Here is a 72,089-nt window from a genome sequence, read left to right as displayed (position 1 = left end):
ATACTATAGTTTCTTTATCATTGCTATAGACAGAAAAATTGAATTAGTTAAGGTTAATCTACACTTGTTGCTAGAAAGCAGCTATTAATTCTTCAAACACATTGTTGTGTCACCAGAAACTAAAATAAAAAATTTCAAGAAGCCTTTTCCTTTTTTTTTTCCTTTCTAGTTATTTTATCCTTGAAGTAGCTGTAGATCAATTAAGTCATCCACTTATGAATATTCTGTTTGCTGATATTACACACTTAGTTTAATAATGTAAAACTTTTTTCAATGTGAGGAAGTTGGTTGTTTCCTTTTGTGGGTCAGGAGATATGGCTGGGAATGGAGGGAGTTGGATCTTTGAAATGGGAGAAGACGCTCTTACTAGTGAAGAGTAGACTCCAGCCATACAGTGAGAGATGGATCTAAGGAAGTCTGAAACTTTGCAAAAGACATTTGACAGTAGGTTAGGTGGAAGGATGGAGTCAGAGATAGATCTCACTTTTCATAGGCTTTTGTAATCAGTGATGTGCTACATGTGAATCACTTTCCTTTCAGAAATTTGTTCATCTTAAGGAAAAGTTTTGGAAATAACTGGGAAAGAGGAATTCAACTCAGGTTTGAAGGCCTCCCACAGTGTGCTAGGAACTGTGGCAAGATTTTTCTGAATACTGTCACATCCACTTCCCACAAACACACTGGGAAGAAGTATTAAGCCCTTTTTACAGATGAAAGGATGTGACTGAACCTTAAAGAGGTTGAATAACTTGCTCAAGGGATAAAGCTGATAAGTGGCAGCTTCAAGACTCAAACTCAGGTGACCTCACAGCCTACCTTCTGTTTGCACTCCTGTCCTTGTGGTGATATGAATGAACTGCCTTAATTAAAATTGCCAATTTACTTGTATTTTTGGATGTGTATCTTAACCAAGCTTGTGACTAGTTAAAGTTTAGTTTTACATTAAACAAGCAAGACTGACCTCCTTAATTCTGGAAATCAGATGATTGAGTTATGGAAAGATTCTTCAATGGAACCACTTTATATGGTACTTCATTTTGCTGTCACGTTTAGGAGAGCAGACCCCCTTAATATCATGGTTTAGGGATATTTGATTAGCTGCTTCTTTTTGTCAAAATCTAAAGGGTTGTAATGACAACAGAGCCCTAAAAATGTGAAAAAAATCACCCTTTGGGTCAAAGAGATCTCCAAACACTGCCCAGCATGGGAACCAGGGCATTGATACCTGCAGTGCTAGCTCCAAATGAGAAAAAAATGGGACTAGAAATGTTCACTGCTTTCATGACGAATTTATAATATTGAAACCAATTTAACTTAGGGTACCATTTTATAGTATCTATGTCAAAAAAATTACTAGAGCTGGGAGAATCTAGGAAAAACCAATAAAAACTGAAAAGGGAAATCTTTATAATTAGATTTTTAAAAATTAAGAATACATAAATTCAACACAAACACCTACCATTTGCATTATAGTTGTAAAAATTTTTTGTTACAAAGGAAAATACACTTTTTTAATGTCAAGTCGGCTACCTCAATGAGAATAATTTATTGAGAGTCAAAATGTAGGATTTAAAAATAATTTCACATTGGAAGTATTTTCATCATGGACATTTGTTAATTTGTTTCTTATGGTTCGGCAGAATTTACTCCAGCAGAATTTTCCTTACTATTTTGCTTTAAGTTTCCATCTCTGGTACGTAATCTTGCAAGATCACCTCTCACCCTTATCTCTTGGTGACTGGATACTGAGACAGGACATTATGAACTTGATCTGACAACTTAATAAGATGTAATAAGACCTGAAATAGGGGCAATGCCCTCTCAACTGAGAAGTTCTAGATAGGCACAGAATCTTTTCAAGGATATGTCTAACTAAATTCCATTTAAGACTTCCCTTTAAAGCATTAAATGTCTTTTCCTGTTTCAAACTAGAATGTGATCAGTTGGAATATTGGCGAGGAACAGGTCATTAGCGAAGACTCCAATGAAGACAATTGGCTTTGGGTTTGATTTTCCTGTTTTTGCGGTTAGCTTAGCACCAGATGGTGCCCTAGTGAGTTCTGTATAAATAATACAATCATAGGGTTGAGTGATTCTTTACCAGTCACAGACTCAAGCAGAAAATAGCTCTTGTCTTTCCACACGAGCCCATGTAGATTCTCTTATTGCTGAATTGTTCTTATGCAGCTCTAATCCTTAAATTGTTGTTATGCTTGGTAGTTTTTTCCCCCTATTTCGTTATTGGGCAAGCAAGCAGCCAAATCCTCATTGTGACCCAGAGGGAAGGGCTACTGATTTGATGCTCTTTAGCTGATATATCCATCCACTGCAGAGAGGAGGCAAGGCAAAGAAGCAAAGACCTCTGCACTCCCTCTGTTGTTCCTGAAAGAGAAGAGTGGCCCCAACACTCCCCTGACAGTTGGTGCACATTAGGGGGTGCTGGCATGGCTTTGCTTACAGAAGCCCTGTGGCAACCCCTCACAGGCTTTCAAGGTCCAGCTCAAGTGCCAACTTCAGCCCATTATGCTCAGTGATCTTTCCTCTTTCTCTGAGTTCATATGACAGTTAAGGTTTGCACCTCAAGATCTAGCTCTTCATTATATATTCTTATGTATTGTACTCTCCCTACAACTCTCCCTTTCGATGTAAGTCTTGTCTCACCTATAGAATTCTAAGCTCAAGTCGATTTTCTTACAACCTGAACTACTTAAGACAGAATTGGGCATTTAACAACTGTTGTTGACTTGATAATGCACGTGTGGGTCACAGCTCCCACACATTGGAGCACAGTTTTAATGGTCAGTACCCCATTCAGTGAGCAGAGTTCATTCATTATAGCACAAAGGATTCTAGTTTCTTAAGAGTGATAAAGAAAAAATGAAAAGCATCCCGTAGTCTTCCTTTTCTTTTTACTGTCCCGAAGATTTGACCCATATAGTAGCAAACCACAGAAAAGGTGATGAAGCACATTAGGGGAAAATAGGCAGAATCACTAAGAACCTCTCTTCTTTGAAAGCTTCCTGTATTTTTACTTTGGAGGCACAAATAACCATATAATATATCCAACCTTCACATAGACCTGCAATAAAATTGACCCGTTCAAGTGTCTTTCTGAGCAAGCTTGGGGCACAATTTTCAAGTGATTTGTACTTCTCATGTATTAGATGTTTTGTGTGGCCACAAAAAAGGTCATTAGGCTATTCATATCAGGCTATTTAAACCAGTAATTTATTAAATATACTCTGATGACTCATTTCACATATTTTCCAAAATATTTTATGGTGTGCAGTAGAGTTCTCAAAGTGCTTCCTGTGGAATATTAGTATTCCATGAAATATGAATAGATGCTTCTTGAAAACAGATTGGTTGTTTGGTTGTTAGGAGAAATGTTACATACTTTATTTGCCTCTTGGAGCAGTACATAACATATTAAAGGCCCCAAGGAGTCCTGCTGCAAAAGGATTTGTTTAATGTGTTTAACATGGTGTTTAGAAAACATATTTGACCTTAGAAATAGAAATAATATGCAAGGAGTATTCTGTGCCAGGTATACAGTAACCTACTAAATTTGCACAATAAGACTCTAAATTAGGTATTATTATCTGTATTTAAAGATGGGGAACTCAGGTTCCGCCATGTTAAAAGTTTTGTTCCAGGGCCTACAGTGAGAGACTCTCATATAGTCAGTTGTCATGTTGACTCTGCCAGCAATTAGCTGTGTATGAACATTTGCAACAAGTACGTCGATCTTAACGTCCTTATCAGTGAGTCACATTAAACTAATAATGTTGGTTTGAAGATGAAAAGAGTTGCTTTTCTATTACGATATTTTGAGAAAAAAAATAAGGATTACACAAGTAGCATTTGTACTTTACAAAAATGGGAGGAAGAGAAGGGCAGTAATTAGTCCCGGGAAGAAACATGGTCACTCATAATGTATAATGCTAAGTGCGAGACTTGGGGTTTTTTTTAAAGTTCATTTATTTATTTTGAGAGAGACAGAGACAGCATGAGTGGGGGAGAGGCACAGAGAGAGAGAGGGAGAGAGAAAATCCCAAGCAGAGAGAGGGAGAGAGAAAATTGGCGCTGGGTTTGATCCTCCGACCGTGAGATCATGACCTGAGCTGAAACCAAGAGTTAGACACTGAACTCCATGAGCCATCCAGGCGCCCTATGCTAAGTGCTAGACTTTTACGAGCAATAGCAAACAACCACAAAATAGTTGTAGCTGCCTTGAATGCTCACCAGAACATGTACATTTTCATTTGTAAGTACTGTGTATTAGGAGTATAGTCAGGTTTCCAGACTCATGGATTGATCAAATTGGGTAGTATGGCATTAAGATGCCCAGTAGTCCTGTTGGGAAATGTTATGACTAGAAATACATTATGACTAGATATTGCAGCAGCTTTGATCCTTAATGGCAAGTTTCCTTGCTTCTATGGCTGTAAGCCAGAAGCTGAGCTTCCTTCAATTTATTTTTGTGTCATTCATTAAGTAGGCATTACATAAACCACTTGTGGCACAGCCTCTGCGCTCCACCAGTTCTACCATATGGTATCTGATGCTTAGGACTCCATTGTCTCAACTTGTCAAATTCACCGTATGAGGTAAAACCATTTCTACTTGGCCCCTTGTGAGCTTAATTTTGAGTGGTTTTGATGTCGATACCTTTTCTCCTTGATTTTTGAGTCTTTATAACATTGTTCTACCTGTAAATTCTACAGATAGATAAATAACACAATATTTAATGTAATACATAGCTCCATTTCTCTCTAAGCTTATTCTCCATACCAGCCTGAATGTGGTGATGGGTTTATGACAAAGAGGAAGAGGACTGCTAATTAGACATCTACCTTGCCAAATTGGAAACTGATTTCCTCGTTACCTAAGTTGAACTGAATCCCGTTTTCAATCTAGAAGTAATTACCAAGGCAGTGCACAACTGAACTGAGGCAGACTTCATTTTGCATTCTGCATCCCAGAACTATCATTAGCTGATATCATAAATATTGATATATAGTATAATACTCCACCAAGTTTATTAAAAGAATAATTTAGAAGTCCATAGTGGTTTTATCATCCAGGGTTCTACCATTCTCAAAAGTGTGATGAGTGTTTCCGTGGTTTTCCTACATTTTGTATTTATGAGTTGTTTATGGCTCTGACATTATTTTATGCCAGAATTCATTAACCTTTAAAAAGTTTCTGATATGGTTAGGCACTATTGTCACCTCTGGTTTCTAGACACACAGAATGCATTCTAAAAAGAGGGGGTGGAACTGATAGCATTCAGATTCACTGGAAGCTGCTGTCTCTGGCCACTTGGTCTCTGAGGTGTAGGCTGGGTGTATTGGAGAGGGCAGAACTGCCTTTGATATGATGACATTACACTTCCTTTGTTAAAGCCCCACATTACAAGCTTCATTCTCTGATAAGTATGATTTCTTGAAAGGTGCGCGTCCATATCTTTACAGTAAAGAATAAAAGAGAAATAATGCCACTATTTAAAGAATGGTTTCAAAATATAAAAAAGGGTAATTACCATGGAAGCTGTGCATAGCCTTAACGAGCTTATATTCTGACAAAAGCATTTCTCTAAAGGCGACTCCATGGGTAGATTAATGCTACTGTCTGGGATCTGCTCAGTGGAGCTTATGGGACTGAATGGGATGGACAATAAAAAACAGACATAAAAACAAAACCTCCTCCACTTCTTTCTAAACCTTTTCATCTTTATGCAACTCAAAAGATGAAGCAAGCATCAGAAGTACTGCTTAACACTTATTAAATTGTGAGCCTGCTGCTGCTAAGCGGTGACGTAGGAAAGACTGAGGCTGAAGTTAGGTCTTTTTGTACATTGATTATAGGCTGAAATAAAGGTTTATATCCTTGAAATGATTTGCTGGTGGTTGTTTATTCATTATTTTCTTTATATATTAAATAGGAAATCCTTTGGTCTCCTTCAAGTTCTGAATGGGCTAATTAGCCATTTTGTAAACCAATATAGTACAGTATTTCATCTGGATAAATTAATTTATAGTCTTGCATTGAAATGTAATTAAAATGTTGTTGCAACTAGTTTTTAGTCCCTAATCAGCAATTGCTGTTACTCTGTACATGAATTGGATGGTAAATTTCATTAGCTTGTTTTCCTGGGCAAAAAAATAGTGTCAGAGTCTCTGATCCACAGGGCTGCAGAACAAATCCTTGACTTGAGCTTGCTAAGCAAAAGTTGATTATACCTGTTTTAAAGATATAGGGATGAATACCCTCCTTTTTGGTTTTGATAATATATTTCATTTCCTTAATGTTGTCTCTATGCTTGACAATACTTGCCTTATGAGCTTGCAAGAAATAAGGCTATTTTTTGCTGCAATTTAAGCCAGTATTCACTTATTTTGTTCTTCCTACATAAACGCCAAGTACAAGTGCAGTCAATTCATCTGTTTGTCTGCCAATGCTATTGAAAAGTAAATTTCAACATTGAAGCTTATCCATTCACTCATTTATTCTGTCACTCAACAAATATTTATGTATAACTACACTGTTCAAGGAATTCTGCTAAATAGACCCTATGATTTTTTTTTGCAAACATAACGAGGCAATTTCTTAAGTTTAAAATTTGATGTTAGCCAAATTAAAATTTTAAAATATCGGGTTTTTTAGCAGAATGAGGCCAAATTGGTGACAGTATTTACCAGTAAGCACAGTGCATTTTCACGACTTTAATACTCAGTACCTAATTGTGTAAAGAGCAACATAGTTGCTGAATTAGTGGCTTTTTTAAAAATTTAAATCGCTTGACTAGTAGCCCTTTAAGAAAACACTGACAGACTTTTCAGTAATGGTCAGTGCAATCATGTGATTTCACGTCGCTAAGCTTTTTTCCTGGGAAGGCACATTACCTCAGGATCAAAATAAGAAATACTGTACTATGTTTGTGTTATAGACCTCAGTTTTAACACATTTAGCAAATTAAATTGGACTAATTAAAAACCAGTGGGGCTTTTGGGTTGCAGAAGGTTGTTTAGAATTTTCAGTAACACCTTATGTGAGATTTTTTTTTAAATGCTTAGCATTACTTTACAGCATTGTTTGAATTTGTAGAAATGAGGTTTTGTGATTGTCTTTACAAACACACATATGTGCATACACACATGCACGCATCAGTTGATACCTCAGTTCAAAAAATAAAGGTTGGGTTTAGGGGCACCTCCCTGGCTCATTTGGTGGATCATGCGACTCTTGATCTTTTTTAATTTTTTAAATTAAAAAAAATTTTAAATGATTTTTATTTTTTAGAGACAGAGAAAGACAGCGTGAGCAGGGGAGGGTCGGAGAGAGAGGGAGACCCAGAATCTGAAACAGGCTCCAGGCTCTGAGCTAGCTGTCAGCACAGAGCCCTAAGCGGGGCTCGACCCCAAGAACTGTGAGATCATGACCTGAGCCGAAGCCAGACGCTTAACCGACTGAGCCACCCAAGTGCCCCAGTGAGAGTCTTGATCTTGAGATTGTGAGTTCGAGCCCCATGCCATGTGCAGAGATTGCCTAAAAATAAAATCCTAAAAGAAAATAAATGAAATAAAATCCTTAAAGACAAAAAAAGAAAGTTGGGTCAAGTCAAAACTAGTAGACACAACATAGTTAATGAATACATTTGTCTAATTCAAACTATACCTTCTTCATTGGTTAGGCAATAGGCCAGCACACTACTTTGGAGTAGGAGCCAGTTTACGTTATTCTGAAAAGGGTAAATTAAGAGCAGACAACAGCCTCTCTCCTAAAGGTGTTCTCTGGCATCAGGTCACAACTCTCACTCAGCCCCACACACCCAGTCTTCAGCAGGTAGGTCCAGATGGATGTGCAGGGGATAGGGTGGTGCTAGTTGGTGAGTGTGGAGGCGAGACAGCCCTGGCGTCGAGGGCCGCAGTGCTGTGTGGTGGCTGAGCACACAAAACAGCCTATGCTCTTTAACCAGCTTCTCCATGTCCTGCCAGGCTCTTTTATTTTTTTTCCTGCATTGCTGTCTCTAACATCTTTTCATCAAAGATTTAATCATCCTTCTGCCAATATTTTGTCATTAAAATAGCTGAGAAGACAGCCGCTTTGCAGCATGTGCTCATTGGAGGGACTGGTTTTCCTATCACTCTGCTATTGTGGGAGTTCTCTGGAGAAGTTTCCCCACACTCGATGCTCTGCTCCAGGTGTCATAGGAAATTAAAGCTATTTATTAGGTTTGGTTAATCAAGTATCATATACTCTTAGGGGTAGGAAGAAATCTTATGGTCCTTTAAGCCAGCGTTCATCTGATGTGTGGATCTGCTCTGTTTTTATTATTATTACTATTATTAAGTGTTTATTTTTGAGAGAGAGCTTAAGCAGGGGAGGGGCAGACAAAGGGGGACTGAGGATCCAAAGGGGGCTTTGTGTTGACAGCAGCTTCAGCACGGGAAGCCCATTGTGGGGTTTGAACCCATGAACCTGTGACAAGATCATGACCTGAGCTAAAGTCAGACACTCACCTGACTGAGCCACCCAAGTGCCCCTGGATCTGCTCTGCTTTAAAAGAGTCTCACAGGAAACTCTTTCCTGAGATACCCCCTATTCTGTGTTTCCTCAGGGGTGTTCTCTTTAATGACAGTCTCAAGAGGCACTTTACAAAAAGAAGTGTTCCATGGTCAAATAAGTTTGAGAAGCAGTAGTTCTCATTTAGGCTCTGAGTATTCCTACAGAAAACAGACTTGTTTAAATTAAAATGTAGTTTCCCTCAACTGATTTTTTCATGAAACCTCTTCCACATAACGTGTTAATAGCCCATTCCGCGGAGAGCACTTCCAGTATATGTTGTTTCAGAAGATGCATATTTATTAAAGCAACTTAAAATTGCTTTGACTTTTTGGACTCCTATCAAGCTGACCGTTGACTCCTTGAGTCTTATTCTTTAGTACAACTTGCTGTTCAGCCACATCTTCATGTCTTGCCATGCTTGCTCTTTGGACTGAAGTGTTGGTCTTCTTTTCCTACTTTTCATCTTTGTGGATCCAGCTCACCACTCAAGCTTGCCTTTTTGGATCCCGACTGTGTCACCCTGTACATTCGTCTGCAGTCTGAGATCTGTGCCATTCACTGATGACATGAGCATGGCATCTACATCGTTACTCAATTTGTTGATTAGAAATGATAAACAGGTCTGGGGAAGGTTGATATCATCTCCTAATCCATCACCCTTTGGTTCCAATTACTAATCTCCTACTTTTAGCTCCCTAATTTTTTTCTGAAACAAAGCTGGTAATAATTTTGTTTCTAAATATAGTGGCTCATCGGCTCTTCATAAAACTGATGAAACCTCTTTTGAAGAAGTAATTTTGATCAAAAGCCTGCTTTATACTTTGCAGAGAATAATTTTGGGATGCCTTATAACACCCGTGGTGTCTTTCTGTGCCTAGATAATTTAGTTTGTGTGGTTTTTAGTATATTTGTATTGTAATTTCCTATCTGGAGGAATAGTCTCTTGAAATTGTATACGCTAATTAGTGTAGTTTGTAAAATAATAGATACTTTTCAATGTGTGGGAGGTAAGGCTTTCAACTGCAGCATTTTAATATAATTGCTGTTTAAACATCATTTCACTTAAAAGGCATGTATTCATTAATTTTTCTTATAACTGCATATTTGGGGTGATTGATTGTTAATTAATCTACACACAAAGCAAAAAATATCCAGTGCATTTCCTAAGATTGCCCCAAATGTTCTACTTTTTCCTCTATATCTTATTTTTAATGAACTTTATTTATTTTTATATGCATATATTTGCAAAGGTTTATCACCAACTATTTATTTCCACTAAATAGAATCCTGGTGAAAAATTTTTACTTTGTTTGTAAATCACTAGGATAATATTACTGAGATTTTGAATCTGCTTTTTATTTTATTTTTAAAAATTTTTAAATAGTTTATTGTCAAATTGGTTTCCATATAACTCCCAGTGCTTCTCCCCACAAGTGCCCCCCACCATGACATCACCCCCTCCTTCCCTCCCCCTCCCGCTTCAGTCCATGGTTCCTTTTCAGTATTCAGTAGTCTCCCTTGATCTGTGTCCCTCACTCTCCCCCGCTCTCTTTCCCCCTTCCTCTCCCCATGGTCCCCTGCCAGGTCTCTCCTGTTAGACCTATGAATGCAAACATATGGTATCTGTCCTTCTCTGCCTGACTTATATCGCTTAGCATGACATCCTTGAGGTACATCCACTTTGCTACAAATGGCCATATTTCATTCTTCCTCATTGCCATATAGTACTCCATTGTGTATATATATATATATATATATACCACATCCTCTTGAATCTGCTTTTTAGTACCAGAACATCTTTAGATTTTCATTGTTAAGGTCACTTTAGAAAGGAGTATGTCAGAGTAGTAGAAAGCTTGAGTTCTGGGACTCAAAAGACATGAGTTCATAATTGATAATATACTGTTTTCTAGCCGAGGTACCTTCAGTAAGTTACTTAGTGTGTCTAAACCTCAGTTCCTCATTTGTAAAGTGGAGATTAGGGTGGTGATGGCTTAACATACCCCACAGGATTGCTTTGAAGATTACATGAGGAACAGTCAAATAAAACACTTACCACATTGCCTCCCACACACTGAAAAATGGATAAGTGATTTTCAGTCTCTTAACTTTCATCTATAAGCAAAACCCTTAAAATGTCTAGGAGAAGTTGGCATGTTATAAGTAAAACTTATTTGCACAGCGAGGAAGTGCCCCGCACCACTACATTTTGAATAGCTTGAAATCTGAGCAGCAAACCAGATTACCAAAATCAGTCATTGCAGTGTCCACTTTGCCAGCCTTACAAGTGTATTTTAGAAATTGTTATGTGGCTTACAAGAATCTTATTCTGAGAACAAAGTTTTTTTAAATTTCCCAAGTAGAAAGTTCTGTGGGGAAGAGCTCATTTCATATAGAATACTCTTAGCAGCAATAATATTCCAGGGTTGTTATTTACACAGCAGTGGGGAAAAAAACAGCTGGAGGTTCTAGGTAGCTTTCCCTGATAGAATATGCAGTATATATAGATTCTGCAGTTGCTAGTCAGCCACAAGTTGTTTAGCAGGAATTGAGTACGTAACTACAAAACCAAACTCCAGTAATATCCTCATAACTCTACTAGTTCCAGGAATATGGGAAGAAGTCCTCCAGAAAATGATTTCCTTTTACTAAATGCAAATAGTAAATGTAAATACATTTACATTTAGTAAATAACATTGAGTCATAGAAAATGTCCTGTGTATTGTTTGCTAGTCCTTTTTATAATTTGATCTGTGGTTCGCATATTTAAACCTCTTCCATATCTATTCCTTGTAATTTTCTGGTAGTACTTGGGTCAGAATCCACATTAATTTGTGGTTTCTCTGGTTCACAAATACTTACTTCTCTAGAGCACTCTACTTTCATTTTAGACTATAGAATTAAGCTTTTTCTAAAAATTGGCTCTTCTAGCATCTATATTCCTTGAAATCACATTTGCTATTGGATTTCACTTTCCTGAACAATATTGTCTTTCATTTGACTCCTTTTAATGTGTCTTTGGTTTTTTATTGTTGCTTTCATTGACTACATTTTTGGTAGAAATGTTAAATTAGTTGTACAACTCTCTTTCACTGCTGTAAAGTCTACAAAGCTTTAAGTGCAGAGTGATATTGGGAAAAGTAATCATCTTATAATGCATAAAACACTTAATCAAATTTAATATGACCTTTCTTTTTCCTTTTCTTGATTGAATAGCTTCCTTCTATTGGGATCCTTAGATTGAAAAGCTAGTTAAGCAGGAAATGTGTTTGTTTGGTAGATTGTTTGAGTTGTCACATTCTAGAGAGTTTTGCTTTGATGTGTGCTTTGATTAAAAGAAATTTATATACAAGCATGGGGCATAATTTCAGCAGTTGGTAGGGACTACTGGGAAATTTTTTTTCACGTTCTTGTGGACATTTTTCTATTCAAAATATTACATTGGCAGATGCCGGCATAAATCTATTCCCATGCAAAAAAAGAAGAAAGTTTTAACCATCTATTGTCCTAATTACCACAAAATCATTCATCTCTCCTCTTAAAAATGGTCTTCATGGTTTAAATTATAGCTCTACAGTGGATACAAAGGCAACACTTTCTCTTCTGTATTATTTTGGTTTAGCTGTTGGGTTCCCTAACTGATAGATTTGGATCTATACACAGGACATGAAACTATATTGTGAATGAACATTAGGCTAACCCTCCTGATCCCTAACTGGCCTTCTTGAGGACAGGTTTCTGGCTACCTGTCATTACAATCCCCCATGGATCAATTCTCCTGACACCCTGGTGTCATTTACTTGACACATTCAACCTACCTGGTCTCCTGTTAGTTGAGTGTATTACAGTTTAAGTTTCCAAACTTCACTGAGCCCTCAGCATTTCTTTTGTAAGGCAGTCTTTTTATCTCTCCACAGTAAGCTTATTTTTTCCATTCCACTCAATAGCTGTCTCTAGCCATGTGTTTCTCCCTCCCGGTAGATAATTAGGCCTAATTTCACCAAGAAAATGGAGGTTATCAAGCATGAACTCCCTCAACTTTCCTCATCTCTGTCTTCAAAATATTGTCAAGCATTTTTTTTCTCTTTCCCTCTTGTTTTTGAATAACAAGCCTGGTTTGCCCATATTTTTTCAAATGTCCTTTAATTTTCTATTTTTTTTTTGCTGCAAATCCTATAATTCAGGCTGTCATCATCTGTCATCTCCTAACTATCATTGTCTCCAGTCTTGTCCCTCAACCTGCCAATCTAATCACAGTATAGCCAAAGTGATTTACCATTCTAATCATATCACTCCCTTCTTTCCAATTCTTCATTGCCTTAAGTTAAAATGTAAAATACTTAACAGGGGCTGCCTGGATGCGTCAGTCAGTTAAGCATCTGACTCTTGATAGCAGCTCATGCCGTGATCTCACGGTTTTAAGACTCAGGCCTGTATTGGGGCACATTCTCACCCTCTCCCTCTCCTCCTCCCCTACTTGCTCTATCTCAAAATAAATAAATTAATTAAAAAAACAGGATGTTAGGAAAATAAAATACTTACTCATCAAAGTCCCTCCTAATCTGTCTCATTATATATAATCCCACTTTCCGCCATTCCCTTTGCTGTAGTCATAGTCACTGTTTTCCTGCCCATACCTAGATTGTCCATGTGAAGTTTTTCCCAGTAGACCCGCCAGGCAGCATTAATTTCTGTATATATCCATGGTCCTCTTTCCACACTTTATTACAGTGTCTCCACATTGCCTTGCAACTATTTGTTTATGTGCTATTCTATCTTATGTGCTTCCCTGGTGAGCATTGTGTCTTAATCATCTTTGTTTTTCAAGCTTGTGGCATAGTGCCTACCAGGCCTATGGACTCTCTACAAATTGTTGAATGACTGAATAGAAGAATGCCAAGTAAGTAGCACAGGTTTCATTTTGGATAGTTAAGCATAACTTGAAGCCTCTAAGTCCAGACTCTTGAAGAGATAGCAGGGAGCATTACAACAAAATTGGAAAACTTTGGAGAGGATGATGACATGGGTAGTGGTGGCAGAGGTAATTTCTGGATCTAAGGCCATACCCTGGCTGAAGGTTCTGTGTGGTAGTAGGGGGACTAGGCAGGGCATAGATAGATGGAGAAGTAGGAAGGCCGACTGAGTGGCTGACGATGATAGGTCCCTTTGCCATCCCATAGCCTGACACACATACCTTTAGATATCATATTTGGCACTTCCTGTAATCCTCTTCCATAAATGTAGGAAGCCCAAATTTTCCATTTTTCTCCAGAAGTACTTTCTCAGGGAGCCTTTGACCATGTTCCTGAAAGTCCTTCCCTGTGCTTCTCTGTGGGTATGCTCTCTGTGGCAGCAACACCAAAGGGAGGATGATTCAACTTGCTCCCTTCCTTTTCTTCCATTAAATTTTTGTTTATTTATTTATTTTGAGAGAGAGAGAGAGAGCAGGGGAAAGAGCATAGAGAGAGGGGGAGAGAGGATCCCAAGCAGGCACCACACTGTCAGCACAGAGCCCGACTCTGGGCTCAAACTCATGAATCTGTGTGATCATGACCTGAGCCAAAACCAAGAGTTGGATGCCCAGCAGACTGAACCACAAGGCGCCCCAACATACTCCTTTCTTAAATTACTGCTGTCTTCATTCTCCTCCCATTTGTCTTTATCTGAGACAGCATGCCAAATATTTTCATACAATTCTGTCTCAAAGGGCATTAAATAGATTTATCTGCCCACTAAGAGTAATGACATAAGTTAAATTATGAGCTTCTTTTTTTTTTGATCTTTGCCGTTTTCATAAGTTATTTGTGGAGCTTGCATTTTTGTAACCCTCTGATGACATAATATTTAAGGCACTTGAAAGAAATACCCATAGTAACGAAGAAACATAGAATCAGTTGCTTAAGCAATTATGAGCTTCTAAACCAAATTTGTTGAAAGATTGCCTCATGTATTCATTTATTCATTAATTCAACAACCAGATATGAGTGCCTACTGTGTGCCAAACCGCAGAGTACTCAGGAAAATGTTCATCATGCTTTCCAGAGATGGTATATTCTCATATACAAGTTGGAATGATGCATTCCTCCTGCTTTTTAATTTTTAAATAGTTTTTTGGTATTCAGTTACCAGTCATGTATAAGGATGAATCTTAGACCCAACAATCTTAAAACAATGTGATTGTGGATGGTTCCAGGAAAATTTTGACAAAATAGGGTCTTACAGAGAATTGGTTTTACCATTTAGTTTGGCAAAACCCTAACAGAGGGATCTTTTTAAAATTTTTATTTATTTAAATTCACGTTAGTTAACATATAGTGTAGTACTGGTTTCAGGAATAGAGCTCAGTGATTCATCACTTATATATAACACCCAGTACTCATCCCATCAAGTGCCCTCCTCAGTGCTCATCCCCCACTTAGCCCATTCCCCCCTACCTACACCACCAGTAATCCTCAGTTTGTTCTAACAAAGGGATCTTTAACTGTGAGGATGACCATGAAAACTCAGGAGTCTTCTCTAGAGATCTTTTTAAAAAATTTTTTAGAGACACAGAGAGACACAGTGTGAACAGGGGAGGGACAGAGAGAGAGAGGGAGACACAGAATCCGAAACAGGCTCTAGGCTCTGAGCTAGCAGTCTGCACAGAGCCCGATGCCTGGGCTCAAACCTAAGAACTGTGAGATCATGACCTGAGCTGAAGTCAGATGCTCAACCCAGGCGCCCCTCTAGAGATCTTTATAAGAGATCAACACCCCACTAAAATGTTACAGACAATCATAAAGTTGTATCTGTTGATCTTTCTGAGGTCCTTTGAGCTTTAAGATCCTGTGGTTAGAAACCATGGTTGATATCATGGATTCTAATATAAACAGTTATTCAGCTCTCTGATATCTTTTTTAAGATCCCATTTAGAAAAATGAACTAAAGTTAAGCAGTGTTTGGGCTATTTGGAATACAGTGAGTCAATGATAATTGGGAGAGAAGTATTATATCGACATTTTCTTGGAGTGCCTCAGTGGCTCAGTCAGTTAAGTGTCTGACTTCAGCTCTAGTCATGATCTCATGGTTTGTGAGTTGGAACCCTGAGCCAGGTTCCACACTCAGTGTGGGAGCCTGCTTGGGATTCTGTTTCTCTATCTCTCTCTGCCCCTCCCCTACTTGTGCTTTCTCCCTTTCAAAATAAATAACTTAAGAAAAAGATTTTCCTGTATATAGGTATTTTTGAAGTTATGATTTGATTTGTGGTATATTACTTACTATCATAATGACCTATGACATTGACATTTAGAGTAAAGTGGATTTGCTGTTAGAAAAAGCTTCTACTAGTGTTATCTCTATACCCATTTTCCTTCAAGAAGGTCAGTTTTCCCTCTTTCTTAATTATTATCCTGTATTTTTTTCTGTCCTCTTTGCTGTTTTTTGAAATAATCTTTAAAAATTAATAAACTATTTTTAGAACAGTTTTAAGTTTACAGAAAAATTAAGCAGATGGTACTGAGATTTGCTATTACTACACTCCCCACCCCTGCCAGTACAGTTTCCCTTATTAACATCTTGTATTATTATGGTACATTTGTTACAACTAATGAACTGATAGTGATTCATTATTCCTAACCGAAGTCTATAGTTTATTTAGATTTTGTTAGTTTCTACCTGATGTTGTGTTCTTGTTCCAGGATCCCATCCAGGTTACTCCATTATAGAGAGTTGTCATGTCTCTCTAGCCTCTTCTCAGCTGAGACAGTTTCTCAGACTTTTTTGGAGAGCGGTGGGTGACTTTGGCAGTTTTGAGGAGTATAGGTCAGGTACGACATAGAATGACATTCTCTTGGAATATGTCTTAATTTTTTTTCATGGTTAGACTGAAGGTATGGGTTTTTGGAAGGAAGGACACAGAAGCAAATAAAATGCCGTTTTCTTCACATCATATCAAGGATGCATATTATCAACAATACTTACTGTTGATGTTGACCTTGTGACGGAGACAGTGTTTGTTAGCTTTCTCCACTGTAAATTTATTATTTTTCTCCCTTTCTATAGTATACCCTTTGGAAGGAAATCATTATGTGCAGCCCACATAGATTCCATCTTTTTGAAGGCAAAATATCTCCATCAACTATTTGGAATATTGTACCAGATATTTGTCTCTTCTCTCCCACTCATTTGTTTATTCAGTTATTCATTTATATCCATAAGGACACATGGACATTTCTTTTCTACTTTGGGTTACAATCCAGTACTATAGCTTGTTGCTCAAATCGTTCCAATTTTGGCCATTAGAAGATCTTTTACTTGGTTCTTGTGCCCCTTGGACATATCCTCACCAATGTTAGGGTATTTTTTTAGCATTTACATAGTTTTTGGAGGAACATAGTTTCATTTTCATATTGGCTTCTTTGCTTTTAATATCAGTCATCATTGTAGATGTTGTTAAAAACCACAGATGACCAGAAAAAGCTGCTTAATGGTTTAGAAAAGTAGAATGACTTCACACCTTTATTACTTTTTCACCTATGACTTCATATTGTAGTTAACAAGAACTTTTCTTGTGCTTTATATTGATTTCCCCCAAACGTAACTGATTCAGAAAACTGGAATTGTGGGTGATGACTTTAACAGATTTATAAAATCTTGAGGGAATTTTAGAGTCACTGAATCAGCCTTAGTCTTTAGAAGGAAGTAGTTGATACTTTTGTGCCCAGACATCATAAACATTAATTATAATTAGTGAGTTAGAAGAGAATCCTTTTTAAAATAAAATGTTGAAAATATGATATATTGTTTAAATAATTGAAAAGCCATGTAGATTATGTCCTAATAGTAACTTAAAGGGAGACAGTGGACATTGAATATAATAAATAAGACAATGATTTTAAGAAAAAACTTGTCAGTTTACATTTATTGCCTATGTATGCAGATATTGTCACTTACACATAAGTGACATTGCAGATTCTCATGATACTACAATTTTCTCTTGGAAGGTTTGTCTGTCAGCATTTTCATAACAAATCTACTTATCAAGGGCATATAACATCTTCTTTAAAATGTTGTTTAGGATTTCAACTTACCAAACACAATTTCAGACTGTGAATTCTTTTTTGAAAATTTAATCAGAATCATTGTTTTTGCCCCAGTACTTTGACTTGTGTGGTAGCCACTCTCTTTCTTCTTGTGTCTTGATAAATGGTTTCTTTCTCATTTGAGAATGATGACTGTTGAATGAGAATATTGCCTTAAATTCTCTGAGTTTGATGGGTGGTACATAACATCATAACTCTTTGATTCTACAGCAGGCAACTTCCAACAGAGAATATGTTTTCTAAATGGCAATAAGTGTTTCTTCTTCTTCTTTTTAATAACCTATTAATGTAGTCCCTATGGGTTACGCTGTACTTCTCTGTTGATGTATCAGCTATAACCAGTTAGAAATTATACTTATGAGAAATGAGTCTATTGGCAATACTTAAAAGTAAATATCTTCAAATTCTAAGAACGATTTTAACAAGAAAAATATGAGGCTTATATTTTCTTCAAAACCACCAGATTTCCTGGAGAAACAAATTAAAATTTGAAATGGAGAGATAAACCATGTTCTTGGCGATGATGTCTGAACATTTAAAATATATGTTTTCTCAATTTGATTTATAGGTTTACAGGTACTTTCAGGAAAGTCAAGATTAATTTATAAATTTCATATAAATTCAACAGAAATTTCTGTTCACTTTTTTGACAATGACTGTGAAGTTCACTTTTGAAGAATAATTACATTTTAATCATTAAAATGTGTTCTAAAAATCAATAAGGGATATTAAAATGCACCAGTTACAATAATTACTAATATGGTAAGGTTGTAAGAATGGAGAGGTGAATAAAATAGACTAGATAGCCTTGAAAAAATATTTTTATGATAAAAGAGCATATGAACACTGGGAAAAAGAATAATTCAATAAACAGTTCTTGGAAAATTGGTTATTTGGGAGGTTGAGGGGATTTGCCATAAAATCTCAAATTAGAGTTAGTTTCACTTCACACTATATGCCTAAGTACATTTTTGAAACATTTAAGATTTAAATGTTTTAAAAGTTTCAAAATAACAAATAAAGTTGACTGTTAAACTGATTCTATGATGAGAAGAAAACACAGAAGGAAAGAGGATGGATTTAAATCTACAAAAAACAATAATTTAAAAAAATTTTTTAAATGTTTATATATTTTTGAGAGAGACAGAGTGCAAGCAGGGAGCAGGGAGAGAGAGATGGAGATGTAGAATCTGAAACAGGCTCCAGGCTCTGTGCTGACAGGCTCCATCTCATGAACTCTGAGATCATGACCTGAGCTATTGACAGACATTTTAATTGAATGAGTCACCAGGCACCCCAAACAATATTTTTTCTTAAAAAACATCATTAACAGAATGAAAAGGCAAGTCATAATCCTAGAAAATAATGTATGCAATGTATATAGCAATGACCTAATTCCTGTAATATGTAATTATCTCTTATAAATCAATAAGAAAGGGCACCTGAGTGGCTCACTTGGTTGAGTGTCTGATTTCAGCTCAAGTCATAATTTTGCAGTTCGTGAGTTCTAACTCCATGTCAGGCTTGCTGCTGTTGACATGGAGCCTGCTTTAGATCCTGTGTCTCTATTTCTGTCCCTCTCCAGCTTGCTTGCAAGCATGATTTTCTCTCTCTCTCTCTCAAAACTAAATAAATATTTTAAAAATCAATAAGAAAAAGATGAGCATTTGTATAGGAAAATGGCAAAATGTGAATAGGATATGAAAAGAGAAAATAAACATTTGGAAAATACAAGTAGGAATTAAAAGCAAATTCTTTTCTCTGCTGATAATATTCACAGAGATTAGAAATAATATTAAGTTCTTGTGAAGGTGCTGTGAGACAGGCTCTCTTATACGCATCTAGAGGTATGTAAATCAGTATAATCTTTCTGGAAAAACAATGGAAGCACGTACAAAGAGCCTTAAAAACCTGTTAGGCTTTCACCCAGGAATCTTGTATCTAGAAAACAATGGAGAAACAATAATCTGGATGTGTACAAATCTATGTAAGGACAATCATTTTATCATTATCACTAGTGAAGAAAGACTAAACCAAATCTAAATGCCAACAAGATAGAAACATTTAAAAAGTTATGGTACACTTATTGTAATAGAATAATAGAATAATGTATAGGCATTTACAATCTTGTTGTGTACATGATTTCAGGTGTCATTTGAGTAGACAACTTTTGATCCTGCACATTTCATCCCTGAACCTGATCAAATGAAAATATTGGTATTTGAATCAAGGAAACTTTTACAGAGTTTCCAAAACTCTAGATACTCACTATTCACTAGTTTACATGTTCGATCTTTTGGCCTGGGTTAGGATGAAGCTCTTGCTCTTTTGTGGGTATCAAATTGCACTTGTGACTCACTTGCTTAGATGACATAACTCTGAAAGGACTTTAGAGCCTATGTTCAGGAAAGAACTCAGCTTCTCCTGTCCAGTAGGAGCATCAAAAGGTTGACCATTCACTTTCCTAAAACTCTCATCTTTACTACTCTATCACTACTCTCTCCTTGTCATTAATCCATTTTTCTAATTGTCCCTCTGCTGTCTGCTAGTATGATGGGGGGATATGACATGTAGGTCCCTCAAACAACCCTCTGCCATTCAAAATGACTGTACTTTGGATTAAGAGACTGACTGCATCATGAAACAGAATGGGCATGGGATTTGGGGTCATACAGATCCAAACTCTGCTACTAGTTAGTGGACTTTGGGCGAATGACTCAGCCTCTTCAAGCCTTAGTTGTTATGGATTAAGAGGTAAAATGCATTGGTTCATTGCCTGAGATATAGTACACAATTGAATTGGTAGCTATTTTTACTAATATGTATTAGGAACTGCAGGAGACCAGTGAATTTCTAAAGAAAATACTGATGTTTTTAGGAAAAGGTACTTTATTGTTATCATTAGCAGCTAATGCTACCAGAAGGACTCAGTATCAGCTGAACTGCCATTCTAAGTTACTTAAGTTATAAAGGAAAGAAGTGGCTCTCAGGAAATGTTCTAAGCAAGTTGCACTTAGAGACCATGTTTCATCCACCTCTCCATCCCTAGCACCTACCACAGTTCCCAGTAGATAGTAGTGCTCAATAAAGATTTGTTGAATAAATGGATGGAAGGTTGGCCGACTGGCTGACTGGCTGAGGTGTGACAAATCAAAGCCTGCAGTAGCCAGGGAGTAATATCAAGGAACCTAGTGCATGTATATCTGGAGAAGAGAGGTATGGAGGACGAGGAGGGAGGGCTCAGACAAAGGAAGATGGAAGGGTATGAAAAGATACCTCTCAGGGCCTCTTGGTATCTTCTAGAATACAAGGATTTTGGGGGGCTTTCAGAAAGGTTAGTACTGTGTTGGATTACACACACACACACACACACACACACACACACACACACACCACACAAACACACAACTTTATTGTATGAAGTCTTGTCAGAATTTCAGATGGGTAGATTTTTCCATAGTCATGACCAGGGTAGGGAAGTCCAGGCAGGACATGTTCACAGGTAGTAGAGGAGTTGGGACCCATAGATGTGGTGTTAATCAGACTTGACTGTTGAGGGTAACAAAATAGTCTTTAGACTTCTCTTATTCAGGAATAAAAATGGGACTACAAGGGAGGATTAAACATTCATTGGGATTGGAGTATGATAATTATTTATGCTTTGTAAGTAAACCAAAAAGTAGATTCATTTGTTCAATGCAAAACTGAGTCACTGTGAAAAAACTCCAAGAGATGTTGGGCTTTTTTTTGAGAGAGAGAACAAGAGAGAGAGAGAGAGAGAGAGAGAGAGAGAGAGAGAGAGAGAGCGAGCACAAGTGATTGAGGGGCAGAGAGAAAGAGGGAGGACAAAAGAATCCCACAAGGGGCAGAGAGAGGGAGAAAGAGGGTGGAGCCCAAAGCCAGGCTCAAGCTCACTGGATGTGGGGCTCTTGCTTACTTGATGTAGGGCTCAAACTCATGAGCAGTGAGATCACTACCTGAGCCAAAGTTGGATCCTTAGCTGACTGAGCCACCCAGGCACCCCTATTTATTTTTAAATGTTTATTTTGAGAGAGAGTGAGTGGGGGAGGATACTACATCAGGGAATATGCACTTATTAATCAATCTGTTTGGAATGGGGAGGGGAAAGTGGAGGAGGGGCACAGAGAGAGGGAGAGAAAATCCCAAGCAGGCTTAATTCTGTAAGCACAGACCCTGATGCAAAGCTCAATCCCATGAACCATGATATCACAACCTGATCCGAAATCAAGTGTCAGATGCTGAACTGACTGAGCCATCCTGGTGCCCCAGGTGGGAATAAATTTATAAAGAAAATAAACCAAGACAAGGGACTAAAGAATGGTGTGGTGCAGTTGGAGTGTTATTGTAACTTATGGCCAAGGGTACACGTGTACAAGGTACAAGTGACACTTGTACAAAGACATGATGGAAGTGCTGGAGCCAGCCATACAAAACCAGTGGGGAAGGGAGCAGCATCCCAAATAGATTGATTAATAAGTGCATATTCCCTGATGTAGTATTAGAGTATTAGAAGAACAGAAAGTAAGCCAGTAAGGCTAGAATTTAGTGATTGAGGGAAGCAGGGGCAATTAGTATGGGGCCCTGTAGGCCATGGTGGAGAATTCCCTTTGAGTTTGATGGTAAGCCATTGGAGGCTTTTGAGCAGAGGAATTAGGTGATCTGATTTATGTTTTAGAATGATTACACTGGTTGCTGGGTAGAATGAAATTTTAGGGAGGTGAGAATTGAAACAATGAAGGTAGTTCAAAGGTTTTGTCAGAGTCTGGGTGCAGGCTGATGGTGGTGTGGCCAAGAGTGGGAGTGGTGGAAGTTATGAGGTGTGACTAGGCTCAGAAGATAAGTTTTGTAAGTTTATTTATTTATTTTGAGAAAATGAAAGAGAGAGCAGGTGCACAAGCACGAGAGGGGCAGAGAGAGAGAGAATCCCAAGCAACCTATGTGCTGTCAGCACAGAGCTCGATGTGGGGCTGGAACTGACAAACCATGAGAACATGACCTGAGCAGATATCAAGCAGAATCGAACCACCCAGGTGCCCTGACTCAAAAAATCTTTTGAAAATAGACCTGGTATAACTTGGTAATTGACTGGCTGTGGGATAGGTGAAAGAAATTTTCTTTGGTCGAAGCTGCTTCTAGCTGGACTAAGAAAGAATGAAATTAACATTAGACAGAGTAACAGAACATAAAATTTAGTTTTGTACCTTAGGGTAATCCACACAGACGTGGCATTTCAAGACAGGCAACATGAGGCTTATATGACATTCCGAGCTAAAGAGAGGAATAGGGGTCTGGGAATACAAAGGAGAGGAAGACCACTGGTAGGCAGGTGAGAGGAGATGTTGGGAAAACAAAGGTTTCCCTGTTAGGCTGATAAATTTCTTACGTAAAGTGGAATCTCTGGCAATAGCTTTCTTCCTGGTACAGACTTTACTTTCCAATGCAATTTTGGGCAGTTGAGGAGGACATAAGAGGTTTTCCTGAATCTGCTGGGGTTTGATTGCTTATTGCACAATAATCATCATGGCAAAGTGCTACATGTGGCCCTTAACCAATTTGGAAAGAGGAACCAGTGAGGGCATTGAGGTTTTTGGTCTGAGTAACTGTGCAAGTAATAATGCCATTTATAGGGATAAGGTTATAAGGGTGGGGAAAGTTGGGGAGGGAAATCAAGGGACACATTTTGAACATGTTAATTTGAGATGCATATACTTTAACCAAGTGGTGATTAGGAATATGTAGTTGGGTTTAGGGTGTGGTCAGGATTGACCTTGTAATCTGAGGGGTCGATACGTACTATTTAAACTATGGAACTAGATGAGATAATCTAGGGAATAAGTGCAAACAGAGAAGATAAGAGGTCCAACAAATATGCATTTCATATAAGTTATCCTTGCCAAGATTTATTCAGTCAACAAATATTTCTGAGTGCTTATTATATGTCAGGCACTGTTCTAAGCCTTGGGAATGTGAGGAACAAGCCGTTAGATAAAGCTACAGTCCTTATAGAACTTAGAATGAAAAGCGACGTGGCTAATAAGAGGATCCAGGACCAAAGTGTTGCCCAGAAAGATAGATTAAAATGTTAAGCTTTACAAAGAATAAAACTGTTAAGTCAAAGTGCCAGAAAACTGAGGAAATGAGTATTCAGGATATGTGTGGGGGATGGGAGAGCAGGAGAGGCTGTGAATCAGGAACATCCTCAGGAGTGAGGTTAAATATCTCTGGAGAACATACATGTAGAGCTAAAGCCTTGGATAGACATTTTTGAGCCTCTTAGAAAAATGTCTTTCATGCAGAGTAGATATGGAATGGAAGTGCATTCGCATTGCACCAGAACAGACAGCCTGAAGTCACAAGTAGAGAAAAGATCAGAAAGACAGTAAGTGTTTCTGAGCTCCGGTTCCAAAGTCAGACAGATATGGCTTTATATTTGCTACCTTTAGCTGTACGACATAGGCAACATACTCTTTCTGAGTCCCACCATCTATAAGACAGAGAAGAAAAGTTCTGAACTCATATGGTAGATGTGAAGATTAAAATGATAAGGTACGAAAATATCTAACAAGATGCCTTGTATAAAATAGACACTGAATAAATGTTGGCTTATAGTGATACTGATTCTGATGATTATAAAGTTTGTAACTCTTCTACAGCTGAACTAGTATTGATTTCCATCAGGCTGATATTTCCTCCAGGCAAACTGAGGAAAGAAAGGGGTTAATGAAGCCCATAGGTAAACTGTGTTGATGTTTTGTAAATATGCCTGTTTTTGCACTTTTGTGATTTTTGTTCTTAATTTTACATCCTACCCTATCTAGAGCAATGCTTCTCAAACTTGAATGTGCACAGGAATCACCTGGGGACCTTGCCGACAATTCAGATCCTCATTCAGTAGGTCTGGCGTTGGGACTTGAGATTCTGCATTTCTTAAGAAAGTTGCAGGGGATGCTGATGCTGGTGCTGCTTTCAGTGAACCCAACTTTGAGTAGCATTGACCTAGGAAACTTAATCTGAGCTCTAGAAAACATAGTAGAGCTGGGGCAGTCAGTGATCTGAGTCTCAAATAAGTGAGGCATGCCAGCCATGATTATACCTGCTTCTCATCTCTGCCTCAAGTGGTTCTGTTTTGGCACACCTAGTGTAAAGAGAGGATTTGGGGGTGGCAAATGGGGTTATAAACACATGAATGCTGCCCATGATCCCTTACAGCCTCCATGTTGCCCTGAAACAGATGTGAGCACACAGCTGTCTACTACAAAGAGAGCTTCTGAAGAAAGTCTCCATGGAGCAATATATCTTACTTTTATCATTCTCCTCTTTATGATGTTTTTTTTTCTCAGTCCCATGAAAGATTACATAATGGGATTTTATTCTAGTCTGTTTGAATGAATAGGACAATGGAGAAATAATGTCAAGAAAGTGTTCTCACAACTAAGAGTTTATCTGAGAAATGTTTGTGGTGGAACATAAGCAAACGTTTGAAATGAAATTTGGGCAGGGTGAAAAATCATTCAATATAAATTGCATATTGTTTATCAGAAATGTAATATACAGAAAGATTTTCATTATGATTATTGAGATAAAAATGTGGCTTTCAAATACATTGTCCCAGTATGACCAGCATATTTTATTGTAAAAACGGTCCTTCCTCAAGAAAGGCCTCTGTTAAATAGAGATTGAAATAGTATATTCAGATGCCACTGAATATACTCAGATATCTTGCTTTTCAGCAAGTGAAGCAGAAATTGATGGTGACAGTGTTTCTGGTTTGTTGGCCTTTTCAATGTGATCCACCCTTTTAATGAATGAAACATTGGGTTTTATTCTGTTAAGAGGCTTTTATGATCTTTGTATATTGTTCAGTCTTCCTTTTTTATTTAAGATCATTGAGTTTTTTATTTTTAACCCCCAGTCCTTTATTTTTTATATACCTTAATGATTGGTATGAAAGGCAGTATAGTGAGGTGTTTAAGAACATGAGCTTTAGGAAAGATTTGAATCCTGCCACTGGCATTTATTACCTAGTGTTACTTTGGAAAACTAACTTAAGTTCCTGGGATTAGTTTTTTCATCTGTAAAATGGGAATCATAATAATAGTCCCTAATTTATAGGATTGTTGTGGGTAATACATGAGTTAATACATGTAAAACAGCCAAAACTCATGACCAGCATGTTTGTGAACCCTTACCATGCATTCAGAATATCTTGGATAATCTTACTAATGATGTTACATATTAAACCATTTTTTGTCATATTTTATTTACCCAGACTATAAACACATTTTAAGTATGGGGACAATATCTTTTATTTTCTGTTTATTTTCTTCAATACATTATTTCTGTATGTTTGCCGTCCTCACTATAGATTTGGTTTGCAGATGCAGCTACAAAGAAGTGCATTATAAATTAAAAATTGGAAAGTGCAATTAGGAAACACTGCCATCAATAAACAGTGGGTAATGAGGTGGGGCAAATGGAAAGCACATATTTTCTCACTAATAATTAATACTAATTATAATAAAACTATTTATCAAGCACCCATTTTACTGTGTTTAGACACTTTATGTCATCTCTTTGTGCTTCACAATTATTCTGTGAATTGGAAAATGGAAACTCAGAGGTTTAGTAATGAGTTTCAGGTTATTCAACTAGGATTCAAACTGATTACTTGCTGGTTTCAAAGACTTCATTGCCTCATCTCTGTTTTAAAAATCTGAAATGTGGGGTGCCTGGGTGGCTCAGTCAGTTAAGCATCTGACTTCAGCTCAGGTCATGATGTCATGGCTCGTGGGTTTCAGTCCTGCATCAGGCTCTGTGCTGATAGCTCGGAGCCTGGAGCCTGCTTAGGATTCTGTGTCTGCCTCTCTCTCTCTCTCTGCCCCCCCCCCGAATAAATAAACATTAATTTTTTTAAATTTGAAATGTGATTCAGCTGATTCAGCTGAATTGAGTTCTGCTTCTCACTACACATGCCACAACTTGGAATTCAGAACCCATGCCTGTACAGAAAGACTCTCTAAATCTAAATCTAAAGCTTCTTCGTAAAAGACTTCAGCCTTTGCCATTTCCCTGCCCAGCTGCTGCTCCTGTCTCTAAAACCACATGAGTTGATCATTTCCTCCAAAGTCCTTATAGTTAACTGCCAACCCAAGACTGCACATCCTGTTATCCTACCCCAAGATTTGTCCTCCCTTTCTTCATAGGTATAAGTTATGATAATGCATCTGATTTTCCATTCAGTGAGAATAATCCAAATATAAAAACATTGTATCTCTCCATCTGTTTCAACACTCTGGCTAGCTTTCACATTTTAATTAGTATGTACTACTCTGAAGCAGTGGTGCAAAACAGAAAAGGAATGATCAATATTGCTGGTTCAAGGCTAGATGTACTATAATGAGCATCTTGGACATAAACAGGATTACTTCAATTGATTTATAGTCTTGACATTAGCAAATTATTAAACCACTAATAATCTCCTAGTTCTACTTTGCCTGAGGCCAATACTTTCAAGGGATTTTCCCTTCTCTCCTGATCATTTCTCTTCCTTAAACTATTCTTATGGGAATGCGTGATGGATGGAGAAGTTGATCAAGGGTAGGAGTAGAGATGGTGGTAGATCAGAGAATAGGAGGATCTGTGAATGTACTTTTAGTCCCAAGAGTCCTTCTCCTTAATGTAAGACCATATTTTGCTTTATATTGATTCTGTCACCTGAATAATATGTATCTTTAAAGTTTTGATTACAGATCCTTCATATTCTTTTCTTCCAATTTGAGTATCATTTGCAAACTAGGGAATGTTTTCAATATCCTCATCCAAATAATTACATTCATGTAAAAAATCTGTTAATGAAACATTAGAGCTAAGGGTTTAATTGCTGAAAAATCAAATCTCAGAGCTAGAAAATTCAGTTTAGGTTCCATGGCAACAAGATCTATTATTAACTGTGTAAATGTTATCTCATACCATTTCTAGTTGAGGTACTTGCAGGACTATATATAAGGCAAGGTACTGTTTAAAAATAAAATAGTCTGTTTAAATAGTTTCTCTGGATGAAAATTATGGAAAAATTCCCATTCCTTCCAACTATTTTATTCCTTATCAAATTTTATGCTCATTTCTCTATCAGTTAATGAGAAAATGCTTCATTTCTTTTGAAATATGACAGCATTTATGTCCATGAGTCATATTTCTGTCTCACTTTTTTCTAAAGAAAAGGAAAATGCAAACACAAACTTAATGAAGTAGGAGAGCTGCTATAGGATGTGTCCTGAGAAGGGAATCTAGGAGAGCAGATTGTCCTTTGAAAGAAAGAGTTCTAGACATGAGGAAATATTTGTGAAATGTTGAAGCATGATAAGGATGACCGAGGCCTCTCAAGTTGAGTAGAAGATATTATATGCTCATTTTTACAAGAAGGTGAAAACTGGCCCAGGCTAATAAAAATGAGTGGAAGAAGGTGGTAAGAATTTGTAGAATAAGCACATCATTAATATCAAGGTGAAAATGATTGAATATTGGAACTGCTGAATGTATGACTGAGAACTTTTAGTAAGAATATTGAAAAGATTCAGGAGTGGGAAGCTCTACAGAGATTTTTCTTATACAAACAATGCCCATGCCACAGATGGCAAAACATGCTATTTATTCATCACTATGTTGGTTAACACAGGATACAAACCAAAAGGACATGGTATTTGCCCATGAGATGCTTTTTATCAATTTGGGAAAACAAGATCTACTACATTTACATTAGCATCTTAGGAAACAAATCCATGTTCAGGTGAAACATAGGGATCTAAAAGACTACATGTTGGCTGGAGCAGTAAATTCCAAGTACAGGTAGATATTTCTCGGGTGAGGTGACTCTACAATATGATGGGGCTTCAGCTGCTTGTGCTATATGGACACTAAAGAAAAGATGGAAAATTGACTTTAATAAGAGTAAAGGGGCAACTGGGTGGCTCAGTCAGCTGAGCATCTGGCTTCAGCTCAGGTCATGATCTCACAGTTTGTGGGTTTGAGCCCCACATCAGGCTTTGTGCTGACAGCTTCTTCAGAGCCTGGAGCCTGTCTTCAGATTCTGTGTCTCCCTCTCTCTCTGAACCTCCCCTGCTCACACTGTCTCTTTTTCTCTCTCAAAAATAAATAAAACATTTAAAAAATTTAAAAAAGAGTAGATATTTAGGTTAATAAATAAAGAATATTCATTAATTAGAAAAATATTGAGATCTTTTTACAGTACTTTTGGGGATTGAGAAGAAGTCAAATGAATTAATGTATACACTTCTTACTCTTCCTTGCTTTATGGTTTAGTGTTAAATACAAGGTATTTTTGAGGTGTAAGACATAAATAAGGAAATTGATGATTAAGTACTGAAGGAGAGACATAAACAGGATGTCAAGTGAGCATTTTAGAATGATCTCAGAGAAGGGAGACTGAGAATTAGTGACAACATGGTGATGTGGAAATATGGTAAGCCATGGAGTCATATGGATTGGGTTCAAATGCAAGCTTTGAGGTTTATCAGGTGTGTGGCATTGCTGAGCGTCTGTTTATTTTATCTGTAAAACTAGGGACGTAATACCTAACTTGTAAGGATGCTGTTAAAATCGTCAATGGATGCAAGGGTATGAGGGGTTTTTTTGGAGTAAAAATGTTCAAAAATAGATTGTGGTGATGGTTGCATAACTCTGAACATATGGATTTCAATATATATGTGATTATATATATAATTATAATTGTAATATATACATATCACATATATTATAAAAAAAACATAAATTTACCATATGATCAAACAATTCCACTCCTAGGTATATACACAGGAATAAAAGATATGTACACACAAAAACTTCTATTTGAATGTTCCTAACAGTATTATTCCTAGTAGCCGAAAAACAGATATAACCCAATGTCCATCAACGGGTAGTGGATGAGGAAAATATAATACATGCACACAATGGATATACCATTCAGCCCTAAAGAGGAATGAAGCTCTGATAATATGCTACAACATGGATGAAATGTCAAAAACATTATGCTAAGTGAAAGAATCCAGAGGTAAAAAACCACATATTGTATTATACCATTCATACATAATTTTCTGAAAAGGCAAATCTCTAGAGACAGATAATACATTAGTGGTTGCCGGGGACTAGAAGTGGGAGCAGGGAGTGACTTCAGATGGCCATAGGGGGATGCCATTTTGGAGGTGATGTAAATATTCCAAAATTGGTTTGTGGTGTTGATTGCACAACCCAGGAAGTTAACTAAAATTTATTGAATTGTACATCCTAAATAGGTGTGTTTTATGGTGTGTATATTATATCTCAATAAAACAATGGATTGAAAGTGTCAAGTAATATATAGTTTATCATTGTTGAAGCACTCAGGAAAGGCCTTCTGAAGGAAGGGGACCAACTGCTGTTTTTTTTTTTTTTTTCAAAAAATTTTATTTATTTTTAGGTTTTAAAAAAATGTTTATTTTAAGAGAGATCACAAACAAGCAGGGAAGTGGCAGAGAGAGAGAGGGAGAGAGAGAATCCCAAGCAGACTCCACTCTGTTAGCACAGAGCCTAATGTGGGGCTCAAGCTCACAAAACATGAGATCATGACCCGAGCTGAAGTTGGACGCTTAACTGACTAAGCCACTCAGGCAGGCACCCCCTTAAATTTTATTTTAGAGAGAGAAAGAGAAAGTATGGGCAGGGGAGAAGGGCAGAGGGAAAGAGAGAGAGAGAGAGAGAGAATCCCAGCATGGGCCTTGATATCACAACCCTGGGACCACCACCAGAGCTGAAACCGAGGGTCAGACACTCAACTAACGGAGCCACTCAGGAACCCCAGAAGAGGACCTTTAATAATGGGTGATAGATAGGTTTTGGCTAGAGGATGAGGAAGGGAAGAAGGAAGGAAAGGGAAATAGTAAAAGCAGTAGCCTGAGTGAGAAATAGGCCTAGTGTAATTAATGTTGCTCTAGAGCTGACTAGATTATGGAGTTCAGATGAGGAGGGGATCCGAAACTGCTGGAATCGGTCTACTTGTGCCGGGTGCGTGGCTGAGACATACCACTGATGAGTAGGTAGATATGGAGAAGTTTTAGGGGTAGAGGCCCCAGGTGACAGAGATGGTTTTATCAGCTGGCAGTTGATGATCCAAAACCTTTAGAAGCTGAGTTAGGAAGAGCTTAGGTGATAGAATGTGATACGGTGTGGTGTGGCATGGTGTAGTATGACAGGTGCCTAAGCAATAACTTCCCTAAGATCAGTTTTATGTCTAAAAGTAGGGAGAAGGACCAGCCTTATGAGCCAAGCCCCAAGGGACTTGCTTAGCAGCACGTGAGGTAAAGCCAATGTTGTGGAGACATTTAGGTAAAGAAGAAGCTGGTGATCCAGCTGGCTATCTTTTCTCTAGCTGCTCGTGGAATCCTATAAGCACTGACTAAGCTGCCTTCCAGTCTTATGAGTTATTCAAGTAAGCAGCCCTGTCAACATTATGCCCTCCAGCTTTCCAACAAATTCAGTGAGGTCACCGGGGGAGAACTCTGAATGTCTTCTTGAAGTTGTCTAGAATTTTAAAGATTTCCCAACCAACTTGAAGCAAATTCTTACAGTGCTTAATCTAAGTGATGTGATAAGATCATGACCTTTTCAGAAATGCCTTTGATGTCAATCCTAATTCTGCTAAATTTTACCTGACACTGTAAGAATGAAACATTATAAGCCCGTTTGTCAAGCATTTCAGTAATCTGTTGTGGCAATAATCTGCTGCAACTCAGGGCAGCAATGATGGGGTCTGGTGAGTGATGTTCTTTGACTTGGAAGGAACTTATTAAGTGTTTGGCCATTGATTAATGAAGTAAAAATGTACTAGGTAGACCTTGAAGTGATAAACTGAACAGGAACCTTGGCAGCCATTAGTCCCTCCTGCCCACTATCCATATTGTGATTTATTTTGAAAATGAAGACTGCTCATTTTCTTATCCACCCACCTACAATGACTCAGAAAAACCAGTGTTGACAATCAACAGATACAGAAATGAAAAATATTATATGTAATTCATTTGGAAATTTAATCGTCATTATAAAGATGGGGAAAATGTACCAGTGAAGGATTAGAGTTGTTGAAAGCCCATTTTTTTCCTCAAATGGGCTTTCTGATGTATAAGTTTAAAAACTACACTATCATTTCTGATAATATAAACATAAAAGAGAAAGGAAATTGAAATTGCTTTTTTTTATTTTTTCAGGTATACTTTATGATTGGCCATAAGAGCAAAGTAATTATGTGATAGTTTTTGGTTGATCATTTATTAAGTTTTAGAATGCTTTTAATCTCTTCTTTATCAATATATCCCATTTTCCCAGACACCATAGACGCTATAGTTCACAAACTGAAGAAATGGGATTATTTTTGCCTTTGTTGCTTTCCTTAATATTTTCATGAGCCATCAGCTTTCTTTCCGTTAAAATTTCCCTCCATGTCCACATAGATTATTGAGTGCTTTAGAGGACTGACAGCATACCACAAGCTAATCTTGTGCCTTCTGCCTTGTGCCTCAGTGTGAAGCACAAGGTTCAATCTGAGATATTTGATACTTTTGTAAACTAGCAGCTCATGAATCCCTTTTGAGGCTTGTTTACCATGAATAAAAGAATGCTCTATTTTAGAGAGAGAGTGTGTGCGCATGTGCGCTAATGGAGGAGGAGCAGAGAGTGAGAGAGAGAGAAGGGGGAGTGGAGACAGAAAACCTGAAGCAGGCTCCATGCAACAGCACAGAGCTCTATATGGGGCATGAACTCACAAGCCATGAGACTGTGACCTGTGCTGAAGTCAGACACTTAACTGAGCCACCTAGGCACCCCCATGAATAGCTTCCTTTGTTGTCCAAGTTAGATTTTACTTTGTCATTCTAGAGATCTCTGTCAATGTGATCTTAAGGCAAATGACCAAAAACCTCCTCCTTTATCATAAAAAGAGCTTACATAGCACTATAAACATAATGTGACATTCATAATGTTCAAAACCAAGTGAGATACAAAACCAAGGTGGCAGGGAAGATTCCATCAGTTCTGGAAGGTTTGCCAGTGTTGCCTTCCAGTTTCATCCCTGGACTTCTAAAGGTCTTTTGTTCATTGTAGTTCCTCAAAACTTTGAATACCACAGCCTTAAACCTTGCTTTATGACATTTCCTGTGTGTGCAATTCATAACCAAGAATTATGATTCCATAAAAGGTTTTTTTTAATGTTTGTTTATTGAGAGAGAAGAGAGAGAGAGAGACAAAGACAGAGACGGAGACAGAGAGAATCCCAAGCAGGCTCCTCACTGTCAGTGCAGCCCGATGCAGGGCTCCATCTCACAAACTGTGAGATCGTGACCTGAGCCGAGATCAAGAAGAGTTGGTTGCTTAACTGACTGAGCCACCCAGGCACCCCAAGAATTATGATTTCTTAAAAATGAAGTCAGAAGCTCTTAGTTTGGTAACACAAAGTAATTCTTCATGTCTTGGTGTCCAACAGGTACTCTTATAAATTACTAATAATAATAGTAGCTGGCAATTCTTACATTGCTGCCACTGATAGATAAATCTATGCCATATTATTCCTCTTTATTGTCTCTTAAAACATCAGCAGATTGATTTTAGAGTAGCAAAGATATAAAATAAATACACAAAATACCTTTCCAATATAAGAGAGGAAAACCAGCCTTCTTTGTGCTTGAGAATTCTAGTGTCAAAATGGAATGACATTTCTGAGCAGATTCTTGTTTCAGCACAAAAATGTGTATCTGTTTCCTACTTGACTCTAAAACATGCAGAGGCAGTTTGTCATAGAAGAAAAATCACAGGACCAAGAGAGAGAAAAACCAGTGTTTTAGTCCTGCCTCTATCACTAACAAGCTGTATGACCTTTAACAAGTTAGTTAAGTTCTCTGCATCTTAGTTTCCACCTCTGTAAAACTATATGGTTAAATTATATGACCTTCACGATTCCTTTTGGTTTTAATATACTATATTCTACTATGATGAATGCATATAATACTATATGTAGTGTATTTATAATTATGTCCCTTATTTGTATGACCTGACAGCAATATATGACTACAAAGGTAGCAACATTTTGAAGACAAAAAGGAAATGTGGCTACGGAGGCAGGCTAATAATAATAATAATGAAAGCATCTGCATTATCAGTTCAGTGAATTCATTGAAAACCTAGGTGCCATGTTAGTAGTAGATGTAGATGGAAAAATGAAATGTTCCCTTTCCTTTCATAAGAAATGAAAGACATGGTTCTATAATATTAAAAAAAAAAGCCTTAATTAACTAGATGCTTAGGGAAGGGGATACTAATTGAAGCTTTTAAAAAATTAAAGAGCACAGCTATTTTTTATTTCAGTCTTTGTGGTTCAAACATTTTATAAAACTGTAGTCCATTTTACTCTCTTTACTAAGTACAGTTTAGTGAACATAATTGAATTTTACTTTGGTATTTGGAATATTTTTTCAAAGCCTCAAGTTCATCATTCTGAAATTAGTTCTTATTTTATGACAAAAAGGAGATTGCAATTGATTTATTTTGGGCCAGACCATTCCTTGGGAGCCAAGTTTGCTTTCCTTTTCGTAAATTTAAGATAATGCTTGCCTAGTCACCATGTTTCTTTTTCTCATAAAAGTTGAGTATAGAACATGAAATAAAATGTTTCATTAGTTGAGCTTCAGTTAATTAAGGTTTTACTGTACATAAAATCCTAATTAGTAACATTGGGATCTGGTTGCTTTTTGAGGGGAAGTAGTATGGTTAGTTTTTGGTGCCAAATTTGGTTAGAAACATAGGCTGACTGCATGATGGTATTCAGAAGAAATCAACCAGAAAGGTGAAGGTAAAGCTTGTTGTCATTGATTTTTTCCCACCTCTATTGAAATATAATTGACATATAACATTGTGTAAGTTTAAGATATATTCAAAATGGATAAAAGAAGAAAAAAGAGCAGGAGTTAGTATGAGATAATATGTATCTTCTGTCTATGTGAAGAGCTTTCTTGTGGACAAGAGAGTAGAATCCCTTTTGGAAAGGATCTGAAAGTTTGTCTAGTTGAATACCTCTCTCTCTCTCTCTCTCTCTCTCTCTGTGTGTCTGTGTGTGTGTATAAAATATTATATGGGTAACATAATATTGTAATCCTTTCTACATCATTCAATTAGGTGACTGAGAACATCTGGAGAAAAGCAGCCCATTCCACCCATGACTGCCCCTGTTAGCTCTTCTTCATACTGAGCTCAAATATATCCAACCACTGGTTTGAGCCATACAGAGTACATCGGATTTCTTTCTATACCATACATGACTCTTCAGATATCTGAGAAACAGTCAAGTATGTCCTTCCATTGGGTCTCATTGTCAGTCCCCTGCATATTAACAAGTAGACTCTGTCTCCAGAAGATCCAGCATTGAGAACATTCTCTCATTTAAAACCTGCTGTTGGCTCTCTGTTGCCTACATGATATGGTACAATTTTCTTGTCATGGCATTTAAGGCTCTGCCTACCTTTGGCTTTAATTCTTATTATTTCTCCCATTGCAGGCTCTACTCCAACCTCCCTGGACCTTTCTCTGTTTCTTGAGCCAGTTATTTTGTCTCTGTTCATGCTTTGGCCTCTCTTCTGAAATAACCTTCTTTCCCTTCTGAAACCAATGAACTTTCAAGAACTTGCCCAAGGCTCAGGTCAAATGTCCTCTCCTTTGTCAAATATTCATACACTCCTCTTAATACCTACTTCCATCTTTCAGAAGACAGATCTCTGATATGTTATACTCCTAGCCCATGCCTCTTTTAAATCTTATCTATCATTTTATCATTTTGCCAGCTAGACTGTGAAATTCTGAGGTTAAATACCATGTCTTGTTCATATTTTGTTCCCCTAGATTAACATATTTGAAAAAAAATTAATGTGTAAATGATACATAAATTTCATTCATCAATTTTGTGGGATGTTACCCAATTTTACCTTCCTGAAATGTGATTCATTCAATCCATAACTTCATTTGCTGGATTTCCATCATATACCTGTCTTAGCCTTTGTCTTTCCAAGTCTCACATGCTTAATAATACTTTTTGACTGTTTCCTATTCCATTCATTTTTTTTCTGGGTCTTTTCCATATCTATCATGGAGCAGAACACTGAGAAGGTCTAATGGGAGTTGGGGAGAGGCATCAATTGTGGCAATTGATAGCACAATCATCCTAGATGAAAATCCTAAATATTGTCAGAATACCATTACTACTACTTTTCATTCTCTTGCCTCCCCCAGGACAGCTACTAATTCTCACTGAATCACAGAGCAGTTGTGATTATTTCCAAGTCAGCAGCATATTGTTAGTTTTTCTTTGCTCAGTAATGCAAATAAGGGAGTGTTTCATTTGACATGGTGTGCATTTTAGTGTATGGTACTAGAATGTTCGTTCTACTCTTCCTTTGCACATACACCTTCCAAATCACTGCAGGTCAATTCTGAATCAACTATTCACTGGGATTTACAGAAAAGTACAGGATACCTCAAAAGCAACTTTTATTCTCTAAAAACTGGAGAGGAAGGTTGAGGGGGAAAAGCATAAAGTGTTGAATGGGAGCTTGTAGTCAGTTTCCTTATGGAAATGTTTGAAAACAAAAACAACCCCTTTCTGAAACAAAAACAAAAACACACAAAAGAGGAAATAACCACCTAGAAAAGCCATTTCAAACATTGGCAGTATGAAGGAAACTGTGGCTTGCTACATAGCTCAGACATGATAGAAGTTTGCCTGTCTCACTAGTAGTCTTTGAATAAGCATTCCTTTTGATGACTGCCTGAACTTTAGTTACAGAGAACCCAGATAGGTGATACAATAGATCAAGGACCTAAGAAGTGAGGAGCCGAGATGAATGCTTTCTAAAATAGAGGGGAGCAATAAGGAAGGCTTTCATTAGATAAACTATATATTTTCTCCTCCCTACCAACAAATAGCATTTCAGATTCTTTCTCCTAGTCTTTGGCAGAATGTCCCTTACTCGGAAGGCTCCAATATAATAAACTGAAATCTATTTGAACACCAATGTTATTTTGGGAAAAAGTGGTCTATAATGCTACTCATGTCAAAGGATCTTTGATGAGATTGGATTTTTCCCCAGACTTCTCCACTTGGAGTCTAAGGAAAATTAACCCTTTCGTTGGGGGTTTGGAGGAGAGAATAAGCCCTTAACATTTGCTGTGCAGCTCTATAAATCATGTACTGTTATGGTGGAAGTGAACAATGATTCTCTGACCTGTCATTTCTTTTTGGGAGAAAAATTACATTTGAAAGTTACTGAAAATGAAGTATTTATACCTTAAATTCTACATCTATAAATACTGTATGTTTGGGCCTTTTACTTTTCCCTGTGCTAGGTATTTTTGCCTTTTGCATAAATGACATATTTAGACTTAAATATGAAAATTGAATAAAAAACTAGAAAGAGCCATACTAATTTGGAGAAACCCTGCTCAAGGAAATTTATAGCACTGTCGCAGGTTCACTCCTCTTCTGTGGTCTTGTAGGGCCTATGACCTTCTCTCCCAAGCATGGAGTTTTGGCAACGAGTTCCTTTCTTCCTTGATCTGGCATTTGCTATGCTAGGAGTCAGCTCTTTAAAGAAGGATTGTGTGAGATTCTACCAGATTTAACTAATATTCTAAAATTGGACCCAAGTTTGGGGTGCCTGTGTGGTTCAGTCAGTTAAGTGGCCAACTCTTGATTTTGGCTCAGGTTATGATCTTATAGTCATGAGATCTTGCCCCACATCAGGCTCCACACTGAGCATGAAGCCTGCTGAGGATTCTCTCTCCCCTTTATGTTTGGCCCTCCCCCCTCAAAATAAAATAAATAAGTAAACATTAAAAAAAAAGAAAATTGGACCCAGTTTAAATGGACCAATCAAACACCAAACAAAAGAACATCTAAAGCAATTAGAACTAGAAATAAAACCATGTTTGCCTGAATCACTGGACTTATTAATGTTCTTTGCATTGTCTGGACTGAATATGTAGCATGACAATATTTCATTCAGTTTAAATTTTTAAAAATTTTTTTATGTCTTTATTTTATTGTGAGAGGCAGAGACAGAGAGTGAGTGGGGGAGGGGTAGAGAGAGAAGGAGACACAGAATCAGAAGCAGGCTCTACGCTCTGAGCTGTCAGCACAGAGCCCCGATGCAAGGCTCAAACTCACGGACCAGAGCTGAAGTCGGACGCTAAACCGACTGAGCCATCCAGGCACCCCTATTTCATTCAGTTTAATTCACTAAGTGAAATGGTGGCTTATTTTTATGTTTCTTGAGTGACTGAAAAAAAAAACTTATGAAGTATTCTTTAAAAATTAACACAATTGCGATAGAATTATGGTATATTTTCAATCTAAAAGTGATTTTAGAAACCATTTAATCTGACATCCTTCTTTCTAAGATTACAAAATTGAGGGAAAAATCTGAGAAAATGGACTAATGTAGGTTTTATATAACCTTGGTATTCTCTCAGTTCAGTGATCATTCCAATAGTGCCAAATGTTCCCTATGCAGTCAGCTCATTGGGAATTGTGACTTGAAGAGAACAATAATGAAGGATGATAAAAATTGCCACTAATTCTGTTTCCCTTTATTAGCATAAGTAGTGAGGCTCGAATCAGGCTTATTGCAGCAAGGGACTCGGCTAGAAGCCAGTAGGAGATGGGACTGGGGAAAGTAGTCCCAGACCTGAGTTTCAGAGAAAAGTTGACCCCCTCAAAAAAATTTATTCGTGAATACCTACAATCCAGTAACAACCCCTGTGTTTCTTAGTTGCTAGCTTGCCACCAGCCCTCACTCTCAGCTCCTGGCTTCCTACCAGTTTGCTTTCTTTAAGGTACAGCCTTAGGCTTAGAAGAACTCTTATATGTTATGTCATCTATTCTGGTTGTTTGAAGTCCTTTGCACAAGTTTCTTAACAAGTGGCCATTTAAAATATGCAGGAATGACACCTCTTCATGCCATTCAACTATCTAGTTGTTCTCTTCTCAATACACATCATCCTTCCAACTCCTGATGCTTACAGTCAACTAATATCTTTTAGTATCTATACCTATGGCTATTTTAAAGCCAAATCACCCATGATGTACTTAATGTAGTAGAGATATTTTTAATGCAAATAAAAGACTTTATATATCTGTCTGTGAAATTCTAATGTTATATTTGCCTCATAGTTATATCCTGGCATGAATTGGGGCTTCCTGATTGTTATCATTCAATAGATTAGCTATTCTGACTGCTTCTGTGTTCTCTAAAAATGACTTCTTCACCCATGGGATGGGTAACTAAGATGAGGGAGAAGAGATAACTAGACTGAATTAACCAACTGAAACCATGGTATCGTTGTTCATTCATTTATGTGTCAACTTAATGGTACCATTATGTACTGTTTAAACTCCTCCAATAGGATATCATGAAAGACTTTGCAAAGTACTTTTTTGAGTATGAAACACTTAAATCTACCCATTTCTTTGTCCTGTCAATTTAGTCATATTGCTCAAAAGGCAAATGAAGTTGGTCTGTCAAGACATATTCAGAGTATGCCCATGCTGACTACGGTCCTGGCTGCTTTCTACTCTCCGACCTAAATCAGTACTCTCAGAAATCTTTCATGAGGACCTAGAAACAGAAGTGCTTTCAACACTAACTCCTATGAATCCTGGGCTTCAATTTATTCTTGCTAAGGAATCTGTTATTCTTTCTAGTCCAAAAATAAAGCTCTTTGACAGAAAAGACAGATGCAAAATAGGGGTTATCTAATTATTGATTTTAGGATTTGACAGGTATCATCATTACACTGCTGACTCTAGAGTGTTCATATTCACTTATTTTTAATTTCCCCCGAGATACACCTTAAAAGCCTCCATTCCTGAGTTTTCTGGTCTCTGTATCTTTCACAAGTTGTATTAGGTTTAGCTTAATCATACCCTATTCTTGGTTGTATGTTATTATTTCCATGTTTTAACATCACATTAAAAAAATCTGACTGCCAAGAAGTTCCCAAATATGGCCATATCTTAATCTTATGTAAATTTCCCCTTTGTCTCCAGCCAGTATTACAAGGATAATAATGATGAAGGGTTATAAAGATAATGGTGACAACAACAATAGTATTATAAGAGTGAACAGCTATTATGCACTTACTATGTGGCAAGCACTATTCTTAGTCCATTCAGGGTACTCTATTAAATTACCAAAGACTGGGTGGCTTAAAAAAACAGAAGTGTAACTCTCACAGTTCTGGAAGCCAAGAAGTCCAAAACCAAGCTGCCAGCAGGTTTGGGTTCTCACGAGGGCCTGCTTCACATGGTAGAAGGGGCAAGAGAGCTCTCTGAGGTATCTTTAATAGGCTCGCTAATCCCATTCATGAGGGCTCCAACCTCATGACCTAACCATCTTCCAAAGGCCCTACCTCCTAACATTGTCACATTGGAGGTTCGGACTTTTGGGACAACACAAACATTCAGTCCATAACATAACCAGACTGCTTTTCACATGTTAACTCTTAATTTTTACAAAAACACTTGGTAAAGATAGGTTCTTATTATCTCCATTTCACATATAAGCATATGAAGGGGTGGAGAGGTTATCCTAGTTCACTCCAAATCCCTGGTACATCTCAGAGCTGAAGACCGTGCATTCTGATTTCATAGCATGGGATCTGAACCTTTGCTCTATTGCCTGAGAACACAGGTCAGACACTGCAAGGCTGAATTCATAAGGGGAATCATGATGCAGTCTCAGAACATCTTACAGGCAAATTTGTGGGTTATTTTGCATACTAATTCTGTATTCATTTTGGGCATGCCCCCTCTCTTCTTCTGCACATTTAACTACCTTTACTGTTTGTTATTGCCAGCCTCTAGGTTTCCTCTACTTAACTTTATCCTCAGCTCTTCAGGTAAACTGGAAAGTTCCTAGAGAGTATGGTCTATGTTATAGCTACTCCTTTGTTACCCACATACTGCAGCCAAGCACACTGTCAAATATGCAGTGTATGTGAAATCTTTGTGGAATTAAGTAAGTGGCAGACTTTGGAATTCATTGCTGAAAAATGAGTTGTGTTCTCCTAGAGAGGGGGGTATATGCGCACATGCAGATTCAGGGGTTCAAATGCATTCTCAAATAAACTGTGAGCAGTGAGGGAAAACGCGGTATCTGACATATAGCAATTCTCAGTGACTGTCTACTGAATGAATACATGAATGAGGCAGAGTGTCCTGGATGAAGATCAATATCAATTGTCCCCATGCCTTATTTCTGCAAAATATATGCTTTTTTAAACTATTAACTAATTGATGCAGTGTGCTTAAGTCTTTTATTCAGATCTGAATCACAGTAACTATGCCAGCAGTTTACAATACTGTTTCATTACCAGTTCGATGAAAAACATGAGTGTGGATACATATAGGAAGTGTGTGTGTGTGTGTGCGCGTGCACGTGCATGTGCCAGCACGCATGCCTGTGTATGTGTGCATGTGTACAATCTCCAAAGAGAGATAAAGATATGATGGTTTTTTGTTTGGGTAAACAGATCAACTCCTAGTGTCTTTCAGCTAGGTGAATACAGTTTATTATCTTAGTGTCTGGGTAAATCTTGAGGTGCAAATTGACTCAGACCTACCCAAATTTAATATCAGACTTTAGACAAATCCTTTCATAACAAAAAATAAATGGAGAACATATGATGGCTTAGGTCTTTTATATATAATTATATGGTTCCCAGAGGGGAGTTATAATTGAATTATAAGCTGCCTCATGAGTATTCTAGCTGGTGTTTAGAGAACCGCGAAGCGGAGCTGAGCAATTTTTTTTCACCAGCTAGAATGTGAACAAGACACCCTATAATTCAATTATAACTAGCCTCCAGGAAACATATAATTATATTATAAAGTAGTTTGGGCAAACTGGAAAACTGAATGTTTTTCAACACATTGTATATGTTTAAATGATAATATGAAAATTTTTCTTTACCTTTCACCTTCCCAAGCACACAGGTATGGGGACACTTTTTGTGACCTTATTACCATGTACTTTTCACAACTTTCAGAATAGTTTATCTTCCTAAGAAATCCTTTGTTTATTCTCCTTTGGTTGTAAGACTCTGTACATACATATGCGTCACTTAAACTCTTTGGTCCTCAATTATTTCAGCTCTAAATTGATAAGATTTCATTTGGATGATTTGTAAAGTACTTTCTAACACTAACACTTGCTGAGTCTTGTATTAGTCTGGATTATTCAGAGAAGCAAAACCAAGAGGATCGATCGATCTATCTATCTATCATGTGTGTGTATATATGTATATCTATCTATATGATGTGCATGTGTGTTTATATATCTACATATATGTATACCTATTTAACTATCTATCTATCTATATCTATGTCCACCTATATATATAGAGAGAGATTTAAGGAATTGGCTTACACAATTTTAGGGGCTGGGATACCCAAAATCTTAGGGTACACTGGCAGTCTGGAGACCTGGGGAAGAGGTAATGTTGCAGCTTGAGTCTGGAGGCAGTCTGGAAGGAAAATACCTTGTCTCTCAGGGAAGCTTAATCTTTTCTCTTAAGGTTTTTAAGTGATTGGATGAGGCCTACTCACATTATGAAAGGTAATCTGCTTTATCTGTTGATTTAAATGTTAATCACATCCAAAAAGATTACTTTGACAGCAACATCTAGACTGAACTTTTACCAATACGTGAGTACCATGGCCTAGCCAAGTTCACACATAAAATTAACCATCACAATTCTGTGTAGCAAGAAAACTTTGTACTATTCTAGATTTGCTTCTCTTAAGTTGTGGGTTGTCTTTTGGAGACAAAAATATAAATTTGAAAGATGAAACTTCAGCTTTGAAGCTTTGGTATACTTCAACATTATCATGAGTGTAATATAAAGAGAGCAGATGTTTTTATTTGTAACAAACTTGTTCTAAGAACTATGGTTTCAGGGAAGGAAAATGACATGTTTAAATCAATTTGCTATTGAAACTTTCCCAGAATTTTCATTCTATAAATAACTGATAGAACAAAACAATAACTGTCTATAGAAAACCCACCCTATCCACTTTTCGACCATCTTATCATTCCTTTGAGGTTTCCTCTGAGCAGCTAATAGTTGTGGCTATATTAATTTTTAAAATTCGAACTAGTTTTTATTAAAAAGTAATGCAAACACATGAATGTATCATGTACATTAATACTCATAGCAGTACTATTCATAATAGCTAAAAAGGAGAAACAACCTAGATGTCCATCACCAATCAATGAATATACAAAATGTGGTATACACGTACAGTAGAATATTATTCAGCCATAAAAGTCCATGAAGTTCTGATACAGCTTGCAGTAATGATGAACATTGAAAACATTATCCAAGTTCAATGAGATAATCACAGAAGGCCACATATTGTATGATTCCATTTATAAGAAGTTTCATGAATAGGTAAATCCATAGAACAGAATGTAGATTGGCAATTATCAGGGACTGAGGGGGAGAATAGGAAATGGGGAGTGACTGTGGATGGATACAAGCTTTCTTTTTGAGGTGATGAAAATGTTTCAAAAACAGTTGTGGTCATTGCACAATTTTGAGTATACTACAAACTGAACTGTACACATTAAATAGGTGAATTGTATGGTATGTGAAGTGTGTATGTTAAGCTGTTAAAAAGTAATATACACATAAGAGAAATTTCAAACAACATAACAAGTTATATATTGGAAAACTGAAGTCTTCTCTTACTTCTACCCCAATCTGTATTCACCCCCCACTCTACTAGTAACCCCGACTAATGTGTGTTCTGAACAATTCTGTCCCTTGATGTTTTTACTCAGTGATGCTTTAAAAGTCTTTTTGTATCATCATATATACATCTTTGTTATTCTTTTGAATGGCTGTCTAATACTCCTTTATATGGATACAACAGAATCTATTTAAACATTTCCCTTCTGAGGAATTTGTAGTTCTTTCCGCTGCTTGTGATAAAACTGCATAAACATTCTTCCATATCTGTTCACAAGACAGTGCAAAACTACATCTGTAGGAGAAATTTTTACACATGAAATTGTCTAGTCAAAGGAATGTACATTTTAGATTTTGATAGTTATTGATTGCTATGTGGCCCTATACAATAGCTGGACCAATTTAGGTTCTCATTGACAGTGAGAGTACTTGTTCCTCCAAATTAACACTAGGTATTAGCAAACTCATTGATCTTTGTCAATAGGATGGGTAAAAAAATTTCCTCATGTCAGTTTTTAATTGTGAACAAAGTCGAACAGCTTATATTTCGATGTATGTATTTTTTCCTTTGAATTTTCTGTGTGTTTTGTGTACATTTCTATTGGGTTATTGGTTTTTTTATTATGGATTTGGAAGAGCTCTCAAACATTAAGGAAATTAGCCCCTTGACTGTCATAAATGCAGCCAAGATTCCACACTTTTTCATTTGTCTTTATCTTGTGTTTATGGCATTTTTTTGGATGGATACTTTTTCAAAGTGTTTTTTGTTGTTGCTTCCAAATAGATTGGAATGTACAATGGAAAATATAGTACAAACTGAAATCACTTATGTGACTAACTTTTTTTAATCAGGCCATGAAGTCCCCTCTGGAGGAAACCCTGAGGTTACCAGTGGTTTCTCCACTCTGCAGACCCTTATCCTTATGGAGATCACATCCCCCATAATGCACATCCTGAAGTTTGCTTTTGGATAAGGGTATTTTTTGGTTGTTTATTTTTTAATTGGTCACAGCTTGATCAATAAAAACATGGTAGCATTGAACAGATTTCAGATCTTTTTTCCTTTGCCAGGGCATTTTCACTTCACTCAATGGAACAGCTGCCACAGTGCTTACATTATTTGCTAATTTAACTCTATTGCTCCTTTCTCATATACCACATCAGAGTCTTTATGACACATGATTTTAACATGGTGACAAGACACAAAAATGGTTTAAAGTAAAAAATGCAATTAAAAAATATGAAAGACCTCACAATAAGGTATTAGCTATTAGGATTGCTTTCCTTTTCTCTTCCTTTCTTCCCTGCTTCTCTCCCTCATTTCTATTTTAGTTGTTTTTTCATTTTTTAATTTTAAAAATGTTTATTTATTTTGAGAGAGAGTGGAGGGGCAGAGAGAGAGCAAGGGAGAGAGAGAATCCCAAGCAGAGCCTGACACGGGGCTCCATCTCACAAACTGTGTGAGATCACGACCTGAGCTGAAATCAAGCCGGACACTTAACTGACTGAGCCCCCCAGGCTCCCTAAAAGTTTTTTTGAATTTTTTCCTTTCCTTTCCTCCCTTCCTTCCTTCCTTCCTTCCTTCCCTTCTACCTTCCTTCCTTCCTTCCATGTTATAAAAGCAATGTACATCTACAGTAAAATATATATGTGTATAGACAGATATCGACATGGACATATCATTATAAACTGGTGTATAAAGTGAAGCCTCCCCTACCCGCCACTCCCCTCAACTCTCCATCCACATGCCTCAGAAAGTACAAGATTTTTAAGTATTGTTCTTGAAATTTTTTATGGGAATACAAATGTGTGTGTGTGTGCAATTTAATATATTATCTTGCAAGAATATATGCATACAAATGAGTGTGATTCCCTTGGAAATAATCATGTCAGGCTATACACTGATTCCATGGCTATCATTGCTAAAAAATTCCTTAGGGTTTCTTTCTGTCTATTGCTTTTAGACCTTGGGAATTATAATAAAGTGTTCTCACTTGTGGAATTTGTTTCCTTTGAAGGTGGATTTGATTTTTGGGAACAACCAAATACTATTTGGAGTCAAGTCTCTTCAGTGTAGGTGTTAAAATTATACAGCATGACCTTTGATCAAAAACTTGAGAGTAGTAAAGCTGATTTTTTAAAAAACAGCTTATAAACAAACACTAAAGATGAGTTCTAAAATGTTTTAAGCAATGACAACATTGTTTGTATGTTTGTGGCATCACAAGGTCACAGAACCAATGAAGGAGCCAAGGCTCATTTGGGTCTATGAATTCTGCCATTCTGGTCTTTGGATGTCACAGTTCTGCTTCCAAAATTTGCCTTCATTCCCCTCCTTAAAAGCCACAGGACCCTCATTCTAAGTCAGTGGTGTGGTACATCAAGAACAGCCTTGTGCTTCTGACAGTAGCTCTGAGGGGTATAATGACAATCTCAGAGATGAAGAGAGAGCTCTGTATATTTCTGGTGGTCTTTTCTAACCCATTCTACAATGGCTCTTTTTTAAAACATTTTTTAAATGTTTATTTATTTTTCATTTTTTTAATTTTTTATTTATTTTTGAGAGACAGAGAGAGCCAGCACAAGTACGGGAGGGCCAGAGAGAGAAGGAGACACAGAATCCAAAGACAGGTTTCATGCTCTGAGCTAGCTGTCAGCACAGAGCCCGACGCGGGGCTCAAACCCACGAACCGTGAGATCATGACCTGAGCCGAAGTCGGACGCTTCACTGACTGAGCCATCCAGGCGCCCCATATGTTTATTTATTTTTGAGAGAGGGAGAGACAGACCATGAGCCAGGGATGGGCAGAAAGAGAGATGGAGACACAGAATCCGAAGCAAGCTCCAGGTGCTAAGCTGTCAGCACAGAGCCCAATGGGGCTCGAACTCACGAGTTGTGAGATCATGATTTGAGCTGAAGTTGCATGGTTAACCGACTGAGCCACCCAGGTGTCCCATGGCTCTTTTGGTTTCTAAAAATATATATATTTTAAAAAATAATGTGATTGCAGTCTGTTTCAGCAACAGATATGTTGTTTCAGTTTAGCTTACATGTACTTCTTAGCTCTTCAGAGAAGCAAGACATACATTTAATGGCATTCGCTATCATCTTTTACATTTGGACACTTTTTAAGAAACTTGGTAAAAGCTGTCATTTGATGAAATTGTCCTCATGTTCTAATGTTCAAGAATTCCTTGCTTAAGGACAGCTTGTCTTTTCATTGGCTTTGATAGGCAGTATGGAGGCTTAGGACTTGAACTAATGAAGTGTAAAATAATGATCTATGGTAATCTTGCCTAGTTTGGGTAAGAATTGTGGCACAAATGACTTTTTTCATTGAAGTATCATTGAGGCAATGTTATATTAGTTTCAGGTGTACAACACAGTGATTAGAACAAGTGAATGACTTTTTTTTTCATTCTGTGACAAGTGCAAATGCTAGATGCAACAGAACTAGGAAAAGCATTGCATGGTAATTATAAAGATTTGTGGTACTAGATGTGGGGCATGAAAGAAAGTAATTATAAAAGCCATTCATGAGAAGTGAGCCTTGGTTTCTAAGTATGATAGGGTAGACAGGAGGAGGCCAATGATTTGGACTCTTATGAGCCCTGACTTTCAGAATGAACAACAGTGCTCTTAATTAACTGCATATTTCCCTCAACATAATTTTTCAGATTAAATGTGAAAGGGCAGCCCTATGTTGATCAACTACTTTGAATGTATAACTGTTTAAGTCCACGATAAAGCCCTTTGTCAGGGAGCCCAGTTCTTATTAAGTCAGGACAGCCATATTCCTCTTCATTGCTTTGCCCCTATTTGGAATGTGGCCTGTCCCTGCAACTGAATGGGTAAAAATGTGGGCCAAGGTGTCTTCAAAAGGTTTTATTGAATTTATGTTGACAAAATACCATTCTCTTTTTTCAAGAGCCTGTGTTAATTCCCCATGATGTGCCAATCACTGCGACAGTTTACTGGGAACATGGAAATGAAGATGGCACCTTTCCTTGAAGAACCTGTAGGCTGTATGGATACAGCTTGGAGTAAGGAATAGATCTGAGAATTGGGGCAATAAAATGTAACAGGTGCCAGAAAAGAAGTATTTCCATGGCATCGACTGACTCTATTAAAGGCTTTGGCCAGTTTCTTTTCATTACAAAAGTAAATAAAAGGCAAGTTTGAGTTCAAATTTCAGCCCCTGCCACTTAACTAGCTGCAAAGCCTGGTGCAACCTCTCCAAACCCCATGAGCCTCTGTTTGCTCTTTGTCTAATGGAGATAATAATACTCATTGCCTTACAGAATTTGGGGGAGCGTTATAATTTATACATAGAGTATGAGTGGTCTTTTGTGAACAGTCAATGAATGGCAGCTAGGATCATGAGCATTAATATATGATTTGCTTATATGGATTGCATGTTGTGTGACTGAAAGTTTTTTTTCCCATTCTCAGAAACAAGATTTTTCCAATTTAAAAAGTGACAAAGGAAAATGTCTGTATTTCCTCAATCCTTACAAGTACCTGTAGATCACACCAAATGTGCTTTTATGGTTACACATTTTGTGTCTGTCCAGCATGGCATGCATATTATCCTTGCCTTAAACACAATAATTTTATTTGCCACTTAGTTTCTATCTCACATGTTTTTTTTTTTTTTTCAGATTTCCCTTGTAGGGGTTATGCCAAGAAAGGCTGTGCACAGAAAACTGTTAGCCTCCCTTCCCCCACATGTCTCCTTTCTGTTCTCTGATATCTTTCCTGTCAGATTGAAACCTTAAAATTGGACTCACTTTAGGATATGAGAAGCCAGCACTGAATAAAGAAACAAAAATACTTCAACATGACTTATGGCAGAAACTTAACATGTGCTGTTTTCCTCTCTCTGTCCTTTATGTTGCTGGTTTCAAACTTTCTCTATTTAATGTCGAAATATTCAGTCATTGGGAAAAAATCAGCCAAATTAGTTAGCCATGTATAGACAGATTTTTTTTAACTGACTGCACTTCTGGAGCTGTTTGACTTTAGGATATGTTGTTGAAGACTTTAATGTATCTTTCAAATGAGAGATAATATTTGCTTTGGAGCAAGAATGTCAATCACATTTTTTTTGGTTAACTGACTATTAAGCTTAAATTCATTTTTAGTTTATTCCTAGTTAAAAGCCCTATAAGTCATTTCACTTCCTTAGTAAATTAAGTAAAGACAAGGATAGCACACTGCATATGTTTAAATTAAGAAATAGGTGTCTACCATGTGCCAGCTATTGTGGTATATACTGAGGAAGCTGATAAGATGTTAACACCCTCCATCTTGAAGAAGGGTCACAATATAAATAGAAGCTTACTATAGAAATTTGATGTGTGCTATGATAGAAATATGAACAAAGACAATAGGGCCATTAACTACCTTTAATTCACTTAGAAATATTTCTTGAGCACCTATTATACATCAGTTACTTTGCAAAACATTAGGTATGTAGCGATGAAACGGACCTAGTCTCTGCCTTTATGGAATCTAAAGTTGAAACAGATAAGAAATGGCTATAAAATTAAAATTGTGAATGGCATGCTGAAGGATAATTAACAAATGCTACAAGAAGAGGGGTCAAGGGGCACCTGGGTGGCTCCGTCAGTGGAGTGTCCACCTCGTGATCTCACGGCCATGAGTTCAAGTTCTGCACTGGGCCTGAAACCTACTTTAAAAAAAAAAAATATATATATATATATATATATATATTAGGGGCCTTAATCCCAGTCTGGTGGGGAGGGAATGCTTCCTTAAGTGACATTTAAGTTGAAAAGTGAAGGAAAGGTAATAGTGACCAATGCAAAGAAAGTAGGACAAGAATTTGTTGCATTAGAACAGTATTTCTCAACTGGGGGTGATTTTGCCCCACTCCCCCCAGAGACATTTGGATATTCCCGGAAACATATTTGATTGTCATCACTTTTGGGGAGGTGCTAATTAGAATCTAGCGGACAGAGGCCAGGGATGCCACTAAACACAGGCATCCATCCCCGATAAAGAATTATCCAATAGTGCTGAAGTTGAGAAATGCTGAATTAGATCTTAGAAGAAGAGAATCAGGTTATTTGACTTGGAAAAAGTACAGACATAATACAAAAAAATCCAGAGTTTAGTTCACCAAACTTCTCTGAGTACTTACTGTGTCCTATGTGTGTGGGCCAGAGACATCATTCCCATCCTTAATGAGCTTACTCTAGTAGAGAAAACATAGCTAAACCCTAGAAATTATACACGGGATATAGTAATCATACTGTGCTAAGGAAGCATTGAGAAGCGATGCCAGTCACATCTGGAAGAGGTCAGGAAAAGCTTCCCCATGGATAGGATACTTGAATAGATTTTAAATTCTGAGTAAGAATCTTTCTGAAACTTCTGGAATCACTGATGGAAGAGTTAGAAATAGACTAGGGAAATTAAGACTTGGGAACACAGACAAAGGTTATGATATTCCATAAACTAGCAAGCAGGCTCATGGTGGTGGGTGTTGAAACAAAAGTGCAAATGGGGACTTAGACCTGCAGCCTGACTCCCTTCCTTGTCATCCCCATATCTTCATGGCCTCATTTGGCCAAGGAATTGTAGGGTACTACATGGTAGGGATGGAGGGGAATTGCAGCCTGAGTGTGAGCGTCACTCCCTGGCTCCTGTCTAGGTAAAAGCCAAATCAGGGTCTTCTAATGTGTCCAGGGCAGAATGTCAGTAGCCCCAACCAAGAAAATGGAGCTAGAGGTTTGGAGTCCAATTAGTAGTTAAAAGTCAGGGCACAGAAAACACAAGATTAGTTTTCTTTTTTTTTTTTAACACATGGTTAGTTTTAGGTAATAGATACACTCTGGATTTAGGATAGCTCCAAGATAGTAAACATGAGACACTCCTAGCAGGGAAATTTTGTTCCTGAAACTCCAACCTCAGAAACATCTTTCGTAACCAGAAGCTTGTGTATGTCTCCTGCTAGTGAGGGAACCAATGTAAAAGAATTAAGCAGATAAATGGATATTTCTCCAAGATAATTCAAAATTTTGGGTATCTAATATTCATCCTTCTGAAATTTTCTTTGTTGCTGTATAGAATTGTAGCTAGAGATTTGGTTCATTTTATCTTGACCCTTGCTTGGGCTTATTCTCTGACTAAATTCTGGTATTAGTGTAATTAACTCATTGTAGAGCTGTGATATTTTTAAAGCAAAAGAGGTTTTTAGAACTCATATAGTAGGATGGGCTTCAAATTTTTTTATTTATGCTTTAATTTTTTAATGTTTTGATTTGATTTGATCTTATTTTAATTATTTTAATTTATTTTTGAGAGAGAGAGAGAAGGGTGTAAGCCGGAGGGGTGGGGCAGAGAGAGACAGAGAGAGAGAGAGGAGAGAGAGAATCCGAAACAGGCTCCAGGCTCTGAGCTATCAGCACAGAGCCCAATGCGGGGTTTGAACTCATGAACCATGAGATTATGACCAGAACTGAAGTCGCATGCCCAATTGACTGAGCCACCCAGGCACCCCTTTATGTTTTATTTTTTCAGCATCAGACACTTTTGTTTTTGAGATAGCATCGTATAGTGGTTAAGAGGATGGATGATGGAGCCAGTCTGACTGGGTTCAAATTCTGCATCTTCTATTTACTAACTGTGAGAGCATGGGCAAGTTAACTTACCTTTTCTGTCATGATTCTCTTCTGAAAAATGAGGATCATGTGAAGATTAAATCAGTAGTGCATAAAAAGCACTTAGAACGCTGCATGGCCCAAAGAACATATCATTTAAATACCTAATAATTTTCCAAAGAAGTAATTTTTTTTTTTATAAAAGCCAAACTTACACAGCAGGCAAAGGAAGAGCTACTCTGGTTGACAGGAAAAGGGTGGCAGAAGTGATATTGCTGGCCAGCCACACCCCACCCTATGGCCACTACCAATATAAGTCCATTCCTTTTTCCTCCACTAGAGACACACTTCGAAAACTACTTATCTGAGTCAATCACCTCTTTTTGCCAATGAGAAAATTGCTTTACATGTGTTAACTCATTTAATCTTAACAAAAGTTTGCCTTTTTCTTTCTTTCTTTCTTTCTTTTGTTTTTTTTTTTTTTTTTTTTTTTTTTGCATTTAGTAACTAGCTCAAGGTCAGGCTGCTAGTAAACGGCAGAGGTGGAATTTGAAGCCACACAAAAAAGCTGGTCAAAGAATATGGACATTTTTACATGTTGGCTCTCATGTCTACCAACTGCAAAGACCATGAGCACTTTCCCCAAAGAGGACTTTGTCAGCCAGAGATGAGATACTTGACTTTACAGTTGTCTCCTAAGTTTGTTTAGTATCAGTTAAATTACAGCATAGTAAATTAGCACATAGTAAATTTTCAATCAATGTTAGTTTTTTTCCTCCTTAAGATTTTCACACTTTCTACAGTTTTTTAAAATAATAGTCTTAGCAATTATTATGTCAACATACTACCTTAAAATTTACTTATTAATGTTGTTCCACTATTGGAAAATCCATTTGGGGGAACAACCATGATCTCTGCTTCTGCTTTCTGTTGGTGAAGCCTGAAACACTTGTCTTCTGCTCATAAAAGTACTTGGTGCTGGCAAGTAGGGGTGTGGGAGTCCTATTAGCCTGTTTTGTTTGAGGGATCTATCCATTGCATTGCAGTTTTTTTTCTATTTGAACAATACTACTCTTCATGTGCAAAATGAACTAAATGTTTCTCTCACATTATTATTGTTATTGTGTCTTTGAAGGAGATGAGACCTCTGGTTGCATCCTTTGATTAGAGGTTGTTTGATACTGGTTGTGTGGGCCACTGTGGTGTAGGAGTTGAGCTTACTCCTGCAGGAAGGCAAGCAGGGTTTTGGTGACTTGGGTTGGGCCCTCTCCAGTACAGTGTCTTCAGTTAAAATTAAATGCATTAAATTTGTCTGCTGCATCCAATTACTTCAGTAATTGAAAAGTACAGCATTCCAGTTTAATTATGTGCTCTCATTTCTGTGTTTCCTTGAATTTATGGAACTATAAAAAGTAAAGCAATGCAAAAAAACAACCATTTGAAGAGCCATTTGGTACTGTTCCTCTTTGACCCTGTCCATTTGAGATTTCCAGATTTTCTGTGATTTTGATCTGTCTCCCTAAGCATGGTTTGTTAGCTTCACTAGTTATTTTCAACAGCACATTAATTGTCCCCTGGGCCCCTGCTGTCTGGCTGATATTTGATATTGTTTCTCCTGTCACTTTTAAGATTCTGTACTTCTCCAGCTGTTGAGTTCTGGAATAATCTGCTTGTGTTGCTTACATCCGAATCATTTTGAAATTGCAAGGAAACATGAATGAGGATGTGATTGCATCATTATTTCAGATGAGCACTTTCTTACTTCCTATAATTAATAATAATAATAATTATTATTATCATCATCATCATCATCATCAAATGGAAGAGGGAGGCAGATGATGGGGAAGAGGAAGATACCATCAAGAAAGTGAAATGACACCCAATAAAATGGGAGAAAATATTTTCAAATCATAGATCTGATAAGAGATTTGTATCCAGAATATATATAAGTCCATAATATAAAAATAATTAATGCAATTAAAAAGTAGGTAGACATCAGCAAGATGGTGGAATAGAAGGCATGGTATCAATGTTCATGGGCTGCTCCCCTCAGCAATAAACATTTGATAGCCATCCATGGACAAAAATACCTTTCTTAGCTCCACGTAGGAGATTGTGAAAACCCAGTGGAGCCAAAGACTGTGGAGGGCCATTTTGAGAAGTTAGGTCTCTGCCCAGGTGGCGGACTTCCCAAGCATGGTCCCCAGAGCCATCTCTATCCCCGTATAGAACTCAGCTATAGCCTTATTTGGATTCATTCCTGCCACCAGCACCATCTGACAAAGAATCTGGCAGGAGTCATACCTCATGTTCCAGATAACAGGTGTGTTGAACCCAGTCCTGGCTGTGGACCATGGAGTTGTTATGACCAAGCTCCATCCCCTCTTAGCCTCCAGTCCTTCTTGTTTAGGAATTGGGCAGGAAACATGCCTGACAGTGTCCCTGAGACAGTCCTTTCAACCTTGGTCCTACTGTAGATCCTGAAATGGCCCTGTAGTTGAGTCCCAGTCCCTCTCAGCCATGGGTGGACAGCACTCCTGCCTGCCCATGGGACCAGGTGGGACACAAACCTGTCCATGTCCCTGAAGCAACTTCAGTCCAACTGCAGATCCTGAACTCAAGCCCCTCTGAGCCATGGGCCAGGAACACCCTACCCATCCAAGAACATGCTGAGAAATATGCCTGTCTATACCTCTGGAGGTAGGCCCACCATATTTAGTTAAACTATGGACCTTGAAGTATTTATAACCTAGCTCTAACCTTTTCCAATAGTGGTCCAGAAAAGATTCCCTCTCCCAGGGACCTGGAGGGAGCTTTGCCTGTCTATGTCCCTTGAGGCAGGACTGCTGACATCAAGTCCAACTTTAGGTTCTTAGGCAAACCTGTGATGCAACTTCTGTAGACTCAGCCACATTCTGAGGGCAGGAAGCATTAGGAACGTGGCAGAAAGCATTCCAGTCTGTGCCCCTGGAGGGTGGCCTACAATCCTTGGTCCCAAGTGGAAGGACCTGGAGAGAGCCACAACTGTCTGCTTACCTGATAACAGTTCTGCCATTTGCAGACACTGAAGAGAGCCCTTGCCACATTTCCATCCCTACTGGCCAAGGTCTCAGAGGCAGTCCCATTCACCTAGGCATCAGACAGAATCCACACCCACCTGAGACCATGGTGACAGGCCTGCCGACCACATAGTCCACTGCAGACCCAATAGCAGCCACACAGTCTAACTCTTAATAGTTTGCCTCCAATCCCAGAGATGATACCATTAGACTAAAGGTCTACAGGAGACAGATACTACCAGCAAAAACCATTTTTCAAAGATTAGAAGAGGTATTTGCTCCTTCAGATGTACCCACACCAATGCAATGTATCAAGCAAACATGACACCATCATAGAAAATTTAATAAGATTCAGTAACCAATCCCAAAGAAGTGGAGATCTGTGAATTGGCTGAAAAAGAATTCAGAAAATCCTCCTAAAGAAACCATGAGATGCAAGAGAACACAGATTGACAACTAAAAAGAAAAAAAATCAGGAAACAGTAAATTAACAAAATATGTGTAATATAAAACAGAAACCATAAAAAGGAGGTGAACAAAAATCCTGGAGTTAAAATATACAATGACAGAACAGAAAATTTTAACAGCTTCAACAGCAGACTTGATCATGCTGAAGGAAGAAACGCCAAATTCCAAGATAGGTCACTTGAAATTAGCCAGCTAGAAGAATTAAAGGAAAATAAATGAAAACCCATACCTGTATGGTCAACTAATTTTTGACAGAGGTGCCAAGAATAAAAATACACAATGAGGAAAAGATAATCTCTTCAGTCAATGCTGTTGAGAAAACTGGATATCCACATGCAAAAAAATGAAATTGGAAGCTGATCTTACACCATACACAGAACTTAACTTGTAATGGATTCAAGACTTAAATGTCAGACCTGAAACCATAAACCTTCCTGAAGAAACATAGGAAAAAAACTTCTTGATGTTGGTCTTGGCAATGATTTTTTTTGAATGTGTAGTGCTTTTGGATACAGTGCAAAAAGCATAGACAACAGAAGCAAAAATAAACATGTGGGGACTACATCAAAACTAAGAAGGTTTTTACAGCAAAGGTAATGATGGACAAAATTAAAAGGCCAGCCAGAGATGGGAGAAAGTATTTGCAAATCATGTATCTGATGAAGGGTTAAATATTCAAAATATGTAAGTATTTCCTATAATCCAATAGCAGCCCCACCCCCCCAGAACTCAATTTTTAAAATGAGCAAAGGACCTGAAAAAACATTTTGCCAGTTAAGACACACAAATGGAATAGTATTAAGAGGTGCTCAAGATTGGTAATCATCAAGGAAATGCAAACCAAAACCACAATGAAATGTCCCTTCATGCCTGTTAGGATGGCTATTTTCAAAGAGACAAGAGAGAACAATTATTAACAAGTGTGTGGAGAAAAGTGTTGGTGGGAATGTGAGTTGGTGTAGTCATTATGGAAAACACTATAAAGCTTTATCAAAAAATTAAAAGTGAAACTATAATATGATCCAACAATCCCACTTCTGGATATTTACCAGAAGAAAATGAAAACACAAATTTGAAAAGACATATGTATCCTCATGTTATTGCAGCATTATTTAAAATAGCCAAAATATGAAAACAACCCAAGTGACCTCCAATAGATGACTGGATAAAGAAAATGTGGTATATATTTATATACAATGGAGTATTATTTGGCCATTAAAAAAGAATGAAATCTTGTCATTTGTAACAACATGGATGGACTTTGAGGGCGTTATTCTAGGTGAAATAAGTTGTACTGCTTATATTAGATGGAAGTTATGGGCAGGGTGTGGGAACATGGATGAAGGGGTCAAAAGGCACAAACTTCCAGTTTTAAAATAGGTCATGGGGATATAATGCCTATCATCATGACTGTAGTTTAATAACACTGCATTGCATGTTTGAAAGTTACTAAGAAAATAAGCTGTAAAAGTTTTCATCACAAAAAAATACATTTTTGTGACCATGTACGGTGATGGATGTTAACTAGACTTAATTGTGGTCATCATTCTGCAGTATATACAGATATCAAAACATGTTGCACATCTGATCAGCAAAACTAAAAGGCAACTGACAGAATGGGAGAAAAGATTTGCAAATGACCTATCAGATAAAGGGTTAGTATCCCAAATCTATAAAGAACTTATCAAACTCTACACCCAAAAAACAAATAATCCAGTGAAGAAAGGGGCAAAAGACATGAATAGACACTTCTCCAAAGAAGGCATCCAGATGGCCAATTGACACATGAAATGATGCTTGACATCACTCATCATCAGGGAAATACAAATCAAAACCACAATGAGAGGGCGCCTGGGTAGCTCAGTCGGTTAAGCCTCTGGCTTCAGCTCAGGTCAGATCTCACATTCGTGGGTTCGAGCCCCGCGTCAGGCTCTGTGCTAACAGCTAGCTCAGAGCCTGGAGCCTGTTTCAGATTCTGTGTCTCCCTCTCTCTCTGACCCTCCCCATCTCATGCTCTGTCTCTTCTGTATCAAAAATAAATAAAAGCATTAAAAAATTTAAAAAAAACACAATGAGATACCACCTCACACCACTCAGAATGTCTAAAATAAACAACTCAGGCAAAAACAGATGTTGGCAAAGATGTGGACAAAGAGGATCTCTTTTGCACTGCTGGTGGGAATGCAAACTGGTGCAGCCACTCTGGAAAACAGTATGGATGGTCCTCAAAAAGTTAAAAATAGAACCACCCCAACAATTGCACTACGAGGTATTTATCCAAGGGATACAGGTGCACTGTTCAAAAGGGGCACACGCACCCCAATTTTTATAGCAGCATTATGGTAATAGCCAAAGTATGGAAAGAGCCCAAGTGTCCATCAACAGATGAATGGTAAAGAAGACTGTGGAGCGGCACCTGGGTGGTTCAGTCCGCTAAGCCTCCAACTTCGGCTCAGGTCAGATATCACATTCGTGGGTTTGAGCCCCGCATCAGGCTCTGTGCTAACAGCTCAGAGCCTGGAGCCTGCTTCTGGTTCTGTGTCTCATTCTCTCTCTGCCCCTCCCCCTCTCATGCTCTGTCTCTCTCTGTATCAAAAATAAATAAAACATTAAAAAAAAAGAAGACTGTGGTGTGTACACACACACACACACAATGCAGTATTACTTGGTAATCAAAAAATTGAGATCTTGCCATTTGCATCTACATGGATGGAACTAAAGGCTATTATGCTAAGGGAAATTAGCCAGCCAGAGAAAGATAAATACCATATGACTTCACTCATATGAGGAATTTAAGATACAAAACAGATGAACACAAGGGAAGGGAAGCAAAAATAATATAAAAACAAGGAGGACAAAACATAAGAGACTCTTAAATATAGAGGACAAACAGGATTGCTGGAGGGGTTGTGGGTGGGGGCATGGGCTAAATGGTTAACGGTCATTAGGGAGTACACTTGTTGGGAGCACTGGGTGTTAGACGTAGGGGATGAATCATCGGAATCTGCTCCTGAAATCATAGCACTATATGCTAACTAACTCGGATGTAAACTAAAAACTGTAGCACATCTGAAACTAGTATTTTGCATGTCAATTATCTCAACAAAAATACATAATAAAAATATGTAGATATTTTCCTTCATAACTTCAAATGATGCTTTCATTTATTTTTATATGCAGCTATGAATATTTGAAATGTTATTTTATTCTACACAGATGTCTTGGACAAGACCTTCTATAATGATATGGAATGGCGGATAGGAAGGTACACGGGAGTTCTGACTTCCTTTTTTGATGAAAAAAGAAACAAAGCAATCCCCTTAAATATGCTCAGTTTACTCTAGTATTCAAAGCAGCATTATTCATAATAATCAAAAAGTAGAAATCCACAATTGTTCATCATGTGATGAATGGATAAACAAAATGTAAAATATCCTTATAAAGGAATATTAGGTAGCCATAAAAATGAATGAAGTTCTGATTCATGCTACAACATGGACAAACTTTGAAAACATGATGCTAAGTGAAAAAGCCATACACAAAAGGCCACATATTGTATGATTCTGTTTATACTAAATGTCCAGAATATCCAAATTCTTAGAGCTAGAAAGTGAATTAGTGGCTGCCACTGTGGGGAGAGGGGACTTGGGAGTGACTGTTAATGAGTATGGATTTTTTGTTTGTTTGTTTGCAGTAATGGAAATATTCTGGACTTGGATCGTGGTGATGGTTTCATAATTACATGGTTATACTAAAAGCCACTGAATTATACACTTTAAAAGGGTGAATTCTATAATATGTGAGTTAGATCCAATAAAGCTGTTATTTTTTTAAGGAGGAGAATAATAGCCAATACTGGGCACTTACTGGATTCTAGGCATTAGGCTAAGCACTTTTCCACCCCTGGTCATATTTAATATTCATAACAGCTGTGTATGCATAAGTACTATATTATTTCCTCCATTTTGCAGATGTGAAAATTGAAGCTTAGTAACATTACTCAAGTTACTTCATAATTTGCTCAATGTCCCAGAGCCCAAAATCCCAAAATTGGAATTCAGAATCTAGATAGCCATCCTGTACTATTGAGCACTACATGTTCTTCCTGCCTACATTTTTTATATTAGTTTTAAGAAATTAACATACCATATATTTTGCCAATTTAAATGAACCACCTATGCACATTTTTTTAGTATATTTGCAGATATACACAACCATCACAATAATCAATTTTAGGACTTTCTTATAAACAACCCTCCTCTTCTAGTCCTATAAGCAATCACTAATCTGGCACTGTGGGGGTAGATTGATAATGACCCCTATAGCCGTTTCCATCATTGTATTATCTATTAAAATTGTGTTAGTTGATTATGAGAAGTTATCAGATAGTAACTTGCCTTGCTCAAAAAATTAAAATTTAAAAAAAAGCCAAAAAAATGGATAGACGAAAGCATATTCTGCTTCTGAGAAAGAATGCAGAAATTGTCAGGAACTTTCTTTGCCTTTGAAATTGGCACAATGCCCTCTAGCTAAATGGTTTTGCTAAGTGGCATTCCTAGAAACCTTTCCTACCCTGTGTGTCCTGAAGCTATTGCTTTTCTTCCTGACCCTCTTGACTTCAGTTTGAGTAGATGTCTTCCAGTTAACAAGTAATTTGGGGGAGTGTCAAAAGGTAACTAGTGTCCCTTGGGTTACAATTAACCTAAAAATTAAAAGGTGGAGTTTAAAATCCTCATTAAGTATAACAAAAACATAAAAGGGAGTTTCTGAATTGGAGTTGGATTTAGAAAGTCACCCTTGAATTAATAAAACTGACTATACTTGGCTATGAACCAGGCTAGGTAATTGAAAGAGGATATATATTTGAGAAAGGATATATAGTATAGTTTAGTGGGGATTCGTGGTTTAGGCAAAATGAGTAGAAAAAAATCTTTCTGGGTTCCTTTCTTCTATGATCGCACTCAGAGTGTAAATGCTAATCCCCTTCAGTTTTAATTGCCACTAATTTCTGAAATATGTGTGTGTTATATTATTTGAATTAAAAATTAGTGTTTCCTCATTTAACCTGGCCAGACATTTGACATCATGTTTGACTAAGAAATTTTGTTGATTTACTTTGAAAGGTAGCATAATAAAAACAGCTGGGGTCTCTGAAAATGATTTATAGTGAATTCTTACAGCTTAGTAATAAATTCTAACTAATATGTATTATTCATAATGGATGCCTATATCTTGTTAACTCTGAGCTAAAAATGGGAAACAATATTATGGTTCTCACTGTATAAACCTTATGCACCCATTTTGTGCTTGATATACTCAGAGCATGGTGAATCTTTAAAATATTTAATAATTCAGATATGCCACTGTTTATTTTTAAATAATTCTAAAAATTGGTTCTAAAAGCAATAAGGTTCTTACTGTAAAATAGCATTTAGAATCCCAGTCAGTTTGTGATCTTAGCTATCTAGAAGCAGAAGTATATAAATATTGTAATCATATACTGAACAGAAAACATTGGGGAAGGATTCAGAAACATCACTGCTTTTTTGGAATATTCTGAACTGAGTTGTTTCTGCTGATGTGCATGCCCTTTATTCACTATGTTTCTATTAAATGGTGCTTCAGTAGTAATAAGCCTCTTTTACTTATTTAAATGTATTCCTCTTACCCCATCTCTTAACACGAACGCGCATGCGCGCGCGCGCGCGCGCGCGCGCACACACACACACACACACACACACACACACACACACACACCCTTGAATGAACAAATGTACAGTGGGTTTTATTGTCTTAACCTTCTCAAGTTGCTTGGCTTTTAAGGAAGTTCATTTGTGGATATGGAAATATTTAGAGGTGAAATGAATATGACCCTACTGACCCAAAGTCAGCAGGACATGTCCCTTGAGTTTAGAAATGCAGATGGCCTTGCCAGTTTCTTTGTATCTTGTGACATACCGTTCTGTAGCATCTGGTTGGGGTTAGGCTTTCCTCTGTATCCATGGTACAGAGAAAAGATAAGGGGGCCCATTTGAAGATCAAACCCCCACCTTCATCTCATTAGTGCCAGGCATTAACCAACGGACATGGAATTATAAAGAAGAGAACTAGTAGCAAAGAGCAACTAGGAATTTTATGACTATTTGGCAGAGGGATAGTGTAGGGATCTAGGACATTTTCTTCATTAGGAATGCTTCTGAAGGCTCAGACACTTGAGTTCTTTGGAGAGCCATTTGAGATCTCTCACGTGTAGGGTTACTACTGGATTCAAACAGAGTATGGGTTTCTTGACTGAGTTCAAAGAAGAGTTTTTAGTTGGTGAAAGTGCATGAGCAAGCTTGACTCTAAAATACATGCATACAGGTAAAAATAACATTTAAAAAGGGTTGTGCTTTTGTGCTTACTCGCTTTATCCTTCAAAACATCTGTAAAAAGTGAACAACAGATTTAGTTACTCAGTAGACCTCTCCTCAATTTAGTTTATATCACCAGAAATGAATTGGCAGTAGTTAGAATTTGCTTTTGTCTTGGTTTGTTTTTAGTACTACTCTCCATATTTTGTTTTTTCCAAACTGTCTCCAAATCAGGAGTGCAATGTAGGAATTGGTTGCTTTTCTTTAAGAGACAAAAAAATGTTGATTCAAGAGAAAAAAATTTTCTAGTGTTTGTAAGTGAAAATAGTATATTCATGCCTATGGAGGGGGTCTTGTAATTAAAATTAAATTGAAACTGATAGGTGAAACTGTTTTTGGCTTCAGCTGAAGGAGCCATTAATGTGCTTTAAACTCTTCCAATAAACAAAGAATTTTGTTGGGAAGAAAGAAATTTTCTCTGCCCTTCAGAATCCTTCTAGCTGGACTAAGAATCAAACTGACATGAGATAAAGAGGAGAAAATCAAATTTATTTTTTTAAGTAAGGCAATCCATATAGATATGAAATTCCAATGACAGTAAGGCAACATGAAGCTTATGTTGACATCCAGAGCTAAGGAGAGGGGCCATTAGTAGTAGGGTGGGAAGAGGAGTTTGGAAAACAAAAGGTTAGTCTCTCATGCAAATAAGTTTTTTAGGTAACAGGAATCTCTCTTCATGGTACAGGCTCTTCTTTCCAATGTAAATTTGGGCACTTGAGGAGGAAACAAAGATTTTCCTGAATCTGTTAGGTTTTGATTGCTTTTAACTCAAAATAGCTTCCATGCCAAAGTGGCCCATCTTGAGGCAGCTTGCCCTTGCCCATGTCTCTTATAATTTGATGGTAGAATATCTGGAGCTGACTGGTGACTATACTATCTTGTCTGTTGGGAAGTGACTATTTTCTACTTAGACTGAATTCACAATGATGGCCAGAATTTCTGTTGACAGGTTTATGCTCAAGACCTCAGTAAACTGGTTTTCTGTGCCATATTTTGTTTGATTAGTTTATCCAGGTCATTTTCATGATTACTAACTGGCATAATGATTAAGAAATGTGGGTTTTCTGAATCCTGAATGTGGATTTCATAATTTTCCTGGCATTTAATATTGATCAGCTAAAGCCACAAGTAGTAAGGCATCTAAAAGTAAATGAAAAAGAGAAAACAAACATGGTTCCAACTTTTTCCCAAGATATGTACATAGGAATGGAATGTCTTAATCTAGAATCCAGTGGACTTACAAACAGCAACAAAACAAAGAGTACTCCATAGCTTTGGGATTAAGTTGAATATCATAACTTTTAGATATATTTCAGAAAGAAATAAAATAATGTAATCATTCAGAAATGAACCACTAGTAGAACACTAACACCAATGTTAATACAATAAAAATTGTCATATCTTTTAACAAATTTGAAGTTATTCATCAGGTTCCAAGATTTGGTAGTATGTTTAAGCTCTTCATTCCCCAGATGTTTTTTTTTTTCATTTAATAGAGAAGAATATCCATGTATAAGGACTTGGATTTAATGGAAAGATGTGAATGTTTTCTAGGCTGATAATACACCACAACATAGAATTTATATAGTCTTTGTTGTGGTTAGTGATGAATATTTAGGCTAAAGAGATGTATTTTGACTTTAATTTGGCTTTATTAAGGAAGACTTCATATGATATGATGACTTTTTAATTTTTAAATTTGTAATTTAATAGGTATATACTCATCTCTAAAGACGAAGACATGAAGTTAACCTGTTCCTAAACTTTCTACCCAAATGTGATGTTCTTACCTGTAATACCCTATTTCGTATAATATGCTCACCAACCTGTTGTTTAATTCTAGGTCTGAATCTGACTTCCAACACCTGTCATCCCTCCAGATATGTTTTAAATGTCAGCATCTAGTCAGGGTTTTGAACTTTATTACTTAGTGATATCCTCTTGTAATTGGCCAATCATATTTCTTTTAACAGGACCATTTGATACACAGTATAAAAGAAGAGGGATTTCCCAGAAGTACCCTCTCCTGAGGTGTCTTTATATTTTTCTTTTCTTTTCTCCCCAAACGCCTATCACCTGTCCTACTATGGTGCCTGAAATTCCTTCTTTAGAGTTAAGGCATCATTGCTCTAGGAGCCCCCTACCAACTTGCAATTTACCTGTAGTGACATATTTTGACTGATTAGTTTATTCAGGTCATTTTCAGGTTCTCATTTGAGGGCAGAGTCCTAAAGGGATGGTTAAGTTGTAGCTTGGCTCACGGGTGAGAGGAACAAGTCTGAAGATCATATTATTGTCCATTCTACTACTACTAAGTCAAAAGACTGCGTAAAATTACTGGTGTTACCTACTAAGATAAACAAGCGGAGAGATACAGAAATAGGGAAAGAGGACTTAGAAGGAAAAGCAGATCTGTAGAAACCAACATTACCTTCTTTTTAGTCAAGCCTGATTCAAAAATCTAGAGGTAACTTAGCTCATTACTGGCATTCAATTCAAGGTGTATTGCTGGTTTTAAACTGTGTCTAGTTTTGTGATGAAGAGAAATTAATGAACAACTTCAGCTTTCAAGTATTTTTTTTCTCCAAGAGCACTGAAGTCCTACTTAAAGCTGTTGAACAGAAAGTGCCCATTAATTGAAGTATGGGATATGTCCAGAAATTAGAGGTTTTATTATCTTGTGAAAAGTGCAATGAATAATATAATCTTTAGCAGTCATTAAAGCATGCACATTCTACTTGACCTGCTGTATTTACATAGGCATTGCCAGCATTTACCCATGTGGTTATATCCTTTTCAGATTTTTCCTTTCACTATTACATCCTTTTATCGTCCTTACTATTCATACAAGCTTCCATCAGCTCTTCTGGACATTGCGAAACTCAAGGAATATATAATCCCCTAATTGAGGAATGTCACAAGATATTCTTGCTGAAGAGTATCTTCTGCTCTCTCCTGCACTCATGCCTGAAATTTCCAACATTTTGGTTATGGTTTGTGGCTAAGGCACTAGCCAAACAAACAAACAAACAAACAAGAAAAAACATCAAACAAACTCCATAAGGATAGTGCATACATTCAAAGCAAGTACATTCACATTTATTCCTTAGAAGACGGAGAGAAGATAAAATGTTACATTTACTTAAGACTTATGTAACCTGGTGTGTTAGAGTCAGGAAGGATCTTAGAAGTCATCTCCCGTTTTTAATTAAAGTTGGATTTTTTTCGGTTTCCTTTGTTTGGTTTTAGAGTCCTTTCATGAAGTGAGATTTGATACAAAAGTTCATTAAGTAAAATAGATGAATGGGAGAACATCAGGGCTCACGTTCTCTGCTCATTATCAGTTTTATATAAAACTTAGTGGTTCCATGGATTTGAAAATGAACTCCCAGTCCCAGAGACATTGTGTGGAGACAGTTACTAGAAGCCAAACCTTCTGATTTCTAATCCAGGGCTCTTTCCATCCATTGAACTAGTCCCAGTGATTACTTCATCCTTTAAGTTACCCTAATTTCTTCTACTTGGTGGAAACATTCTTAATTAACATGCTACGTAATAACATTGCGGTAGTACTAAAGGGTGATATGACAGCCATAGGGAAAATAATCCAAGGCGGAAGGAAGAAGGGTGATTCTGAAACAGAAATCTTACTGGCAGAGTCTACAATGTCTAAGAAAATCCGTCAAATACATAGATGACAATGAAGATTGGGTAAGGGTATTGTAGTATTGGTAATTTTATTGTTTTAATGACTCCCCAATTGACATTAAAGCAATATCCAAGTAAAGTGGCCTTTAATAGAAAGAGGAATGAATTATAGGTCAGATTCTCCCAACCTCAGAAGATTACTTTCTGAAAACAAATAGCAATATCTGGTGAAAACCAGTTTACGGAGGTCATGAGCCTAAATTTTATTGCTCCAAATGACGGATAGTGTCAATTTTTTTCCCCTTCAGGTCAGATTTTTAATGCCAGAGAAAGAAATTTTATATATAGCAAAATAGATGTAATCAGTGAATCCAAGTTGAACAGTTATTGAGCAGTGAAACACTGGATCCAAATGGAATTTTATTAATCAGAATATGCTGTCCTAATGTGGTTGATGATTGATATTATAACATATATCTAGTGATGTCTTAAAATATTATAATTGATGAGAGTTGCCTATATTAAGCATATGAATGTTTTTTTTTGCAGTGGATGGACCCAGTTTCCCAGTTGGTGGGAACTGCAATCCGAGTGCTAGAGAGGTGCTGACCATGAGACAGAGAAATAAATATCACATCGTGGCATTTTATGGTCCTAACTTCCAGAGAGTTCTAATATTTCTTTTTTTGTCCTAAGTTTCCACTGCTTTTCCTTCAGAAACACTTCTCTTCCTGGAAGACATGCAGGCAGCTGATGATCCATGTTTTGTTGGGGCCTGAGGTCTATACAATTTGGAGTCCCCTTTTTAAAAAAAGAATACAAGATCACAAATGCCAAATTTGGTATGAAAGTGAATATTTAGAAGGCCTGTGCAAGTGAGGTGCCCTGAGGCTCAAGCTTCAAGGTAAATTCACTTGTGCACACAGAACACACCACTAAATAATTTAGTAGTTGATCAGTGAAGGAGAGGGAAATTTTTCAAAAGCCACAGCCCTTTGATATTGGAAGGGTTTTTGATATGTTAATGACATGTATAAATACAAGTGACAAGATTGCAATCATTTGGTCAAAGAAAGACAGAATTATAATGCACAGTTTGATAAGATGAGATCTAAATTAGATCAATTAAACTTTGATAGTGTGGAAACAATCTGGTATGTCTTTATGCAGTGCATCTTGAGGAATTTAGTTACAATTATTTTAAATCACTGATAGTACATTTTATACCAATGAGATGGGAATTACCAAGAAATACATTTAATCTGATCAAGGTTAATAAGAAAAGGCTCAACATTTTCATAAATGCCCTCTTAAACAGATGGTCTCATGTAACATGTGAAATGAAATCTAGGATTAAAGTAATGATTCATTTTTTAATTTGTGATATAAACGGCAATTTAATCTAGCATCACTATACTTTTAGGCATCTGATTCTATTGTATGGGTTGTTCACTAAATAATGGCATCTAGTTATCTCCAGCCTCTCTAAAAACCTTTGTGCACATACTTTTTACCTGTCAGTTTTAGGTTTACTATGATTTTTAATTCTCTGGAGGCTTAATTTAAGGTTTATCTGAATAATTACTAGCAGGAACATTAGAATATACACTTATGGTTACTAGTGGTGGATGAGCACAATTGATTCCTGCTTTTGGGACCAGCCATAAAGGTTGGGGAAGCATTTTGGCTCCCTGAGTGGTACCCTCTGAAAGGGTACCACAAGAACTGCTTAGAAGAATGTCTCTGCGTCTCACACTTGTACCTGACATTCTCACCATTTTGGCTATGATTTGGGATTAAAATGCTGGCCTAAAACCATAAATCATCAGAAAAATTAAACTTGCTAGGGAAAAAACTCACCTGATACCTATCCATGCCAAATATATAACTGCTAAGATCTAGGCTATAAATATGGTAAATGGTGTATAATCAAGAGGAAGATAATGAATGTTATGGAATGTGTTCATAGGTACACACCATGAATTTAGAGGTAGTATAGGTGTAATTGGCTCATTGCTAAAGAGACCTTAGTTTTTTTTTTAAATGTTTAATTTGTTTTTTGAAAGAGAGAGCGAGAAAGCGAGGGAGGGGCAGAAACAGAGGGAGGCACAGAATCCAAAGGAGGCTTCAGGCTCTGAGCTGTCAGCACAGAGGTTGACATGGTGTTTGAACTCATGAACCCTGAGATCATGACCTGAGCCAGAGTCAGATGCTTAACTAACTGAGCCACCCAGGTGCCCCTAAAGAGACCTTAGCTCTACTCCTTGTGACTTGGTTATTTAGTATGATTTCAGGAGTTATTTGAATTCTGTAAGTTGTCTCTTGCTGTAACATGTAGTAATTGGTCCCCTCCAGTGACAAAAACTCTTTTTATTTAAATACATGTTGAGAGGGGTTCCTGAGTGGCTCAGTTAAGCTTCTGACTTCGGCTCAAATCATGATTTCGTGGTTTGTGAGTTCAAGCCCCGTGTTGGGCTCTGTGCTGACAGCTCAGACCCTGGAGCCTGTGTCTCCCTCTCTCTCTGGCCCTCCTTGCCCGTGCTCTGTCTCTCTGTCTCTCTCAAGAATAAATAAACATTAAAAAAATACATACTGAGAATCAACTTTTTCTTAGCTTGGTGTACTAGAATATTAATCTGGAGTTCTTTAAACTGAGGTTGATAAGCCACTTGCCGCTGATGATCCTAGTAGTTATCATTTGCTAATGTACTACTGAATTCATGTTCACTTTTCCTTTCTTACTATTTACGTTTGGTGTAGAGGCCTTGGTCAATTATAATGGTTTTCTGAGATGAAAAAATAAATTGCAAAATGACAATTTTATAGGCTGACTTTAAATATTAACTAGAAAATTGCTTACTGTAGACATGTATGTCATAATTCAAAACAGGCATCAATGTCCATGTGACCATGATATCTAGTGCATATAGCTGGATGTGACCCCCTTAGAAAAGAGTATCAGTTTCAATAGCCACGTGTCCATTTGCCTATAATAGTTGTTATAAACAATAAAGTGATCTTATAAAGCCAATGTATTTATGTGGCACTGCTTAGAAGTCTGGCACTGTTTTGGGCACTTTAATATTTCCTGGTTTAATCTTTACACTATTATGATCTCCATTTTATATATGATCACATTGAGATACAGAGTTGCTAAGTAAACCTGCCTAAGCTCACAGAGCTCAAAGTGGCAGATGGGAGGATTGAACTGTCAGACGCCAGACTCATACTGAATAAAGTAGGTAAAGTACGAAAACAAAGGAAGGCTAAGATGTTAAAGGGCATAGAAGCATGTCAATCTATAGCCAGGCCAAAGTATTTCACACCTAGAAAAATATATTCTAAAGTACATATAGTTATTAAGAGCCACCTACAGCAATAATCTATAAGAGTGACTCTAATGAGGGGTGCTTGGGTGGCTCAGTCAGTTAAGTGCCTGACTCTTGATTTCAGCTCACGTCTGATCTCCCCATTTATGGGTTTGAGCCCTGCGTTGGGCTCTGCACTGACAAAGCACAGAGCCTGCTTCTCTTTCTCTCTCTCTCTCTCTCTCTCTCTCTCTCTCTCTCTCTCTCTCTCTCTCTCTCTCTTTCTCTTTCTCTCTTTTCCCCTCCCCAACTTGCTCTCTGTCTCTCAAAAAAAAAAAAAGAGTAGGTAGCATGAGACAAAGAGGAAAATGGCTGGGCAAATGTGAAAAAGAAGACCATGAGGCTCTCTTGTTTACCGACTCTGTCTTGCTGCCCTGGTATAATGGTTACACCCTTTGCAGAAATATGCCCGTGAATGTGAAATTCCACATGCCAATTTGAAAGAGATGAAGTTCTTTCCCACTTGATTCTGCTGCAATGCGTGTGGAATGCAGGGCACCTTATAACAAAAGTCTGGGAAAACGAAGTGCACACTGCTGAGAACATTCTAAGAGCCTAGAGAGACTAATTTATGAGGAAAGATTAAAAGGATTAATTATATACAGCTTGGCTAAGTAATGACTAATGAGAAACATAAGAACTGTCTATACATATCTGAAGAACAAATACACCAAGGAGAGCAAGGATTTACTCAGTTAGGCACAAATAGATGAAACCAGAAACATTGGTTGAAATTATAGGAAGGTTTGTTTTGGTACAATTGTATATAAAACTTCTTGGCAGGTGATATCTACTAATCTGTAAAATAGATGCAGGAAATAAAACAAAAAAGGGCCCAGTCTGACCTTTAAGAATATCAGCAGGGTTTTGGGGAAGGTGCAGTGATAAATATTAAGAAGTAAATTCCAAGTTAAATACTCCAGTTTTACAGTATCATATCCCATAGCATTGGGAAGGTCACTGCCCTGCTCACAACAGTGTTACAGTGCACGTTAAAGTGGCAGTGTTTTACTCAGTTCACCCAGTGGTGTGTCCAGTAGATTTTGTGCTTGGTTCTCAGGACAGGTGTTGCTACAGGAAGAGAGGGGACACCAGTGAGAACCGAAACTTGTTCTCCTGAGGAGGAAATGTTTCAAGCAGAGACCCAATGCTGGAGGCTGAGAGATTAGACATAACAAATTGGGCATTTTATTTAACATAGTACATCATCACCTGTTGTTTATGGAATGAATAAATGGATGAGTGAACACAACCTCACTGAATCGGAATGTTCTTATCTATTCAAGATAGTTAGCAAAAAGTACATACCCATTAGGTAAATTAAAAAATTTAATGCATGTGAAGCCTGATAAAAGTATATATTTCACATATTCTGTTAAATGGTAACTATTATTATCTGGTGCTCAGTGAACTGGTATAGAATGATAACTAAGTTCTTCCTCTGACTATTCCCTACCCTTGCATCCCTGACTATGCCTACCTTATCAGGACTATGTTGACAGTGATCATAATACTTAAATTCCTTGGAGGAAATCAGGACTACAAAGTGAGCCACTATTGAAGCATTCACTTTTGAATTCAAATTAAGTCACTCCACTCAGAATTGAAGCCTGATTGGTGCCACTAGAAAGAAAAATAAATTACCTTGTTTCACACCCATCATTCTGGTAGAAGAAATTAAGATTATTTTATACCATAGGTTGCCCTAGTGTTTTCCTATCCTTTTGATTCTTTGTCACTAGAAATCACCCATGTTAAATAAGCTGAAAGTCCCAGTTGGCCACTGGAATATTCTCAGAAACATTTAGTTTTGGTGAGCAATGCAATGCTATCCAGGTATCCCGCGCCCACCGCCGCTTTTTGAAAGAGCGCGTTACACCACTTCACTTTTATGAAAGCCTGCATATGTACCTGTTTTCGCTAACTGAAGGAAATCTGGAGAGGGATTTTGCTTTTATGGAGAAAGGCAAAAAGCAAAAGTAGCATTCGGCGTTGGTTTTGCAGCTAGCTGTTATAGACACGGCCCGCACCTTGAGTGAGAGTGGCCCCACAAGCTCCTCAGGAACTACACTGAGCATCTCAGCCTCAAGCAGCCATGGCTTTGAACTGTGTCTGTGAACATCTGTGCTTTATCTGGATTTATTTTGTGCATCCTTCAGCAAGATGTATCCTAAGGTATCAGAAAAGGGTAAGAGAGGGTATTTTTGGGGTCTGGGAATGCTCAAAAATTTTGCCATATCAATTAATGGGAATGCTTCTTTACACCTTTGGTCTATGAAAGGTTTCATAGGAACACTCTCCTTTCTGATAAGGAGGAAATTCTATACATTTCAATACAGATGTATTTTGTCCTAACCTCTCCCAACACCCTATAGGATAGCCGCAATCTACGTAGTCTTTGTCTTCATGTTTCCTCTTACAAGTCTTTGTACATTTTGACACCTTAACTCACAAGCATTTCAAACTTAAATATGTTTTTAATTCTCAGATGTTTAAAATCAACACAAGTATGTTGCAAAACTATGATGCTTTATTTAGGGTGGAAATAATTCTTTTTAAAGATACAGTGATTGAGCTTTCAACAAATGCATCCTTAAAATGAATATAACAAAAGCAATACCAGGCATAAATTACATTCAAAGATAAATCAGATGGACATAGAAAATTTTGACTAAGTGCCAACTGGTACATAATACTGCTAAGACTTAAAGAATACATTTACATTTATTTAGTGAAGATTAAAGGCATCTGTGTTTGTGAAATGTCAATTAATAAGAACCTGCAGTTTTAGAGTAAGCATGCATTTTAATTGTTTCGGTGGAATTTTAATAATGATTCAATTGTCCTTGTAACCCGATTACTAGCCCTCAGTCTCTAGAGTAGCCTGAGAGATAATACCTAAAATAGTTTCTGCGATTTTTTTTTAATAAACTTATCCATTGAGAAGGACATGTTATTGTTTCAAATGGAGCACCGCAATGGGAGGACGGCATACCGTCTCCATTCACAGGGGATAGTCCCTGAGACCTTCTTGAGTCCCCATATCCTCAAATATCACTCTACCACATAATTTCCCTCATAAAATGCAGTAACGTATACCTGAAAAATTTAACAGACTTTTCACACCATTAATGATTCTATAAATACAAGACTTAAGTCATTTACAAAGCCATTCCCTAAGAACTAGCACTTTCTTTTCACTGTCAGCATTAGCAATATTCGTTGTTTTTCTTTTCAGGGCCATTTTTTCACACAGAAATAAAGTTATCTTTTATCATGTTAGTAGAGTTGCTGCATACCCTCCAATATGTATGGAAGGGCAGAGATTTGGATGCTGGGCAGCTGGCCAGCTCACTCACTAGTTATAGCAACTTTAGTATACCAGCCTCTCTCAACACCAAAGATCCAAAATCATGTGTCAGCAACATTACAAGTTAACTATGGGTCGTGGACCCTGGAGTCACTTCATGAATAGTTGAAATTGCAAATGTTAAATCCATAAATTCCATGATCTACTATATTTACCAACTTAATGATCTTGTAAGTTGTTTTTCACTGGTTATAGCAAAATATCAAAAGCATCTGAGTTTTAATGGTGCCAATATCAAATCTACAAAGAAATCTAGAAAAATGTTTTATGGCATACGTGTTCGACACCAACACTGGCCTTTATGTTGCTATCCATGTTTAGTTTTTGATACTCCCAAATGTAATATAGCACTTCTAGTAAATTTCATTTATTTTACTATTAAGAATGTAGAGAGCATTCTATTTATCTGAAAACTAGACGCTAAATAGCAGTATGTATAAGCACTTACCACACGCAATATCCAAACTCTGCTTGGGACTATAGTGAATCATTAATATGGAAACTTTCACTTGTTGGAAATTGATCTTGTGTCAGACATTGGGTAATCTCTTTATACTCATTATATCATTATTCCTAACAATGAGCCTATGAGGAATTCTCTTTACCCCTAAGCAGTCCGTAATCTT

Source organism: Suricata suricatta, chromosome X, assembly GCF_006229205.1.
Source record: "Suricata suricatta isolate VVHF042 chromosome X, meerkat_22Aug2017_6uvM2_HiC, whole genome shotgun sequence".
Classification (NCBI taxonomy): domain Eukaryota; kingdom Metazoa; phylum Chordata; class Mammalia; order Carnivora; family Herpestidae; genus Suricata; species Suricata suricatta.
The sequence above is the reverse complement of the archived record's forward strand: the minus strand, read 5'-3'. Positions refer to the sequence as shown.